This window comes from Myxocyprinus asiaticus, chromosome 46 (assembly GCF_019703515.2).
Source record: "Myxocyprinus asiaticus isolate MX2 ecotype Aquarium Trade chromosome 46, UBuf_Myxa_2, whole genome shotgun sequence".
NCBI classification, from domain to species: Eukaryota; Metazoa; Chordata; class Actinopteri; order Cypriniformes; family Catostomidae; genus Myxocyprinus; species Myxocyprinus asiaticus.
This window is the reverse complement of record NC_059389.1, coordinates 22,024,886-22,088,324: the sequence shown is the minus strand read 5'-3', so window position 1 is coordinate 22,088,324 and position 63,439 is coordinate 22,024,886. Positions and strand designations below refer to the sequence as shown.

Here is a 63,439-nt window from a genome sequence, read left to right as displayed (position 1 = left end):
TCAGTTCCTTTCCTGGGGTTCATCGTTTCATCCGAGGAAGTGCACATGGACCCTGCTAAGGTCAGAGCCATTTCCGATTCGCTAACCCCAGATTCTCGCAGAGGTTTCTGGTGTTCGCTAATTTCTATCGGAGATTCATTCAGAATTACAGCCAACTCGCCACACCTCTGACAGATCTCAACTCCACCCTGTGGCAGGATGAGCAAGAGACAGACACAGTGGGTGTGGCATCAAGCCTCGGAGAGGCATTTATCAGAAACAATAATAAACGTAAAAATGTCCAAAAGGGGTAATAAAGTGTCCAAGGGGGAATAGTGTTCATAATAAAGGGGTAATCTGGCATCCTCGTGGTGAACGGGGCTCCGTGAAAGAGTGGGGTAGTGTTCATAGGAAAGCCCAGGCATGGGCTGGGTCAGTCGGCCGCTCACGCTCCCCTCCAAAGTCCACGGCACCACTGGCGGCCTGTCTTCCCAGGTCCGTGGCAAGCATGACGGGAAGGCGGCCCGGCATCTAGCCCGTAGGCGGCAACATGAGCAGTTCACCCCCGGTGACTCATTATGGTGTCCGGGGCGGCCCTAAGAGGTGGGGCGACGATAATGAGCCAGAGCCACAACCCACACTGACTTTTGTTGGTCTCCGAGGGCTGAGGCTGTGTTTTCTAAAATAAAGGAGTGGTTTTCTACCACACCCATCCTTGTAACTCTCGACCCAGCAAGTCAGTTCGTGGTGGAGGTGGATGCGTCTGAGTTTGGTGTTGGAGCGGTCCTGTCACATCGCTCTTCCTTGGATGGAAAGATGCATCCATGTCCCTTTTTTCGCACCATTTAACACCAGCAGAATGGAACTATGATGTTGGTAACTGAGAATTTCTGGCTGTCCAGTTGGCCTTGGGCGAGTGGCATCATTGGTTAGAGGGTTCAGGGGTACCTTTTGTGGTCTGGACTGATCATAAGAACCTAGAGTATATCCGTAGCGCCAAATGCCTTAACTCTAGACAGGCTTGCTGGGCACTATTTTTATCCATTTTAATTTTGTTCTTTCGTATCGCCCGTGCTCTAAGAACGTCAAGCCCGACTCTTTGTCTTGATGTTTCGAGGTCGAGACTTCCACCGTTCCACTGGATACCATTCTACCCGCCACTCGAGTGGTGGGCATGGTTTCCTGGGAGGTGGAGGCTAAAGTCCGTGCTGCGCTACAAAACACTGTGCCCCCCGCATACATGCCCAGCTGGTCGGTTATATGTTCCGTGATCAGTTCGGATGCACGTCCTACAGTGGGGTTCGTAGCCACTTGCCCCATTTGCGCGACTAATAAGACCTCCTGTAACCCCGTGGTCAGGATCCTCCAACCGCTGTCTGTCCCTTCAAGAACTTGGTTGCACATAGCCATGGAAATTGTAACTGGTCTCCCCCCCTCCCAAGGCAACACAGTCGTTCTGACTGTAGTGGACCGGTTCTCGTAGGCGGCTCATTTCATTTTTCCATAAATTACCCACAGTGAGGGAGACAGCGGTAGCAGCCATAAACCACGTCTTTCACATTCATGGCCTCCCGGTCGATGTGGTTTCTGACAGAAGCCCCCAATTTGTGTTTTGTTTTTGGGCAGAATTCTGTCGACAGCTGGGGGCTACGGTGAGCCTGTCCTCTGGGTTCCACCCCTAGACAAATGGGCATGCGGAGCGGGTGAATCAGGAACTGGACATTCCATTTGTTAGTGGTGCAGATATACGCATACAATCTTATTAAAAATGTGGAAAAAACTCATTATGTGGATAAGGATTCTGACATCATCATTTGAAACAATGATTTCTTATTCCATGGCAGCAAGAATAACAGTAGTTTATAAAGACATTTTATTCTGTACAATAAAATTGTCTCTCTTTGCAAGGCTCTATCATGTCTTTCAGCAAAGGCAGCCTAGGCAAAGCCATAGTGAACATACTCTTTGTAAATACTACAAAGATCACTGTGTCTCCCTGGTGAGTTGCTGAATGCTCCCTACAGAAATCAGGACACTATTTCCATCCTGCTTTAACCGAGCACAGACATCAGAAACAAAAGATGGGGGTGAACTCTTATTCAATAGCTTCACCCATAGAATTGATTCTTTATTGATGGGATAATATGCACACATACATTCATGCAAACCTTGATATTCCATGACTGTCCTCATTAACATAAGATCTGATGAAAGCAAGCGCAACTCCCAAAGTACAAATCCATGGTAAACCGCAACAACAGCTCTAAAGCTTTGTGTTTGATCAAACAAAGATCTGATTTACAGCGTCAAAGATAATTCATGTTTGGATTCCCAATGAAATTCCTCTTTTTTTTTTTTTTTTATTATGAAAAGCCTGACAACTCCAAAATACATACATAATGGTGAAAAACTTGACTAATATGGATTTAATTGAACAAAATTAACAGGCTATAAAAAATACACCTCAACAGGCTATAAAAAAAATGTACATCATTTTGTGTATTGCATCAAATTATGGAAAGTAAACAAACACTGGCTATATAGTATCATTTCTGTGAATATTATAATGTTCTTAGAGTTATCCCTTTAATTTAATATCAAATATGTTAGACACACTTTGCGTGAAGCAAATTTGATTTAATAGGAAATAAAAAACGTGAATTTATCCAAAAGTGGATGCGGCATGCAGATCAATATTCATAATTATTCCTCTGTGTCTTCATGCATAAATTTCCATATTTGCACAAGTTAATATTTTGTTGCTAGTGTACTAGACAAACATCACTGCTATTAATTTCTCTGATGTACAACGTGTATGTTCACAAGTTGAAACGTGAGTAGAATATGAGACGGAAAAAAATACCAACGGTCACAGTCTAGATTCTGCAAATTAAATTTGCCATTATTAAAGGGATAGTTCACCCAAAAATGAAAATTCTCTCATCATTTACTCACCCTCATGCCATCCCAGATGTGTATGACTTACTAACTTTTAAGATTTTTAGAAGAATATCTCAGCTCCGTCGACCCATACAATGCAAGTGAATGGTGACCAGAACTTTGAAGCTCTAAAAATCACATAAATGCAGTATTAAAATAATACATACGACTTCAGAGGTTTAAAATACTGTGTCTTCTGAAGCCAGGGCCGGTGCTAGCTATAGGCAGACTAGGGAATTGCCTAGGGCCTCTGCATTGCCGGGGGGCCTCCAAAAGAGAAGTGAACTTGGAGGTTAGCCAGGGATGTGTGCGATAAATTTCATTTGAGCTTGGAAAATCCATAAATGATGCCGATTATCAGCGTTGCAACAAATAAAATGTAAAATTATGTCTACTTTGCAATCATGAAATCTCAAGCGCTCAAACATTAGTGCATGGTCATGGACATGTTTTCAGGTTCAAGGTAATGTTCCTTCTGCGCTGTGCGTGTGGCCGCGCTCAAGAGCCACGAACCGCAATTTTATCCTCTACGCACATAAAAGCAAGAGCAGCAGAAACTGATGTGATCAAATAGAAAGTGAGATGTTATTCTGTTTGCCCACAATTCTGTTAGTATCTAGATGCTTGATTTATAGAGAACAAGTCTAAAGATGGTGAGCTTTGAATCAGAAACACTGAATTCAGAATGTTTCTTAGAAAAATACTATGCATTGCATTCCTCTAATAGGCTATTTATATTTATTGTTGACAATACACCAGTACAATAAATGTTTATTATATAAGTGTTTATTACAAAGCAGGAAATAAGAAAATGCCTATTCTTTGGTTTGTTGGAGTTTTAGAAATGGCTATAATTTATCGTAACATGAATATTAATAATAAAATCATGTGGGATTGATTATTTTGCACTCCCTTATGTTTAAGTTGCTGTACTTGTAAAAAATAAAAAAGTCTCAGATAGCATGCCCATGGAATACAGACAGACCATTCACAGCAACCATGATGCACAAAAATGATTCAGCAACAAACGGCAAGAGCTGGCAGAAAAACTATTTTGATTGGCTGGCTGCAATGCAACTCTTGTAAGACAGGTGTGCACAGGTTTCTATAAGTTATCAGGTAACAAAGTTTTATTGAGACGTTAACTGCTACAATGAGCACCTTTTTGGTAGAACAAGTCAAAAACTATAAAAAATTTTATTATATTTGCCAAAGCTTGCAAAGTTTATGAAATTAAATTTTTAAAAGAAATTATAGGTTACTGTTTGGACAGATTATGTGATTAAGTGATTATTTGAATGAGATACTGTATCACTTTGTTGCATGTCATACCACAGTAATGAATAAAAATCAAGAAAAACAAAACCGTCTATTCAAAGAAAAAAAATTCCATACAAAAAATTTCTAACCATTATACATTACTTCAAGTTAGGCACCAATCATTTTGCGCAGGATTTAATAAATTCATACAGTATTGTATCATTGGTTAACTGTGTAAACAACTCTGAAGTAAAACTGATGTTTACATTACTGCTATACATCAGCAATATGCTTTGGAACTTTTGCTTAGGGCCTCTTAATGTGTAGAACCGGCCCTGTATGAAGCGATGCAATCACTTTAGGTGAGAATCAGATCAATATTTCAATAATTTATTACTATAAATCTCCACTTTCACTTTCAATTTTAGAATGTGAAAGAAAGTGGAAGTGGAGATTTATAGTAAAACAGGACTTAAATGTTAATCTGTTTCTCACCCACACCTGAAGACATGGATTTAACCACTGAGTCATATGGAATACTTTATGTTTCCTTTATGTGGTTTTTGGAGCTTGAAAGTTCTGGTCACCATTCACTTGCATTGAATGGACCTACAGAGCTTGAAATATTCTTCTAAAAATGTTTGTTTGTGTTCAGCAAAAGAAAGAAAGTCCTACACATCTGGGATGGCATGAGGGTGAGTAAATGATGAGAGAATGTTCATTTCTGGGTGAACTATCCCTTTAATGCCCTCTGGTTAACAAACACTGAAGGTTGAATGACGGAAGCCTAAACTTTCCACACCAAATCGAAGCCATGCAATAACACTGTTTTGAACAAATTATTATTTTATTTAATTGCTCAATAATAGTGTTTTGTTAATTTCTAATGAAAAATTAAATGAGAAATCCTCGATAGTGGCTAACTTTAATATATCAGCCAAAATGACCATAGATTGACCGCCAAATCTTTCACACACACGTACATAATAAAACCCAAATCCATCCATCCATCAGCAGTTTAAAGACATCTGCGCTAATGGCAAACCCGCACGCAAACAGTCCACGGCACAGCTTTCACACAAAATACTCCCTGGGCTACCATAAATTTCAGCCATTAATTACAGCACTAATTTGCTGGAGTACATCTTTACAGCCTGTGTATACTTAGCCACAGAGCACTGCACAGAAATGAAAATAGATCTTATTCAATCTAGAAAAGATCTTATTAAAATGGATGCAAGCTGTGTTTGAAGAAGCTTAGACAGAACACACTCAGTGCTGGACAGGAAAGAGAATAGAAAAATGACAAACTATAATCTAATGGAAAATTACATATTCTTATCCTGGATAAATGTTGCTGCAAGTATGTATTACAGTTACTCAAAATATATAGATATTCTCAGAATAAAAAGTTTCTATTTCTTAAACAAAAAGGTATTAAATGAATAAAACAAGTATCTAAAACTAGATATTTACATTTAATGAATAAAATGTGAGTGGTGCTTAACATGCAAAACTTAATGCTACAACACTAGGGTGTTGTGGGGGGTTTACAGGGTGCTGCAATGTACTTGCTAAGGTGTTGTTCTGATTGTTTTTAGCATGTTGCTATATGATTGCTGAAGTGCCTCAAGTGTTTTTAGCACACTGCAATACGGTTGCTAAAGTGTTTTGAGTGGTTTCGAGTCCTCCTGGGAAGTTCGTACTTACGAGGTCGGAAATCGTGAATACGATGTGATGTGTGTTCAAGTGATATTAGTTGGAAAGAACGGACCCATTTTGCAATTTCATATTTCTTTCTCTTTTTTCACGTACTAGCGAAGACAGAAACTTTTTTAGCAACAATGCAACAAAATTAATTAGGTGTGTAACTAATGCTTTATCTATCTATTTTATCATTCTTGTGCAGACACATATAATGATGGGAAATGTAGTTTTGTTGCAAATGCTTGTCGCTGTATAAACCCGCTAAATGAGTCTTATTTTCTGGCAGGTTTCACTGTTATTCTTCATTAACAGTACAAAAAATGCATACAAACTAAACTGCACAGTCAAAATCCTCAAGTATAACTGAATTATTGCCATTAACAATTTATTTCCGCCAAGATTCCAAATTCGGGTTTCCCACTAGTAATTACAACTTTGTGGTTTCGTTCATGTGTGCTCAACTCATAAATACAATCATTCCTGACAAGACTTGAACACATCATAAGGTGTTCAGTGTGTTTTCAGCATGTTGCTTTGCCATTGCTTATGTATTCAGAGTATTTTTAGGGAGTAGCTATGCTGTTTCTAAGGTGTATTTTTAGCTCATTGCTATACGGTTGCTATAGGTGTCCTGGTTGTTTTTTAGCATGTTGCTATATGGTTGCTAAAGTGTTTAGGGGGGTTTTAGTGAGTTTATATGCGGTTGCTTAGGAATCCTGAGTGTTTTTAGCACATTGCTATATGGTTGCTAAAGTGTTCAGACTGTTTTTAGGGAGTTGCTATGTGATTTCTAAGATGTCTGTTACCCTAGGAGCTCTAAAACAGTGGTTCTCAACCAGGGGACCCACTAAGGGGCCTCAGCACATTTCCAAGGGGGCCTCAAGATGACTTAAAATTAAAATAAGAAATATTTAAAATAATTAAAATAATCCAACTTAATTAAAATGCTAAAAATACTTTAAAATAAAAAATGTATGCCCACAAATTATAAACAGACTCTTTCTGAAACTTCTAGAATAAAAAATGATCCATGATTAATTATTTTAATCAGACATGTCTAGTTTTGGGCGAGGGGGCCTTCAAATATAGTCTTGGACAGTGGGGGGCCTTGGAGTCAAAAAGGTTGAGAACCACTGCTCTAAAATACCTGGAGAGAGCTATCAATTAGTATTCACATTCATATCTATTAATGTGCTCAGTTGGCACAGGGCCCCCGCGACTACCCCGGAAGTAGGTGCCATCTTAGCACCAGTTGTGATGTGACTTGCTCTTCAGCCCCTCACAACACAAAGTGCGTGCATTGATAATTAATTAAATATTGTACCGATGGAATATTACACCAGACCCTATAGAGTGGTGATTAGCACAATTAAAAGCTGCTGCTGATGTTGACATGTCGGCTTTCAATGCAAAACGTCCAATCCTGACAACCACTTTCACGTTTATACTAATTAACTTTTTCCCTTATCACTGACCCACTGATCATTCGCAGCAGGAGTACATTAATACAAATACTACTAATTCTATTTTAGAATATTTCATGTTATTATTAATTAAAAGCTTCTTGATTTCTAAAAAAAAAAATAAAAAGTTAATTTGTTGACCTAATAATTACTTTCATAATCATTCACCAAATTATATCTTTTGTCTTAAAAATGGCATCATTCCACATTGATGTATCATGAATTATGCATTACAGACTGATTCACTAAATGGTTTTAACATGCTTCTATAATCAATATTGTTTAAATAACTATGGCACTACACTGCAAAATCAAGGGTTCCCATTTGTTTATTTGATTACTCAGACTGTCAAATGCACAAAATATGCACGTGAAGTGTAGTGAACGGGTTTCTTATCTTCATCTCTTGCTGTCTTGAACAAGGATGCAAATTAAGTTTGTTTCTTACCTCATGCGAGTGGGTGCTCGAGCTTGGCCAGTGCATGAGCAGTGACGTCAACAGTATGAGATGGGGGGAAACAAGTCCATTTCGTGCTTTTAGCAGCTCGCCAAAAAAAAAAAGGTCAATGAAAAATGGTGTAGCAAAATGTGATAAAATGTTTGTAATCGCAAAATTTTATTTTGTCAGAATACATGGTTGATTTTGAATGGTCGTGAATAGGGAAACATGCTCTTAAGCACCGGAGGGTATAGTCCCTGCTAACAGGGACCTGCTAACCAGCTAATTCCTGACCCCCTAACTTTACCTTACAAAAATCAAGAGTTTGTGGCAAATTTGTGTGAACTTGCCGCAAATTCGCCACTGATTATCTTCACATGCAAATGAGCGTTGTGGCAAACTTGCAGCAAATTGTCCATTGTTGCCAAAGGTTTGCTGCTGGTTCACCACTACAAGTGGAGAGATGCAAACTTCTGGCAAACATTTGCGTTGAATCACAAGCTCTTTTGCATTTCAAAATAATGAGTGGTAAATTTGCGGCCAATTTTTGGGAAGTTTGCAGCTAGTTTGGCAGAACTCTAGATAATTTGTACATGTAAGCATGTTGCTATACAGTTGCTAAGGTGTTGTTCCAAGTGGTTTCAATGCTGTTGCTAAGGAGTCTTCAGTGTTTTTGGCACACTGCTGTACAGTTTCTAAAGAGTTCAGACTGTATTTGGGAGCTGGTATGCGGTGAGGTGTTCTGAGTGCTTTAGCATGTTACTATGCAGTTGCTAAGGTGTCCTGATTGCTTTAGCACGTTATTTTACGGTTGCAAACATTTGCAATGAATCACAAGCTCATTTGCGTGCGAAAATAATGAGTGGTAAATTTGCCACAAATTGTTGGCTAATTAATGTGAGGGTTAGCATGTTGCTACACAGTTGCTAAGTTGCTATGTAGTTGTTAAAGTGTTCCGAGTGTTTCTAGCGAGTTTCTATGCAGTTGCTAAGGTGTCCTGAGTGTTTGTTGTTATGCGGTTGCTAAAGTGTTCCTATTGTTTTTAGCCAGTTTCTATGCAGTAAAGGTGTCCTGCGTGTTTTAGCATGTTTCTTTACAATTGCTAATGTATTCCAAATGTTTATAGGGAATTTCTATGCGGTTCCTGAATTGTCTTGAGTGTTTTTTAGCACGTTGCAATATGGTTGCTAAAGTGTTCAGAGTGGTTTTTAGCGTGTTTCTATGCGGTTGCTAAAGTGTTCAGAGTGGTTTTTAGCGTGTTTCTATGCGGTTGCTAAAGTGTACAGAGTGTTTTTTTAGCAAGTTGCTACCATAATATCATCTACAAGGTGGAAATTGTCTAATGAAAAAGTCTAATTGCTTTCGAAAGTAACAGCAGACCCTCTCCTGAATTAACCACACAATTCAATGTATCATTCATGTCCTTAGCACATCAGGTGTGGAGTGAGCAATGCGCAAAAGTATAAAACTTGAAAATTAGCAATAGTAATAGTGATGCTTACCTTAGCAAGCACCATTATTTAAACAATACATTAAAATAATACTGTTGACTAATTTATATAAAGTCAGAAAATATAACATCCAAATGTATTGTTATTCTACTAAATGACAGGTAGACTAAACAAGTAATGCCCTTTCTTTGAGACTCTACACTGTTTTGTGGAGTGATAAAGTATCTGTGTAGTGTGACACTGTTTTTAATTAAATTCGGCTTGTTCCTGTCAAAGTGTCATCATGGTCTGTTTCCTGCCAGTAAGTCTTGGCACTACAGACAGCAAAATGTGTCACACACTGCTCACCAATGCATTACACACTGGAGCTTTGCTTCTGCAGGGGGCGGAGAGCACAGCCAAAAACAAAGAGTAATTAAACTGAACGCCAGTTTCAATGTTCTTCAGGCTCTCCTTGTTAAGGTCCCCTTCTCTGACACTTTGACCTCTACAGGTTAACTCAAATAAATTGGGAATCGAAGAAAAACAGAATAAACAGGAATGTTTTCAGAGCACCGATGGCATCAATATTGTAAAAGCTTTTAAAAAGGCACTTGTTTTAAATAATTTTGTTCCTGCAAGACTTGCTAAGGCAAGCATCACTATTATTATTCCTCATAAAAATGTATCGCCTTACAAGTCATGTCATGCGCTATAATAAATGTGTTTTGGTGTTGTAAGATAGCATTTTGTGAGGAACAGGGCGAAAAGAAAGTTTGATAATTTGCCGTTTTACTCGTGATTTGTGTGAAAGTGAATACAAATCTTTGTTGTTGTAGCACCTATAGTGTTCATTTTGCCAGCAAACTGCAGCGGTACGTACAACAAGCCACAGTATAATAATTTAGCAAAAATGTAGGTCTAGTAACGTGTTTCTACGAAACCAGGTATTTTGCAAATTAAGCTGTTATTCTTATTCAGACAGCAGCATCTGTGCTCTGTTAGCTGTTACACTCCGACAGTGTGAATATGACACGAGGAGCATCGCTGTAACATATCTATGAGTGAGTGGCAATTCCGTGTGCATAAGTCGCTGTGAATTCAGACTGCTGCTGTTTTAATAACCAGAAGAGTGATTTGTACATGTCAAAGAGAGTCTAGTTTATAGATCCTGATCTAGCTCAGGCTTCATTATACAGCAGTGCAATAAATCCGCACTCACGCCCACCGTAACAATGCTAAATCACAGAACAAATCATGCCCACTGACTGAAATTGATTTTCCCTCTTTATGTCCAGTGAGCAGTTTGAAAATCTAATCAAGCTTGGATGTCAAGGCAGCTATATCATGTCTGAAAGCCGACTATGTCTCTATTCTCTGCTAGAGTGAGTCAGTTTAATGAAAAAACAACCAAACAGATTTACAGTAACAACATTGATACATACTGTATGTTAAGACATCGACATGAGCAATTCAATGATATACCTCACTCACATCAAACATAATGTGCACACATTAATATATACACATATATATGGGGGCCAAACAGGAAATAATTATATAAAATTTGAATATATACAGCTGTGCTCAAAAGTTTGCATACCCTGGCAGAAATTGTGAAATTTTGGCATTGATTTTGAAAATATGTCTTTTATTTAAGGATAGTGATCATATGAAGCCAATTATTATCACATAGTTGTTTGGCTCCTTTTTAAATCATAATGATAACAGAAATCACCCAAATGGCCCTGATCAAAAGTTTACATACCCTTGAATGTTTGGCTTTGTTACAGACACACAAGGTGACACACACAGGTTTAAATGGCAATTAAAGGTTAATTTCCCACACCTGTGGCTTTTTAAATTGCAATTAGTGTCTGTGTATAAACAGTCAGTGAGTTTGTTAGCTCTCACATGGATGCACTGAGCAGGCTAGATACTGAGCCATGGGGAGCAGAAAAGAACTGTTAAAAGACATGCGTAACAAGGTAATGGAACTTTATAAAGATGGAAAAGGATATAAAAAGATATCCAATGCCTTGAAAATGCCAGTCAGTACTGTTCAATCACTTATTAAGAAGTGGAAAATTCAGGAATCTCTTGATACCAAGCCAAGGTCAGGTAGACCAAGAAAGATTTCAGCCACAACTGCCAGAATAATTGTTCGGGATACAAAGAAAAACCCACAGGTAACCTCAGGAGAAATACAGGCTGCTCTGGAAAAAGACGGTGTGGTTGTTTCAAGGAGCACAATACGATGATACTTGAACAAAAATGAGCTGCATGGTCGAGTTGCCAGAAAGAAGCCTTTACTGCACCAATGCCACAAAAAAGCCCGGTTACAATATGCCCAACAACACCTTGACACGCCTCACAGCTTCTGGCACACTGTAATTTGGAGTGACGAGACCAAAATAGAGCTTTATGGTCACAACCATAAGCACTATGTTTGGAGAGGGGTCAACAAGTATTGTGCTCCTTGAAACAACCACAGCTCCTTGACAGTTCTTTTCAGTTGTGGTTGAAATCTTTCTTGGTCTACCTGACCTTGGCTTGGTATCAAGAGATCCCCGAATTTTCCACTTCTTAATAAGTGATTGAACAGTACTGACTGGCATTTTCAAGGCTTTAGATGATCTTTTTATATCATTTTCCATCTATCCTTAAATAAAAGACATATTTTCAAAATCAATGCCAAAATTTCACAATTTCTGCCAGGGTATACAAACTTTTGAGCACAACTGTATATATATTGCATTAAACTTTGCTTTGTGCCTAACAACACTCCTTATCTGTAGTAAAATTGCTGTAATGTACAACTTTTAGATGCTTATTGCTTTATAATGTGGTGGCAACAGCTTTTAACATGACTAAAGATGCCAATGTTCAATAAATAATTAAAGCTGAAGTGTGTAAATTTTCAGTTTAATATGCAGACAAAACTATAACTAAGCCATTTGCAACATTGGCTCAACGAATAGCCTGAGTTTGTTGTGGAACAATCTGGTTGACAGACCAATGGCAGATTGAGAAAGAGTTTGGGAAATCATTATTTCATTATTAACAATTATGCAAATAATAATTACAAATTATAGTTAATATTTGTGTAATTTGGCAACACCAGTGGCACAGAAATTTCACAGAAACACATTTCAGCTTAAAAGAATACTCATCTTCTTTTTGTTTTTCTTTAAAAAAAAAAAAAAAAAAGCAAAACTGGAGGTTACAGTGAGGCACTTACAATGAAAGTGAATGGGGCCAATTTTTGGAGGGTTTAAAGGCAGAAATGTGAAGCTTATAATTTTATAAAAGCACTTTAATTGATTCTTCTGTTAAAACTCATGTATTATTTGAGCTGTAAAGTTGTTTGAATCATCATTTTTACTGTCGTTTTAGGGTTTAAGGATTTACAGTGTTACATCGTCATGGCAACAAAATTGTAAAATTGGATCGAATTTTAGACATAAAAGGATAGTAAGCAATTTTCTCACACTAAAATCATGTTAACACACATACTGTTTGCATATTCTGTCTGTACTTTTGAAACAGTGAGTGTTTTATCGTTTACAGATTGGCCCCATTCACTTCTATTGTAAGTGCCTCACTGGAACCCAGATTTTTGCTTTTTTTAAAGAAAAGGAGGGAAAAGTCTAAATATATTTTTGTGGTAATCAACATTGTGCCACAAATGCTGTCAATTGAGATTAACTTGTATTGAACCCCGAATATTTCTTTAACATTTTTAATAATATTTTTACTAATCAATTCTTTCACCAAGTAAAGTTGTAATTTAGCCTAAGGTCACATCAACACTAACATGTTTTCATTTGAAAACACATTGATTTCGCTATGTTTACTGTACATCTCTCATGCATACTAGGACAATGTTTTCCTCCACCAATAAGCGAAGTATTTAGAAAATGACAATGGAAAACAGAGCCTATCATACCGAAAAACGTATTTGTGTCCATCTGTGATAGGCCCTTAACTGTTGGCATTTACATTTCAACTTGCATTAATATAGAATTTATCTGATGTGCAGTCACAGGTCGGCATATACTGTATATTAGCTATTTTGCAAAGGTTTTGAACATGGCTGATCCAATTAGATTTTTTAACCAGAACTGTTTTACAAATATATATTTTAAGGCTGGCAATCGATTAAGATTTTTAATTGAATTAATTGCATGATATGCCAATTAATTTATCAAATTAATCGCAATTAATCACATATTTGAAGAGAAAGGCCCCCTAAATAAATAATTATTTATTTAGTGATTAAATAATTATGATTAATTATATGTAAATAATATGAAATATAATGCCCATAAGAAATATAATAATTCAGATAATTAAAACGTATTACTTTATTGTGGCATACGAGTAAAGCAGTGATTAGACAATACAAAAAGTGGCTTTAGAAGTCATTATATTGTTTATTTCCATATCATTAAACAAAAGCCTATAATTAGCATACACTCCACAGCCATGTATTTTTTGGATAAATTTTTCAATCTGTCCAAGTTAAACTTATAAGGGCTTTTCTAAGATGCAAAGCTCTGTGAATTATGCTTGTCGACAGTGATAATCAGCGCTGTCTCCTCAATTGAACACAGGACTGACAATTTCAGCAAGAACACACACCAATCCAATTAAGCCCTAATTGAGTGTTGCAAGCTTCATTGATTATGACTGCTGCAAAGTAATGGAAAAAGCAAGCAATAAAATGACCTCAGAAATTAGGCATTTGACCCTGGATGTTTCAGGGTGTCGGGCTGTATTGTTGGGGCAATGAGGGTGAATCTGCTTTCGGCATCCTAATTGCTTTCTCCTGTCGAGACTGCACAATCATTTAATGTCACATACGTAGATACGATGCATCGAAAAATTTTCTTATGGTGGTTTGAAGCAAATAATGTGATGGAAACCATGTATGGGGGACTTTACAGAAAAAGATTACTTACATGTGTGTGCAACAGCATTTCTCGACTAGGTGATGGTGTGTCTTCTAGTGGAAAGATGGACTGGCCATTCAGAAAGGGGTCGGGAACGGTACTGTGCGGTTCCGTAAACAACAGAATGTCACTTCGAGGAGAAGGACTTTTATTGAAAGTCTCTGATTTAGCCTCAAGATATGGATCTGGATTTGCCAGGTTCACATTGTCCTTGAAGGCTGGATCTGGATTATCCTGATCTACAATGTCCTAAGGGGCAAAAAAATTCTGTATTATGAAATTGTAGCCTTAAAAAATTCATCATATCATAAAGGAGACAAAGATCTAGGGCTGGGTATCACTAACCACCTCACGATATGATGCGTTTCGTGATGTATTTGCATGATTCAATCTATTGCGATACATCAAAATTGGCTCGTGATAGAAACCATGCAGAATGAGCGAAAGAGACCCAACTTGTCCGCAAGGTAAAAAAATAATCTGCGGGTTCCGTTTCAATTGCTCTCAAGCCTCATAGAAGCATCTCTGACCGCATTAAGAAAAAAAAAATGTTATTCCCTTTTCTCCCCAATTTGGAATGCCCAATTCCCACTACTTAGTAGGTCCTCGTGGTGGCGCAGTTACTCACCTCAATCCGGGTGGCGGAGGACAAGTCTCAGTTGCCTCCGCTTTGAGACAGTCAAACCGCACATCTTATCACGTGGCTCGTTGCGCATGACACCGCGGAGACTCACAGCATGTGGAGGCTCATGCTACTCTCGAGATCCACGCACAACTTACCACGTGCCCCACTGAGAGCGAGAACCACTAATCGCGACCACGAGGAGTTTACCCCATGTGACTCTAGCCTCCCTAGCAACCGGGCCAATTTGGTTGTTTAGGAGACCTGGCTGAAGTCACTCATCACACCCTGGATTTGAACTCACGACTCCAGGGGTGGTAGTCAGCGTCAATACTCGCTGAGCTACCCAGGCCCCCACGAGAAACAACGGTCTTAGAGTTTGCTCTTGTTTAGACAACATGCTTCTTCATTATTGAAATTCTGGACATGATAGGAATACACAAATAGAAGAATAAAAATACTGATTAAGGATCTAAGGTATCGATACAATATCATGAGAAGTATTCTGAAATTGAACGTTTACATTCGCTCAGGGCCATATCTAGCTATAAGCACTGGCTTAGGGACCCCAAGCCACCAGGGGGGATTGGGGTGGCCTCAAAGTAGGATTTCGCTTAGGGCTCACATATGCTTAGAAACGACCCTGCATTCGCTGATAATTTCCAAAAATCAGTTTACTCAAAAATTCCGATAATGCAAGAAAACTGTTAACAAGAGACTTGAAATCATCTGATTAACTTTTGACATCAAAACATAAACAGGCATGCGCACAACACTTGCTTTTGGATAAAAGTGTTTGCTAAATGCATAAATGTAAATATTAGACATGCATTCACTGGGAATCGAACCAATGACCTAGGCATTCAAGCCAAGAAAGTATACAGAATACGTTTACTGATGATTTTTGGAGCAACCCACCAAGTCAAATTCCTTCTAGGTGTGATTACAGTCCTGAATCCTGAATTCTTATTCTGCTATAAAGGGCTATATTTGTATAAAATCAGCCTTACAATTTGATGCTGGACATATGTGGACGTTTCAACCCCAGGGTTAGGATCTTGCAATGTGGGCAAATTCTGACCCACAATCTCTCCAATATCTTCTTTAGAAGACTCCTCAGCTACAGCAGTCACAGGAAGGTCATAGATCCAAGATGTGAGCAGTTCAGTAGGCTTTTCCTCTCCTTTCACCGATTTACTGGGATTCAACACAACAGGCTTGGCTTCATGGAAAGCCACAGAGTAAAGCAGACGTCCGCAGTGCATGGCCAAATAATCGTTCTGGACCCGAAGCAGGACCATAACACCACTGTAGCAGTAGAGTTCCTCATCTGGCCCAGCAAAAAGGTTTATACGGGGAGCATTGGTACGCGGGTAAATGGCAAAGAATCCCTCCCCTGCTTTAACTTTGGAATCTGACAGCCGGATGGCTTCCACTCTGAGACAGACATCATGGTTTTTGTCATTCTTGCAGAACCCTATAAAGGGATTTAAATTAAATATAAAAGGAAACATATTCTATAGCTGTGATGTTTGTTGGTGTGAAATGTTTGGACAATTTTCATACAAAATGATTTAACCATTTTTTATTAAAGACTCATGGAATGATTTGACTAACACAATATATTGGCTTGTCTTTCTTTAAATAGTGAATGGCATTTAGTTAGAGTTAGGGTTATGTCAAAGCCTAGCAAAACCATGATTTGCTTCTTGCTATTGGTAGCTGTTTGCAGGTAGTATTAGGGGCAGGGACATTCTCATACTAGAGAAAATTTGATTGAGAGAAGTTTGGTTACACTGCTGAAAACATGAGTCATCAATAATTTTGATCTGTTTTCATGTAAAAGAAAGACTAAATTGAATTGCCTACAGCAGACACTCAACTAGAATGAGCCTTATTATCTGCTAAAAGTTAGTTTTGTCAACTTTAAAGAGTACACTGGCATATCAATGGCCACAAAGCTAACAGACATGGACCAAAAGCAGCAAAACTCCCAATTTGATTTCATGGGGTCTTTAAGATGTTGTTTAATTGACTCCTAGAGCTCTAAAAAACAGCCTACCTTTGGGTAAAGTGAAGACAAACTTGTTGCGTGTCAAAGTATAGACCTCATCCAAACTGGCATGCTCGATGGTATCGGTGCAGATGGAACTTTCCTCAAACACATCTCCATCTTCAAGTCTCAGATGGACTCTAGAACCAGACTCTGCTAGTAAAGGATTCTCCACTGTCAATACCAGCTGATACCGACCTACCTGATTAAACTGCACATTCACTATCTCAAAAACAAAATCTAGCTCCTTGTCTTCAATCTTGATCCATTCTCGCTGCATTATGACAAGGACAATCAAGGCTGTGCTATGACAAAAGCTTCAAAAATATTCACAATCAGTCCAATTAAAGTAATGCAACTAGTTTGTACTGCATATAGAGCATATATAAGTTATGTTTTGTTGCTACAGCTACAGAAACAAGGCCATATCTCTAGCTTTAAAGAGTAAACAAATGTTGCAAGGTTATTGGCTCCCAAGGACAATTAAAGGCACCGTGAAGCTTAATCTTTTGGTGCCCTATGTATGTGTGCATTGGTGTGTTCATAAAATACAGCATACATCAAATGTTGATGTAGTTTGGTTTGCTTCACAGAACACCTTGCTACACCTCTCCAACACTATGTGAATTCAGGGCAAAGTGTGTATCAATTTACCTTAGAGATGTTTTGTATCAGTGATCAAAGGCCACTGCTTTGAACTTCAGCCAAGAGGTGTCCTATCTTACAACAGCACTTTCCCTGTGTCTTTTTTCTCTCTGAAGTTCATTACGAAGATATTGTGGTCACTGCAAGAGAGGGTCAAAGTCTGCAGAGACTGAATGCAGTGCTCTGATAAACCTTGTTCCTTCTCAAAACATTATGTTATAGTGAAGCTGTAAAATAGGTAGCCTAAGTCTGTTATATCTAGAAACATAATTCATACCTTTGCTGAAGAATCTTATAGAATATAAAAGGTACTTCTGCACGGCAAAGGGTCTCAAGGTGGGACAGAACTTTGGGATCAGTTGGAATCAAGGTAAGGAGTCATTCATGTAGTCTATGTTTGATGGTCAGACTGTTTCAGTTCTTTTATTTTTTCTTATTTAAATAAATACTTTTTCTTTTCTTTTTTGGGCTAGGGGAATACAATACTTTGACTTTGTAATATCTGTTACACTGCAGGACCATAATGAACTAGTCAACACAAAGTGTGGTTAAAAGAACCAGAAAAACATACACTTTCCCTAATATATATATATTTATATTTTAACCAAATATATTGATGTTAAATTAAAAAGTTCATGGTTATACGTCAACCACCTACGTATACAGACAATGCAATTGAATATAAATATAAGCAAAAGCACGTGAAAATACATCATTCTAAACATCAATTTTAACATTTGCATAACCATTGATTTGCTCGTGTATAAATGCATGTGGCGACACGATCAAATATGCACAGCATGATGGATCAGCTCAAAGAATGATCCATTATCGTTTGAAAAGGTCAGGCGCAAAAGTGTGCGTGCGTGTGCGCGCGTGTGTGCGTCCCACGTCTCCTCCTGATGTTTTGAGAGGGTGAGTTGCTTGTGAATTGCATTTCAGACGCATTTTTTTTAAAGATATTGCTAGTAAAGATAATGCGCAAAATAGTGCTCGGTTACTTACCTCAACCAATGAATTAATCAACAGTGCTACTAAATATTAGCTAGCACAACACACGTGACCAAACTTGATCTCCTCACACACAGGCGTGTAATAAAACACTCCTTCCAAGCATCTCATGGAGATGGAGTTAGTGGAGCTGATAAAGCATGCATCATTTATTATTGCTCATATTTTTTATTCAGGGTTTTTACCAAACACTGTCCCACTCGCGTTGGGAACTCCGATTCGTTTAAGAGCATCGGTTCGTTCGGACGGTTCGTTTCATTAAACTGGTTCAAAAAACGATTCGCAACCGAGTATTCATTTAAAGGTGCACTCAGTAATTTTTTCCTCATTAAAAAAGTTGAACACCTAAAGACATGAATTGTAATTTTGCAATATGTGTTGGAAATCATGCCCACTCACAATAAAATGAAGACTCCAGTCATATCAGTAACCTTATAAAAGCTGTTTTATTCTACATGGAGAGGGTCCGCACATGAGGGCTGCCATGTTAGAATCACATGACCAGCTGAATACTACTCAGTTAATCTCAGTAACCATCCTGTTATTTGACACTTTCACTCATTGATTAAAGTAATAATGGCTGACTGCAGAAATTTGTACAGCGGCATCTGAAACTGAAAACTATTGATTTAAAATTATGCTGCATCCAAGCCACTAGGTGTCAGTGTAAGTACAAGATGACACAAAGACAAAAGTTACTGAGTGCACTTTTAAAATATTAGTGTAGTCTAGGGCATACGCATTAATTCACAGTATTCCCACCTCTACTACACCACTGCTTTAAAAGTGTTATCAGAAACCACCACACACACAGCATTTTACGCATAACTTTGTTTTAAAATTGCCATTTATCATAGTTTTTTTTTTTCACTATTACAGATATAAATGGCCAAAAGTTGTTAAAAAAAAATTGAATTACACTGAATCTGTTCAAAAAACGATTTGTTTGCGAATCTGACATCACTATGACTAAATTCAGAATTGCATACTACCCATATCTGCCATATCTGTCTATGGCAGAAAAGAGTATGAGTAATACACAATAGAATGCAATTCCGAACTCCACGTATGTTCCACTAGTGATGGAGATTATGACCCCAATGACTCAAGTCTTTTAAATGAGTTCACCTAAAAGATTTGTTCACTGATTTGTTCAGTGACCATTTCTGCAGACTGATTCTGATTCGACTGATTCTTTAAAAAGCACAGAGTCGTCCCAAAACCTAACAAGTCTTATAATGATGATCATTTATTAAAATTTTCATCTCTACAAATCTACTTACGATTTCACTCATCCTTGTTGAGGACGAGGATGATTTGATAATTAAAAAGATTCGTTCACAAATGAAACACCACTTTCTCCCACGTGTTCTGGACCATGTGCTACAGACATTATAGGATACCTCATATTATGTGGCTTGTTGACGAGATTTGTGTTTTTACTTACTTTTATAGTGTTTTTATACTTCCTTTTTAAAGATTTCGCCTGTCGGATGATTAAATGAATTAAAAAACTTCCCTTTGACTGGCATTGAAGGAGTGACCTGAGCCATATGTGTTCACCAGCATATATATGTAGATACTTTTGGATGGCTTATTTGGTTTTTGCCTGTAAGCAACCACTTAGCGATGTCCTAGAAACCACCCAAAACCCTATAGCTACTGCATATCAACACGCTAAACACTTCTCAAAACACCTTAGCAACCGCATAGCAATGCTCTGTCAACCACTCACAAAACCTTAGTGTTGTTCAAAACTCCAAAGTTAATTTTAGCTTATTTTTGTAAACTTTTTTTGCGATAACCTTTTTATTATTATTAATTAACCTTTATTTAACCAGGAAAGGCTCTTGAGATTACAGATCTCTTTTTCAAGAGCGTCCTGGCCAAGATAGGCAGCAGCAAGTCATTTCACAGTTACAAACAGACAACATAAAACAAATAAAAAGTCAGAAAATACAATCAAAAACCTAACAACACTAGTTAAAAACATTGACAGGACAAAGAATCAATCTCAAAAGCTTTCATCAGTGACTTAAAAACACTTAGTGGGACAAGTTTTTCCATTTTTAGGCTACCTTGTAAGGCATTCCAAGCCGATGGAGCAGAGTACATAAAAGCCCTTTTGCCAAGATTAGTTCTAGCATTAGGGACAGTTAGTAAAATAAGGTCCTGTGACCGAAGTGAATAACAGCTACTTTTAAAAATAAGAAAAATGCACAAATTAGACAGGAGAAACACCAGAATGGCTTTATAGATCAAAATACGCCAGTGACTGAGCTTACGGGTGCCTAGAGAAGGCCAGCCAACCCTTTCATATAAAGTGCAATGATGAGTAACAGTTTTGCAGTTTAGAATAAATCTCAGTGCTCCATGGTAAAGGTGGTCAATTGATTTCAAACACTGGGCAGAAGCATTCATATATAAAATATCACCATAGTCTAGCATAGGCAAAAAGGTGGCTAACACCAGCCTCCTTTTAGCCTCAAAAGTAAATAAAATAAAATCCCAGTTTCAGCTTCAGTTTTTTTGTAAGTTGCTGAATATGGGGCTGAAAAGAAAGACTATCATCAACTAAAATCCCAAGATATTTATATGCAGTAACAGAATCAATTGCATCACCCTGAAAAGTAGTAATTGGTGGAAGCTTCTGGGGCCTTTTCTTTGCTTTAGAAAATACCATTAGTTTGGTTTTGTCAGTGTTAAGTACAAGCTTCAACTGAGACAGAGAGAATTAAAAGCAGTTTGCAATTCCTCAAAAGCTTTTACCAGAGACGGTAAATTTATAGCAGTAAATTTGAGCGATTTGAGCGTCCCTGTGGCACATGGACTTGCCGACGGTACATTTCACCAAGCAGAGGGCGAGTGCTGGATTTTATACAGCTTCCAAAGACAGACATGAATAACCTAGATGCCTTAATGTCGGAAAATATGTTGGCTGCCCCCTTTGCAAGCTCTGGAGCGGTGTCGTGGGTGAGTTCAGAGGTTGGATTCAAGCGCAACCTAAATCCTGCGATTGTGAAACAGCATCAGTTTTTAAACTTTTAAAAACTGTAAAGCAGGCAAGGATTATGAGGGACAATGATGCCAAACCAAAAGGATTGTTGGGTGGCCATTTAAATATTCATAGTGTTATGGCAAAGTGTGATGAAATGAAACATCTCATCACAAATTCAAATCTGGATTTTTTTTTTTTTATGCTTGTCTGAAACATGGTTGAGTATCACCTCACCATCAGCAATGTTACATGTTCCTGGTTATATTATTTTTAGAAGAGATAGGTCGGTGGGTAGGGGTGGAGGAATTATGTCTTATTTTAAGGACAGTATCAGGTGTATGGAGATACAGTTAGCATATGATTTTGATATTGAATGCATAGCTTTAGATATTTTCCTATCACCACAAATGTCTTTTATAATAATTGCTATCTATCGACCACCTTCATCAAATAATGAATTTTATGATAAATTACATAAGTTTTTAAAGTATGTGACTTTACTAAAGAAGTTATTTTTTTTGGTGATCTAAATATAAATTGGTCTGATAAAATTAATAGGAAATATTTTTAAAATATAACTAGTAGTTTTGATCTGAAACAACTTGTAAAAGGACCTACAAGAATAACTAGATCCTCTGAAACACAATTGACTTAATTTTTAGCAATAAACCTGATCATATAGTAAAGTCTTTTAATATGATCACAGGGCTGTCTGATCATAATTTAACACTTAAGAAAATTGACAAAGAAAAGTTTGGTTATCAGGCTATAAATAGAACAACATGTAATTTTAGAATACCAAAAAGTGAATTCAATCACCTAAGAAAGGCACTAGAAGATATAAACTGGACCGAACATCTCTCTTATAATTGTACTGAAATGGATGCAAATGTTTTAATGGATATTATTCAAAATACTACAAATAGTTTTATGAGACATATTAAAAGTAGACCTAGAAAGCAAAATTGTTTACCTTGGTTTAATGAAAATATTTGGTCACTTATGAAGCAAAGAGACAATGAATTGAAACAGTTTCTCAAATCTAGATTGGAATACGAGAAGCGAATTTCAATAAATTAAGAAATAAAGTAATAAGTGAAATTAGAAAAGCAAAAGTGAAATTTTATATTTCTATAATAGAGGAGGGAAAAGGAAATACAAAATTGATATGGGAAAATCTGAGAAATTTAACAGGAAATGATAAAAAGCCAGTGAGAAATATAGAGCTTCAGTTGGAAGGAAAACGTATCTATGATCATGGCACGATAGCAAATACTTTTAATAATTACTTTGTGGATACAATAAGTGCTCTTACTAAGTCTCTTTGTATAGAGACTCAGTGTATCAAACTAGTGAATACTGCTTTACCCATATTTACTCTTAAGCAGGTGACTGATATAAAATAATTAGTTCTCTCAAAAATTCTAGAGATAAATATGGATTAGATTCTATTTTCTTTTTAAACTTATAGGGAATCAATCATAGGTCCTTTAACTCAGGTTATTAATTTATCTATAACACAAGGAATTTTCCCTACTCTATGGAAATTTGGAGTAATTACACCAATTTATAAATCTGGAAATTATGTAGAAATGAGCAATTATAGACCAATAAGTATTCTTCCGGTAATGTCTAAAGTTGTTGAGAAATGGGTGACAGAACAATTAATTACATATCTTAATAATGGTGCATTTCCTCTACATCCTATGCAATTTGGTTTCAGATAAAAATACTCTACAGAAACTGCAAATTGTTTTATGCTGGAAAATATAAAATCAAAGATGGATAGAGGAGGTGTGGTTGGTGCTGTATTTTTGGATTTTAAGAAAGCTTTTGATACTGTAAATCATGATATTTTGCTTTCAAGGTTATCAAATTTTAATTTCTCAGCTGATGCCATTATGTGGTTCAAATCTTATTTGGAAAATAGGAAACAATGTGTAAGTTATATACAACATCAGAATATTTAGATTCTAATATTGGAGTTCCACAAGGATCTATATTAGGTCTGTTGTTGTTCAGTATGAATGTAAATGATTTACCAAATGTCTGTCCCTCAGATGTTGTTTGTCAAATGCATGCTGATGATGTTGTTTTGTATGTGCATGCAAAAAGTCAGCAACAGGCTGCACAGAAATTGACTTCTGCAATGGATCAGGTTTCACAGTGGCTTACTAAATCATGCTTACATCTTAATGTCAAGAAAACAGTTTGTATGTTTTTTACCAGAAGGGTATATCATGATGTAAAAGCAGAAGTGTTTGTCCAGGTACAGAAACTTGAGGTAGTAAATGAATTTAAATACTTAGGAACAATAATAGATAAACAATCATCTGAAATAAATAGTTTGGAATATGGGAATAATGATTGTGTCATAGTTATTTGTCATCACTAATAACTCATTAACTAATCAGAAGTGCATTGTCAGTAAAGCAAAAGCAATCAGAGTTGTCACCAAACCCTATTTATCCCCCTTTAAAAGCTGTCAGTGGCACAGTCCTGTTAGAAGCAAAGAGACTGTTTTCTCTTTAAATGGTGACTGGAAGTCCTCCCCAAGGCCCTTGAGTGATGATGGTTGATATGAAGTCATTACGAGCAGCATCCATCTTGGTCTGTGTGCTCCGTGGTATTGCCTCTTTAATCAGATTCTTCCTTGAAATGAGCTTCAACTGTGCCAGAATGGATCATGTAAGCACACAACATTGCTTCAAAGGCCACCCACAATGGAAGTCCTTGATATAGATGAAGCTTTGCAGTGTAATTCACTGGGGTCATTTGTTTCACTAGCAGCGGTCCACTATGGTGTGGATGTAGCTGTTGGAAGGATATTACCTAGAGCAAGTTCATATTATGCTAGCCTGATATGGGATTTCACTATCTTTCTGAAATAAAGATATATAGAAATAAAGCAGTGCAGCATGTATCCAATGAATGGTGCACCATGTCATCATTTGTGGAATAGCCACATTACAGCCTTTAAAATAGGGAAGGAAAGTTAGGAACTCATAAGATCTGACAGATATAGTTCAACAGTAGAGAGTTAGCTTCATATCTCTCAGGTAGGTCTACGGGATTTTATCTCCACTGGGTTTGTTTTAGGTTTTCATAGAGCAGCATGTATTTTCCCACGCTAATGTATAGATTTATAACTTTTGTATTGCAAAAAACATTTTTATAGATTAAAGGTAAAGTGTATATTTTTTTCAACATGAAAGTACTTTCTCCTATCCCAACTTAACATAAAGTAACTATAAGTAAGCCATTCTTAGGTTGATTTTCCTGAAAAGTTTAAACACTGTGGCTCTATTTGGGGAAACCTGTTAGAAAACGTATATTTTTTTTGTGCTTTGGAATGCTTGCGGCGCAAAAATTACACATTTCTATCAATAATGTTGTAATGGGTTCAATGAAATGAGGGAGCGGGAGACGATGATTCCAACTCCGGTATGTCACATTTATTGATACACAAAATAAATCACGTTCGTTCAAGCGTAACGGTGCAGCTTCAATTCAACGGCAGTGGCCAACACACAAACAGCTTCTCAGCTGGGCTCTCTCTCTTTCTCACACTGAGGACTTGCCCATTTATTTCCCCTGTCCCCAGCAATTCACCCTTACTGCTTTCTTTCCAGATGAACGCTCGACCATGCCCTCGCCTCCACACACCCCCACCACCCGACTCATGCCGGGGAACCGTCCGGACTGCTGACACCCCCCCCCCTCTGGAGAGGAAGTCTGCGACAGCCATCTGGGCCCCCGGGCTGTGGACCACCTTGAACTTAAACAGTTGGATTGCAAGATACCAATGGGTGATCCAGGCGTTGGCATCCTTCATGCGGTGGAGCCACTGGAGTGGGGCATGGTCCGAACAGAGGGTGAATGCTCGTCAACAAATAGTAGCAGAGAGTGAGGACCGCCCACTTGATGGCCAAGCACTCCTTCTCTATGGTACTGTACTTAGTCTCTCTCATAGAGAGCTTATGACTAATGTACAGCACCGGGCGCTCCTCCCCCTCCACCACCTGGGACACTACAGCACCCAGCCCCCTGTCAGATGCGTCCATCTGCAAAACAAAAGGGAGAGAGAAGTCAGGGGAATGCAGAAGCAGCCCACCACAAAGTGCAGCTTTTACCTGTGTGAATGCTTGTTAGCACGGCACCGTCCACTGGACGGGGTCTGGAGCTCCCTTTCTAGTGAGATCAGTCAGCGGGCTAGTGACGTCCGAATAATTAGACACAAACCTTCGATAATAACCAGCCCCAGGAACTGTCTCGCCTCCTTTTTGGTCTTGGGTCTCGAGCAGGTCGCAATCGCCATGGTTTTATCAATTTGGAACCGCACCTACCCGTGACCCAAGTGGAACCCCAGATACCGTACCTCCAATTGCACACTTCTTCGGGTTTGCAGTGAGCCCCGCTCATCGCAGCAACCTCAGAACGGCCCCCAGATGCTGCACGTGCCATTGCCAATCATTACTGTAAATAATGATGTCATCCAAATAGGCAGCGGCATATGCAGTGTGCAGTGTGAGGACCCTGTCCATAAAATGCTGAAACGTTGCCGGTGCCCCAGACAAACTGAACGGAAGGGTCACAAATTGGTGTAAATCAAACGGTGTGGAGAAGGCAGTTTTTTCACGGGACATCAGCATTAAGGGGATCTGCCAATAACCCTTTGTTAAATCCAGTGTCGAATAAAAGCGAGCCAAGCTCCCTCCTCCCAGTTTTCCCTCATGACGTCCAACACACCACAGGCTTACGCCCATATAACAATTCAAATGAGGACAACCCCGTGGAGGCACTGAAAATAACAGGGGTTCTAGCCACTTAACCCAATTCCGAGCATCTTCGTGCACAAACTTACGAATCATATTTTTTTAAGGTCTGAATCAATCGTTCGACCAAGCCGTCTGTTTGTGGGTGGTACACACTTGTCCGAATCTATTTAACCCCCAGTAATTCATACAGTTTGCGTAGTGTACGTGACATAAAAGCAGTGTCCTGATCAGTGAGGATTTCTTTTGGAATCCGGAGTTCCTCTGCAACACTACGTGCTGAGATGTTGCACAGAGGCACTGCTTCCAGATATCGCGTTGCATAATCCACAAGGACTAACACAAAGCAATGCCCACTTGCTTTCCTTTCTAGTGGCCCAATGAGGTCCATGCCAATTCGTTAGAAGGGGACCTCAATCAATGGGAGGAGGCGCAATGGCACTTTTGGAGCGGCTGGCGGATTCACCAGCTGACATTCACAGCATGCTGCACACCACCGGCGAACATCCCTGTGAATGCCCGGCCAACAGAAATGGGCCATGAGATGGCTTAGTGTTTTCCCCGGTCCCAAGTGACCTGCCATCGGATTATGATGAGCCACCTGGAATAACATTCCCGACGGCTCTTTGGTGCCAAAAACTGGTTGTATTGTATTTGTCCTGTGTCACTCTATACAACCAATCTTTTATAATTGAATAAATATGGATATGTGAGTGCGATGCCCGGCTGAATACATTGACCATCAATCACTATCACTTCAAATGTGTGCTTCAGGGTTTCGTCTCGCGACCGCTCTAGAGGAAAATCCTCTACCGGGAACTCCCTAAGGGAGGGAGAGAATGACCCTTCCCCGACATCAGCCTGACGTGGAGCAGACGTAGATTGCCCAGGCCATCCCTAGCCAGCACTTCGCACATCCCACACCGACTCCCTTTCTCACAGGACCCATCCACACACAATCCCTTCAATAATAATTGAAAAACCGGCCAATTAGTCCCCTAAATTAGTGGATGGGTGAGGCAAGGACTAACCATCACCTCTACATTATTCTTTTGTCCCTGGAACATTATCGTGACAGTCACTACTGGATAATCATGCATATCCCTTTGCACACACCTCACCTTCACCTGATCATTTGTATCCAATGCCCTGTTTTGAACCAAGCATTGATGAATATAGGTTTGATTACAACTTGAATCCACCAAGGCTTAGTATGTACCCCGCTTTACACTCACCGGTATCTGGTACATCCCTGCTCAATCGGGGGCAATCTGTGGAGTGTGGACCTGGATCAAGGCTCCCACCTCCATTACTGGGCACTGATCTCAGACCTGGACCTCCACTCCAGCAGAGCGGCCCAAGCTTCCCGCCCACACCTGTGGCAGCAGGTTCCCTCACCTGCGATAAAGAGAGGGGAGAGACGGGGTTTTTTGGCACAGGAAACCCCCAAGACCAGGGAGCCGGTTTCAGGGGAATGTTCAGAATAGGGCGGAAGGAAGGGAGGGGGGGAGAGAGAGAGTCGGGGAAGAGACAACAATGGCATGGGGCACGCCGGCCTCCGGATTCACCGACAGATGTTCTTCCGCCGGTGGCAATGGACCCACTCGGCCTTCCCCTCCGGCAGCCGGGAGACGAATTGCTCCAACACAACCAAGTTGATGACGTCATCAGCGTCGCTGTCCTCCTTAGCCTCCGCCACTGGCAGGCGTCACCGAGATCTTGAGCAAAGACAAACGGGCAGCCGAACTTGCTCAGTGTCAAGGAGCGGAAGCGCTGGCGGTGTTCTACTGGGCTGTGGCCGACCCATTGCAGGATGGACTTCTTCAACATCTTGTAGTCCGGGAGGTTGGTGACCGGAAGTTGTTGCGCCACGATCTGGGCTTCCCCGGTCAGCAGCAGCAGAAGATGTACAGCGTATTGTTTCTGCGGCCATCTCAGGGCTTTGGCTGTGTGCTCCGAGATCTCGAGGTAGGCTTCTGGATCGTCTTGGGACCCCATTTTCATGAGCAACATGTGAAGGTTCACTGTTGTGGGGGTCACGGCGGCCACCCCCTCCTGGGGTACTAAGCTCTGCAGCACCCGCCGGTCATCCTCCTGGGCCAGAAGGAGCGCCTCAAAACACTACTGCTGCTCCATGCGTAGGTCCACGAGGGCCTGGTGGATGCTGGCAAGGGACCTGAAGACTACCTCCAGCGGCTATGACTCCATGGCAGCGTATCCTTCTTCCTCTTTGTCCCAGTTTTCGGCACCAGTGTAACCGGTTCAATGAAGTGAGGAAGCAGGAGACGGCGATTCCAACTCAGGAGTGTCACTTTTATTGATATACATAATAAAACACGTTCGCTCAAACGTAATGGTGCAGCTTCAATTCAGCAGCAGCGGCCAACACACAAACAGCTTCTCAGCTGGGCTCTCTCTCACATTCTGGGAACTGGCCCTTTTATTTCCCCTGTCTCTCACTGTGAACCCAGAAACAAGCAATTACCAGCAATTCATATCAGATGAGAACCCTTACCGCTTACTCTCTTTCCAGACAAACGCTTGACCATGCCCTCACCTCCACAAATTTATTTGGAACTTACAGTAGGTGCAAAGAAACCTTCAAGGAACTAACTATTGCTCTTCTCTCAACCAGGTATAAACAAACTGTTGGGTGTATTTCCATGATGTAATCAAACCTCTTCAAAGCATTCTTTGTTCAGCGACCTTTATTTGTCAATCTGCTTTTCTGTTTCTCTAAAAGGATGAATGAGGTTTGAGAAGTTCTTTGCCTCTTTTCTAAGTTCTCAGCAGTGTTAGGAATGGATTTTGAACCTTTTTTATTCTCCTTTGACTGTAATCCCTGTATAATGAGAGTAACAATGCTCCCCTAATGCTTTGATGGAGGTTGCAAAACCCTCCGTTACAACACGCCTATAAAGGGGCGTGACCACATTGTAGGTGGAGCAGGGGGTGGGGAAATGCCCCTTTCATCATATTCATAGCAGAGCTTAATTTTCTACAGTAATAGAGAATCATTTTGAAATTGCACAGCTTTTCTGACATAATTCAAATAACTGTTCTTTTGTTACTCTGCATTAATACCTAAATTGAATCATTGAATAATAAACTGAATGTGGACTGTAAATCTAGCCTGATCTTTAGCCCTATCCTGCTTCAGCTACACTTACATGGTCACAGCTTTTTGTTACAAGTAAAGGAGGGAGGTTGATGTTATCAAATTGGGGGAGTTCAGAATACTTATTTTAGTCCAACAAAATGGAAAAGAGGATTCTGAAAGAATGCTGTAAAAGAATGCAAAACTATATATATTTTAGAACTGTCAAAATTTACGCGTTAACGTATGCGATTAATGTAAAAAGTTTAACGTGTTAATTTTACGTAATCACGGTTAACACATTTACCGTTAATACAGCATAAACCAACATAAACACTTGTTGGAAGGGCGGAACCTTTGCGATTACTCTGACGCACACTCCAGAACACACACAACAGTGCTTCTGTGTCAATAATCAAATGATGGAGAAATGAGCTCTTAACATTATTTTTTGTACAAAACAAGCCTAGATGGAACTTGTGACAGAATTCAAGTATTTTTCAGCCTTGGTAAGGCACATTTTAATTACCACAGAAGCACGGCATGTCTTAAATATCACCAAAACGCAGAATGAGACCTTTTTATCTGCAAGCACTTTTCATGTGGAGTTCAAAACGGCGCTTAACGCGGCTTCATGATTACTGTAACAAAGTGGATAGCCGCAGTCTGCCGGCTGATTAATATTGTGGGGGATTAGAGTTTAAGGGATTTAATGCCCATTGAATATGCAACCTATGGGAGACTAGTTCTTTTAATTAGTCAAACTCCCACTTAGACTTTGGGAAACATTTAATGTTACTTGAATTGATGCTATTTTAGTGCATTTCTGTCTTTTATACTGTGAAAGGCTTTGTTTGGAAAATGTTAATAAAACATTATATTGTTACATATTATTTCGTTTTTTTTCCTAAGAAGGAAATAAATGTATTTTGACAGGAAAAGAAGTATATTTAGAGTCAAATTTCAACCCTTTCAAAATCTACGATTATTGCGATTAACTACGCAAAATTTTGTGATTAATCGCAATTTTAAAAAATAGTGCAGTCAGTCGATTATTTTATTTTATTTCGATTAATCACATAATTTTTCGTAGTTAATCACAATAATCGTAGATTTTGAAAGTGTGTGTGTGTGTGTGTGTGTGTGTGTGTATATATATATATATATATATGTATATATATATTTCAGGGTTAGGTTTAGGATTACTCTGATAATTATAATTAGTTTTATATAAAAACAATATAAGACTATGGTGTGTCGCAATTTAGATAGCTAGGTAAGTTTGTGGTCTTTTGATCTACATTATGGGGACAAAATTGGCTTCACAATGTGTGAGGAAACCTTAATTGTCTCCATAATTCAAACGGTTTAATAAACATATAGAAAAGTGTTTTAATAAAATTTTAAAAATGCAAAAGGTTGTGTGAGTGTTAGGTGATAGAAAATATCATTTGTTCAGTATACAGACGACTATGCCCATGGAAGGTCCACGTAATGATAGGAGTACCAACGCGTGTGTGTGTGTGTGTGTGTGTGTGTGATACTCACGAAACCTGTCAAGAAAATGTCCTGGTTCTATTTTACTCCAATTATATTTTGCCTATAGAAAATTTACCTAATTTTAGGGCCATTTAAGATTTTTTTTTTTATGTTGTGAAATTATTTTCATGTCAGTTGCACACATTTTAGCCCCTAATTTTCATCAGCGTAATGCAATAACTATGGCCATTTTTATATTCACATTACCACAATGAGAGAAAAAAAAAATATTTAAATTGTAAAGTATTTATTCATCATCGTAGTACTCCCTTTTTGCTGCTTTTGATTAAAAAAAAAATCATTGTACAACACCATATTTTTTTATTGTAATACAGGAATAGTAAAAGTAAAACATGTTACAGTAATAAGAATTGGTGGATAAATTGTGCTAAAGTGTCCTGATAAAAATGTCACAATACATACTTAATGGTCCTATTAATCTTAATGGTCCTATAAAAAGAATTAAATCTGAAATTATTGTTAGAATGTTGGTCTGAACACCTTATCTTAATTGTTTTATCTGTTATAGATAGTGCAACAGTCATGAAACCACCCTTTCGTGACTTTTTAGTAGAAAAAGTGTAACCTGTTTCTATAATCTGTACTGCATCTGGCTTTCCTTGTCATATGCTTGTGTGAGTGTGTGTGTGTGTGTGTGTGTGTGTGTGTGTGTGTGGTTCATGGAAATTACTGCGTAATATCTCATACTTTGAATCACCATTGGGATTCTCCACATCCTGATAACTGGAACGGGAGCTCGCTTATATGAATTTCCCTGTTATCACTTTGGAATACGTAAGTTATGGCCCTGATTCCACCTCTGTTATCCCAACCCTCACAATTCCAATCTCCAACCCGTTTTATAAGTTCCCTGCTCTCAATACCAGCCACAGGACTACCAGCCATTGGAAGCCCACCTAATCCCTCTAAACTACAGGTGGTGGGAGAGACCGGCCGCCCCTATCTGAAACTCTCTGGATTGTTTTCACACCCCCGCTCTCTTTCTCTCTCTCCTGGTTTCCAGTGTGGTGGTAATCCCCCTTCTGAAAAGGAGATCCAAGCTGAAGTTTTGGGTTGGCACGCTACAGAAAGGGACCTGTCACATTGCTCCTCTCAGCTCTCATAGTGGTAACGGAGCACCTGAAGAGGGGGACTAAAGAAAGGAGACACTTTAGGGGCAGAAGAGCACAAACCAACAGTATCGCGACCAAACTTTTGGAGGAAACTTTTTTTTTTGCCACTAGAATTGCACGTTTTGGGTCTTACAGGAGTGCAGAAGATTGCTTTCGTGTGTTTTCTGAGTTATTGGAGCTCACTGATACTTCTGTTTCATCTGTAGGCTGGCACCATGAGCGCTGAAACTGTGAAAGACTACTACGACTATTCTGATTGGTATGAAAATGCAGTGCCAACCAAAACTCCAGTGGAGTAAGTACTCTTTAATTTCTGTTTTATGGATGTTTCTTTGGGATAACTTTAAATTCAATCAAAACTTTTTTGTGATTCATTATATGAACTTAATGTACACTTAAGCCACACTTAAAATGTATTAATTTCATTGCATTGGCAAATATCAAAGTGGCAACTGCAAACAAATGATACATTTTCTGAGCCATTTTTGCAATTACTTTTAACCAACTGGTGTCAAGGTGATTTTTAGTGGATGTATGAAGTTAGTCCCCAATTTCACACAAGTGTCTTAGCAGAGTAACCATAGGTGTAGTAACTCATTCAGTGTTCAACTAAGTTTGACAACCAAAAAGTGTCAAAATGCTTTTTGTCTTCATTTTGAATATTATATCAATTTGTTTTGTCATTTAAAACCTAAACTTATTTTTTTATATGAATATACATTTTTTAATTAAAATATAAATTATTATATAGGTATTAAATAGGTGGATTCATTGGCCTGCTTAGTTTACATATTTAACTAAAGCAGTTATGTGATTTCAGCTAGATAACATAGATAAAATCATCTCGTCTTATCTTTATTGCCGCTCGTCATGTAGCCTGCTGCCATCCCATAATGCATTGCTCATGGGTATTATATGGTTCCAGGTCTACAGGTGTGCAAACATATTTGAATACATTTTTCTCCAAAGTGATATGGATATCCATCACTGTGATTCATGCAGAGATTTTTTTTTTTTCACTTTGATCTCAACTTTCATTCATTTCACATATGCAAGAGACTGGATTTTAGGTAACAAGACACCAAACTGTGAACTGTGAAAGAGCTATTTCAATGTGTCACACATTCACTTCAGCCAAGTCAAAATCAAATCGTGTCCTTTACATTTCATATAAGAGTTTCATGCACTTGAGTAGCCATATCACACACAGCAAAAACATTTTTTTGATGTCTTTGAAAATATATTAAAAAAATGGCCTAAAAAATATAATATATTTATATACATGTATTTTGAATATATTTTAGTATGTCTATTTTTGGCAATTTTTGTATATTTTTAAGTCTATAAAAACTATTTAAAAATAAATACATTTCAGCAAGAATAGAAAATATTCAGTTTATCCCACTGTATTGATTGATTTCTAGCCCCTATAGTACATTTTGTAATATATTTTAAAGATACTGTATGAATGTTTACAGAAAATATATATTGTTTGGACAATGTTTCTTTCATCCAACCAAACTATTTACAATGCATGTATTTACAATATTTTTCAAATATAGTTAAACCAGAACTAAATCTTTTTTTGCCATATGGGACGTGTGCTGGTATTTTACATCAGTCACATTACCTACGGCAATCTGTTTAAATGAATAATCTTCACTTGAGGTGTTTCAATGGCAAAAGTGGTCTTTGTTAATAATGGTGTGTCGCCTAAGAAAGGAGGGGAGGAGGGAACATGTGCAGGCTGAGTAATCAGCCTGGGTCTAACCAGCTTATGATAAATACTCAGTTTGTGAAATTTTCAGAGTTATCCCACCATGTGACCCCACAGCTGATGAAGGCCTCTTCCACATATGCATTGCTGCCATTTCTGTGAGTCACTCTTAAGTAGTGTTTAGTGGTTAAGTAGTATTCTGCCTTCTGTTTCTTATCTGTTGCTCTGTTTCTCTCTCCGCACCTACAAAATGTACCAAACTGTGCAAAATCATGGCAATGCGATGGATTTTTGGATGTGTATCATGGTAATACCATTGTATGCTCTGAAGCACCTTGGACTACCATGTAAATACCATGTTACATGAATTAGTAATCAGTCTGTACCATGGTATATTTCAAAGTATTGATAGACCAGGCCTATTAATCGGCCAATATTTTGCAGTATCATGATATCATTATACAGTATCATGATGTCAAAGTAGCAATTGGACCGATATATTGCCGATTATTTGGCTGATATTTTGCCATTATGAGACTATGGGTGATACAGTACCATGGTATCAAAATAGTGATAGACCGATATATCTGCAAGGCTGATATTCAGCCATTATTATCGGTGATACTGTTCCATGGTATATTTCAAACTAGTGATAGACAGATATATCTGCGGGGCTGATTAATTGGCAAACATTTGGTCATTATGAGATTATTGGTGAAATTGTACCATGTCAAAGTAGTGATAGACCGATATATCGGCCAGGGCGATTAATTGGCCGATATTTGGTCATTTTGAGATTATCAGTGATAGGTGATAACTGTTTCTGATTGGCTGATTAGTTTCCCCTTAGTTCCAAAATCTACCAACAGTCTTGAAAGTGAATAACAAACTATTTACTAACTATCTAATTTTTGTATTGTATATTCAATGTGCCTCATGATTTGAGTGTTCAGACTTTGATTTTTGTCAGACAGACAAAACATGTTTGAAAAAGTCCTATAGACTTAGGGGGTGGGCTCTCTTGATTTTGCCCAGTATGCAACCACCCAGAACATCCAAGCAATCACATATTGGCATTAAATTGGCCAACGGCATCCCTGGTCTCTACATATTAGCATCAGTACCATTGGAAAAACTCAGATTGTCCAACCACTATGAAGGACTATAGTATTACCATCTGATACCATCATGTTGCCATGGTGCTACCAGGACTTTTGTGTAAACAAACCATTTTCTTGCTCTCACAAACACACTAATAGCATTTGTTGTCACTCATCTTGTAACTGCCAGACTTCCCACTGAGTTCCTTGTTTCTTGTTCCTTTCCTTTCTTTGATATTTAAAAAAACAACCATGTGGCAATTGACTGTGATGGACCCATGTGGAGTTGGACTCAAATGTTACTTTAGGCCAAGATATTTCCTGAAAGTGTTACAGGTCAGTGCAGGTCACTGATCTTTGGCCTTTGGCCTCTGAATGTGAACCATAGGGCAGTTGCACTAGAAAAAGGGGCAGCATCCCTGGAATTGGTGTCTGCCCTTGTTAGATGTGGGTCTCTGGGTTTATTTCAACCAAGAAGATGTGATGAAAAGGAGGTTAATAAGTCAGTATTGGGTGTCACAGCTGCACCAGGCCAGTGTTGGGCCATTAGAGGAAGTCAGGGTGGTTGCATGATGAAGACTGACAGAATGTCTTGGTTATATGTCCGAAGCTGGTGGTCATGCTGGTGCTTGCTGTCCTGGCCAGACGACAGAAGTTGGGTGACAGTCACAGGGGACTTACAGGCTTACTCAGGTGAGGCTTATGTACTGCATATCCGTTCACACACAATACTGTACATTTATGCATTTTGCATATTCTCCAAAGCAACTTGCAGCACATTTTAGGTATACTTTGTATCAGCATGTGTGTTCCCTGGGAATCAAATCCATGACCTTACTGTTGCTAGTGTCATGCGCAACCAGTTGAGCTACAGGAAATGTTCTTTTTTTGGGCCTGTGACCAGGAATCCGCTTCAAATTCTGCCAATTGCTAGTATTCTTTAGTGATGTGCATAACCAAGGTGCCTGTCAAGGCTAGTCAGTCCACTCAGCAGCTATCTTTGGAATGCTCCCGGGCAGACTGGGCATCTATTTTCTATGTAGACAAGCGGCATAAAATTACAGCTCCTATCTAATCGAATGGGGAAAGACCGAAATTTCCAAGCGGTTGGTCAAGATTACGATTAAAGGACATATTTCAAATCACCATTCAAATCTGACAACGATGGTATCATAAATTGCTCTTCTTTAGCTTAGATCACACTAAAAAATACCCGCTATATTTCAGGCTGGTTAAACTAATGCACATGCGCATTCCCGAGTTGACTGACAGGTGATGTCTTTATCTAAATGGTGATTGGCTCTTTTACCTGTAAGGCAGGACTTCCTTTTCTACATCCATTGGGCAACATTAGATCAAACTTAAACTTTATAATTGAAAACAGGATTTACCTTGACAATGTAGATTTATGCTAATTTTAACAACACAAAGCTTCTTTCCCAATCCACCCAGACCATATAACCATTGATTAACTAAACTACATAAACAGCTTATTCAGAAATTACCACAATATTGACGTCACAACTATGAACTATGAATACATTAAGGTGTGACCGCCTAAGTTAACATATCAACACCTCAGTATTGAACAATTCCACCCCCTGATGAATGAGTTTGAACTAAACAATTACATGAAGGATAGCCAATTAACATATACATGTCTTAAAGGTACGGTAGCAAAAATGACCATGAAATATTATGAGTGAAAAAAAATATATAATGCTACAAAAGTGTAGAATGTCTCTTTTAGTAATCCCACCAATGCAGTTTAGCATATTTGTGCAGTATTGGATTTTTGTACTAATCTTCAATAATTTTAATACTTTTCTGTTTATTTTCTCCTCAGCCCAGTAAACTTTTTAGACCACACACAACACAAGGGCCTTGCCGTAGCTGTGTATGGAGTTCTCTTCTGCAAGCTAGTCGGAATGGTCCTCAGTCACCACCCGCTCCCCTTCACTAAAGACATTGTGAACAAAGGTATGAGTACTAAATTTCTTGACTGATATCACCGTGTAACACTTTTCTTTTTTTTTTTTTTTTGTTCCTGGGTAGTAAGTGTTATTTCCTAATTGCTTATGCCTCAAAAGTATAGAAAATGGCTATTATTCCCCACAAACTTTGCTTTTGTGGCCAGGACAGTGATATTTTGAAATTTACCTATTTTCCAGAACATTCCAGATAGATTCAGTGCTGAGTAAACTTGGAGTAACTTCTAGAACTTTCTAGAACTTTCCAGTAATATAAATAGTAGTATAAATACAGGGGCCTTAAGCCCACCAGTTCAGTTTAGTTCCAGCTGCCTAAGTGGATACATATCAAGACCTTGCTGGACGCCTTGAAGTATGATGAGTACGGCTGGGAGGTCATAGGAGACTTCAAAATGGTGGCATTCCTGATGGGTCTCCAAGGTGGTTTTACCAAGTTTCCCTGCTATCTTTGCCTTTGGGACAGCAGGGACACCAAGGCGCACTACCACAGGTGGGACTGGCCACAGCGGACCGAGTTCTCTGTGGGGAGGAACAACGTCAAGTGGGAGCCACTGTTGGAACCCCGGAAGGTGCTGATGCCACTGCATATCAAACTGGGCTTTTTGAAACAATTTGTCAGAGCTCTAGATAAGAAGTCTTCAAGTACCTTCAAGACTTCTTCCCTAAGCTGTCTGAGGCAAAGGTCAAAGCTGGTGTCTTCGTCGGACCACAGAAAGAGAAGATCCTGGAGTGCAATGAATTCCCCAAGAAGCTCACTAGAAAGCGGCTTGGAAAAGCTTTGTCGCAGTGGTTCGGGGCTTCATGGGCAATCACAAGGCCGAAAACTATGTGGAGCTGGTTGAGACTCTGGTGAAGAACTATGGCACAATGGGCTGTAGGATGTCCCTCAGAGTTCATATCCTTGATACTCATCTTGATAAATTCAAGGAGAACATGGGAGCATACTCGGAGGAGCAAGGTGAGTGCTTCCACCAGGATATACTGGACTTTGAACGCTGCTACCAAGGACAGTATAATGAGAACATGATGGGAGACTACATTTGGGGGCTGATTTGTGAAAGTGATTTGCAGTATAATCGTAAATCTCAAATTTCTAAATCTTTTGTAGTCATTTTTGTATTACTTTAGTATAAATACATGTTAATTTGGATTCATATGTTGTTTTTTTCTGACTTTATGTGAACTATTGGAAATAGGTAAATTTCAAAATATCACTGTCCTGGTCACAAAAGCAAAGTTTGTGGGGAATAATAGCCATTTTCTATATTTTTGAGGTATAAACAATTAGGAAATAACACTTACTACCCAGGAACAAAAATTGTGTTACATAGTATATTCAGTGGTGTAGTGGTTAAGGCTTATGGCTGGTGACAGGAAGGTTGTTTATTTGAATCCCGCAAGGAGCATGCCACAAGCTATTACTAATTTTCCTTTTAAAATGGCACTTAAACCCAGGTTTCTCCAAGGGGATTGTCCCTTTAATAAGTTCATAGTGCAGTTTTATATCTACATTGCATGGAAACAAATTCCACTGGCCCTTGTCATGTGGTAAATAATAAAGAATCTGTTTCTAAGATTCTGTTCCATCATGTAATTCAATGTCAAAAACCCTTATTTTTTATTTTTATTTATTTTTGGATTTTTTCCCCAATTTGGAATGCCCAATTCCCAATGCGCTCTAAGTCCTCATGGTGGCGTAGTGACTCGCCTCAATCCGGGTGGCGGAGGACGAATCTCAGTTGCCTCCATGTTAGAGACCGTCAATCCGCGCATCTTATCACGTGGCTTGATGAGCGCATTACCGCGGAGACATAGCGCGTGTGGAGGCTTCACGCTATTCTCCGTGGCTTCCACGCACAACTCACCACGCGCCCCACCGAGAGCGAACCACATTATAGTGACCACGAGGAGGTTATCCCATGTGACTCTACCCTCCCTAGCAACCGGGCTAATATGGTAGTTTAAGAGACCTGGCTGGAGTCACTCAGCATGCCCTGGATTTGAACTTGTGACTACAGGTGTAGTAGTCAGCATCTTTACTTGCTGAGCTACCCAGCCCCCCGACAAAACCCTTATTAAGACTTCAGACCACCAAAGTGTTTGGGGAAATTCACTGGTTTGAATATTTATCTCACAGGGGTATAGTGGCTCTCAGCATTGCTGCTATCAAATGAATACTCTCCCTATTCACAAGATGGCACCAATCCAAAGCAGGCTCAGTTCACACAAGAGAATGAAAAATAGCACTCTAACTGATCTTTTTTTCCTCTGAACTGTTAGTCCTTCTTAGATGTGTTGTGTAATTGGATTATCGTCTGCATTGTTTGTTTCTTTGGAAAACAGGGCCTCAAGAGGGTAGACAAGGCTGTATTTGCATAATGTAACTATTTGGAGTCTGTTTTAACTAGTACTGTAAATCTATTAGTGTGGACAGAATTATATGGTGCAACCTGAAGTTAAAGGAATAGAGATTACTAACCCTCATGTTGTTCCAAACCTGTCTGACTTTCTTTTATAATCCAAGTGTTCTAAAGACATATGATAGCTTTGTGTGATAAACAGACCGAAATGTAAGTCATTATTCACTGAAAATCTCTCAAATCTCAAATGCACTTATTCAAATTGTCGTGCCTGATTTGACGTAAATGACACCAAATGCTTTTGGCCCTTATGTGTCTTGTAACCGAACACGACTCAGTTTAGAACAACATGTGGATGTATAAACGATAACAAAATTGTAATTTTTTGGTGAAATATTAATTTAAGTGTCTAGCCCAAGACAACAATCATAATTCATGGACCGGCACTTGTAGGGTTTGAACCTACAACCTTATGGTTTCTATGCACTCTGTTGTCACTAATCAAAACATATATGTTCATCAAGGTCGAAATGTTTTTACCTATTCAATAAGCTAAATCGATTGCATGGAGGTAAAATGTTGTTTCATTGAAATATATTCTTTTATTTATTACTCCAGAGTTCTGGCTAATCTTGGCTCTGTTGTACTACCCCGCTTTGTACTACCCTCTCCTGGCCTGTGGAACGCTACATAACAAGGTTGGTTACGTCCTGGGCAGCCTGCTCTCATGGACGCACTTTGGAGTTCTGGTCTGGCAGAAGGTGGACTGTCCCAAAACACCCCAAGTAAGAGTTATCATGGATACATAGATAAAAAATCTCACCTGTAATAATGAAGGGTGGGCTTTGACGTAGTGCAGTCAACATGGTTAACGTAATAGCAGCGGGTTCTTCCCGCCTTTTGAATACGATGGCTAATTGTGTTGGAGCTTAACTTTGTTTACCTCGTCCCGTCAGTCCTCCGTTTTGTTCCCACTGTCTACTTGTCTCCTAAATGAATGGTCAAGCCTCAAAACAATTTGTTCTGCTTCTTTCAGATTTTACCATGGAGCTTTGCTCTGGGTAATCACTTTAGTCTCTGTCAGTTTAAAAAGAAAATCAATAGAAGTTTATAGCTGAAGTGTGTTATTTCGGTGCCAAAAAGAACTGTTTTCCAACAGGTTTATACCACTCCACCAATCTATCACTGGTTAACAAACAGAAAGTCCTGCCTCAAACTCATGCCACTGGCAAACGTTGATGCATTGTTCAGTTTGCAAATATCCAAAATGTAGGATGGCTGTGGTAGAGTCATTTATATTCACGAGGAAAGCGATACATGATTGGAAGATTCATTAATATTCCTCAGTAAAATGCTACCTGATTGGTCTGTGAAACTATAACCCTAAACCTAACCCTAAATGTTTCACCGACCAGTCAGGTGGCACTTTCTTTATAAAAGTAAATCAATCTTCAGCTGTCATTCTACGTTTCAGAAATCCGCATGCTGGTCGAGATGCTCAAACAAACAGAGGAATGTTTTGATAACACCACAGTGGCACTAGTTTTGACGTAATCAACCTACAAACATCGTACTTATAATTGTCTCTGCATATTCCCAGCTGGGCAATGTTAAAATATTGTGACATCAAAAAAAATGAAACACGCCACCTTTAACCATCATTATCATTTATTTCTCTGAAAATAAATGTCTGGATTAGTTCGCAGTGTTGGGTGTAATCGGACAATAGTTACTGTAATCTAATTACTTTTAGACACCAAAAAGTAGTGTAAAGCATTACATTTTTAATTCTTGTAATTAGATTACAGTTACTGACTTTCAATGAAAGTAATTACTTTTAAGTACATTACTTGGGTTGCAAATATATCTAAATAAATATTATTTATGTGTAATACAATTAAAATGTGAATATGTTCATATGTACGTCTGCTTGCGTTTCTGTGACAGCTGAAGGGTGTGTGACAACGAACAAACAGAAAATAGACATTATTTTGAATTTGATGAGCAGAAAAACAAAAAAAAAATGTTGTTTGACAAGCATTTTAAAAAGTAACTTAAAAGTAATGTGATTACTTTTTCAATTAAGTAATTAGTAAAGTAATCTGATTATGATTTTAGAAAAGGTGTTTTTTGTATCTTACCCAGCACTGTTAGTTCGACTGTGCTGCCCAATGCATGGAATTTGCACACTTACAAGTGAACAAACGGTAGAAACTGGCTGGCTAGTTTGGTTTTGTTGGGTCTTGTTGGGTTTGTAATATTATTTTTCAATGAAAATTCATGACCGCTTTGCAGAGAATATGAATGAAAGAAATTGTGTGAAATTCAGGAATAGTCAGACAAATGATTACAGCCATTTGATGCTATTTTACATTGATTTTTCCTGCTTTTCTCTCTGTCTGCAGATCTATAAGTACTACGCCCTGTTTAGCAGTCTACCTCAGATTGCCTGCCTGGCCTTTCTCAGTTTCCAGTACCCACTACTTTTGTTCAAGGGCCTACAGAATACAGAGAAAACCAATGCCACTGAGGTGAGCTGACATGCCAGTATGGTGTGTCTGGGACATGGGTGTCACTTTAGCATCTTTTGCTGCTTTCATAAATAATCTATGTTATGTATTGATCAGAAGATGAGGTCTGTACAATCTTAAATTGTGCCGAAGAGCAGATTTATTGACGGTTTTGAAAAATGATCCGCACGGCAAAGATATAAGAAAGAGGAACACACGCACATGGTGCTCCCAGAACTGTGACGCGCTGTCGCTCCCAGACATTGAGACAAAGTTCTTCTGGAGTGTTTTGTCTATAGGTTTTAGTTTCTATTGTTTTTTCATAATCAGAGCTCAGACTGCATGGTTACTGGCTTGGTGTTTCACAAGAGCATACAAATTAGAAGTGTTTTTATTTCCCCCTCTGCCTGTGCACAGGTGAAAAAAGTGCATTAAATCATAATGAAAGGACTTGGCAACACAGAAAGGCTAGAGGGGAGTTTGTAAACTCGGCACCTGCATTCCAGAGGTCTAATCATTGTAAGCAGCTCACTGGGATTGGGTTATGTTTGACTCGCCAAGCACATTACACAAACAGCGTGTTGTTTTCCCACAGCAAACACACAATGCCAGTGTTATTTAACTATAATCGCTATGACGAATGTGCTCGGATAAAATAAGATGAACAAATCCCTCGATAACGTGTTTAAACTGCAAGTGACGTGACCGATCCAGAACGCTCCCGTTATAATAAACAAAGCTTTCTGCTCTATACGCAAGGATTGTTTTGTCACGTTGCACTGTATTGCTCATTTGCAATTGTAGATAAGGTATGAGATTTATAGATTTACATCCACCTAAAGAATGAATGTAACTTTCAAATGAAATACATATATGAAAAAAAAATTATAAAATGAATACTATACTCTATATCTATGAATGTATATATATGTGTGTGTGTGTGTGTGTATATATGTGTATATATGTGTGTGTGTGTGTGTGTATATATATGTGTATATATATATATATATATATATATATATATATATATATATATATATATATTACACAGTATATACAAATATAAACACAATGTGTATATATAATAAAAATTAAAAATATAATTTTAATATAGAATTTATATATATATATATATATATATATATATATATATATATATATATATATATATATATAAAATAAATAAATAAATATATATGTTAAAAATGTATATAATTGTATTGCATTTCCAGTGGTGGTCTCAGACTTTTGGATACCACGTATTTCCTGATATTTTTTTATTTTTTTATTATTTTGTGCAGGACCTCAGTAGCAGTTATTACAGAGATTATGTGAAGAAGATCCTCAAGATGAAAAAGCCTACCAAAGTCATGTGAGACTCCATTATGGGACATTGTTATATTTATTAACCCGATCCCAAAGCTTTGAGGAGCTGCAAACAGATAAGAATACTAGTAACCCATCACCCAAGATTATCTGTCCATTTGAACTCCATGCACTACAGCTATACTGCAAACCACATGTCATTTAATCTTGTGAAACTGTATTGGTAATAGAAGTACAATTCATTCATACAGTTCATCACAAAGGTGGCTACTGTACAATAACCAGTTTGTAGCCAGGCAGATGGAGTATTGTCTGTCTACTTCCTTCCTCATTTCCATTGACAGACAACTAATCACAGCTATTGTAAACCCACTTATGCAAAGAGCTTTAGATAGTGATCACCAACTACCTCTTTACAATTCTGCCCATGAGGTAATCAGAATGCCAGTCTTGAAAATCACTCTCAGCAAAGATGCTAATCTACTTTATGCAAAATTACAGTGAGTGTCGGGAACATCATTGGAATTGGTCTCGTGAGCCAAGTGACAAGATGTTTCCTGTTCCGTGGAAACTTCTTTGTGTCTGTGTCATATAGTCTACATAGACTCTGCACTTAATAAAAGGGAAATATCCAATTAGGAAAGCAGGGTTATGTGTAGGAACCTATAATTGACAACAGACTTTAGATAAGCCTCTGTATCAAGTAGTGGTGGTGAGTTTGATTCAGCCCAGTGACTCAAATCTTTTGAATCTGTTCACCAAAAAGATTCATTCAGATTTGTTCACTGATTCAGTTCAGTTGCAATTTTATACAAGTTACACCTTTGCACCAATAGGTGGCGACAAATGAGTGTCTTTGAACCACAAGCATTGAGATTCATTAAAAAAACAACAATTTGTTCTCAAACTAAACATTACTAATATCAAAATTTAAATGATAAAAACCATTTGGAGGGTTTGTAATGTGTGATTATGTAGATTTAAAGGTGAAGTGTGTAATTTTTGTACCACTAGCGTCACCAAAAAGAGTGGCAAAATATACACCGATGAACCAAAACATTATATGCTGTTGGTCCTCCACGTGCCAACAAAACAGCACCGACACGCCAAGGCATGGACTCTACAAGACTCTTGAAGGTGTCCTGTGTTATCTGGCACCAAGACATGAGCAGCAGATCCTTCAAGTCCTGTAAGTTGCGAGGTGGAGCCGCCATGGATTGGACATCCCACAGATACGGGGAATTTGGAGGCCAGGGCAACTACTTGAATTCTTCATCGTGTTCCTCAAAACATTCTCGAACAATGTTTGCAGTGTGGCAGGCTGCATTATTCTGCTGAAAGAGGCTACTGCCATCAGAGAATACCATTGCCATGAAGGGGTGCACCTGGTCTGCAATGATGTTTAGGTAAGTGGTAAGTGGCACGTGGCAAATTGACATCCACATGAATGGCTGGACCCAGGGTTTCCCAGCAGAACATTGCCCAGAGCATCACATTCCCTCCCTGGGGCTTGTCGTCTACCCACAGTGCATCCTGGTGCAATCACTTCCCCAGGTAAACGGCACACACGTACACGGCTGTGCATGTGCTGTAAAAGAAAATGTGACTCATCGGACCAGATGACCTTCTTCCACTGCTCCAAGATCCAGTTCCGATGCTCGCATGCCCATTGTAGGCACTTTCGACGGAGGACAGGGGTCATCATGGGCACTCTGACTGCTCTGCAGCTACGCAACCCCATACACAGCAGGGTGCAATTCACTGTGTTATGTGACACATTTCACCCGTAACCATTATTAACATTTTCTGTGACTTGTGCCACATTAGACCTTCTATCGGTTCGGACCAGATGGGATAGCCTTCGTTGCCCTCGTGCATTGATGAGCTTTGGGCACCCAACAACCTACCACCGGTTTGTGGTTTGTCCCTCCTCGGACCACTGTCGGTAGGTACTGCTGACCAGGAGCACCCCACAAGCCTTGCCGTTTCAGAGATGCTCTGACCCAGTCGTCTGGCCATAAAAATTTGGCTCTTGTCAAAGTCGCTCAGGTCTTTACTCCTGCCCATTTCTCCTTCATTCAACACGTTGACTACAAGAACTGATTGTTCGCTTACTATCTAATCTACCCAGACCTTGACATGTGGCCTTATTAGGAGATGATCAACGTTATTCGCTTCAACTGTGAGTGGTCATAATGTTTTGGCTCATCAGTGTGTATATGCAGTATATTTCAAACAGGTTGCCTGAAGATTCCCACCATCTTCAATCGGTTGGACAAACAGATAGTCCCGCCCCAACTCACTTCATCGGTTGAGCCAATGTTGCTATGTTGGAATGCTTAAACAAAATGAGTAATGTTTTTGATAGTGCCACAATGTTATACTTTTAGGTGAAATCAACCTAAAAATAGCTTACTTAGCTGTCTCTGCATATTAAACTAGGATAGTTGAAAGTGTTTTAACAAATAAGTACATGCATCACTTTACTTATGTTGTATATCTCTTGCTTTGCAGTTCCAGCACATCAAAGCCCAAACTAATTGAAAGACTCAAAGATGCTGCAAAGTCTTACATCTACACACCAGAAGAAGGTAACAATCTATAATATAATATAATATAATGTAATATAATATAATATAATATAATTATAGTAATTTCCCTTTACCAGTTTTTAGATTCCCTTTGAAACTGGCAATCTCTGTGGTCGTGGCGTTCATTGCTCTTTATCAGGTAAACACTTTAAAAAAAATTAGCTTGCATGTTTTTTCATTCAAAAAGCGTTCATTAAAGGGATAGTTCACCCCATAATGAAAATTCTCTCATCATTTACTCGCCCTCATGCCATTCTTGACTTTCTTTCTTCTGCAGAACAGAAACAAAAGATTTTTAGAAGAATATTTCAGATCTGTAGGTCCATAAAATGCAAATGAATGGTGGCTAGAACTTTCAAGCTCCAAAAAGCACATAAAGGCAGTATAAAATTAATGCATAAGACTCCAGTGGTTAAATCTATATCTTCAGAAGCGATATGATAGGTGTGTGTGAGAAATAGATCAATATTTAAGTCCTGTTTTTCTATAAATCTCCACTTTCACATTCTTTCACATTTTGAAAGTGAAAGTAGAGATTTATGGTAAAAATAAGTTACTTAAATATTGATCTGTTTCTCACCCACACCTTTCATATCGCTTATGAAAATGTGGATTTAAGCACTGGAGTCTTATGGATTACTTTTCTGTGGCCTTTATGTGCTTTTTGGAACTTAACAGTTCTGGTCACCATTCACTTGCATTGAATTGACCTGCAGAGCTGAAATATTCTAAAGAAAATCTTTATTTGTGTCTGCTGAAGAAAGAAGGTCATACACATCTGGGATGGCATGAGGGTAAATAAATTATGAGAACATTTTCATTTTTGGGTGAACTATCCCTTTTAATGTGGCTTTAATTTGTTTAACAGGGCAAAAGTAGCACCTTAGTATTCCATTCTCTTACATCTCTATATATATCTCTTAGATGGCTCTCTTACTGATCTCAGGAGTGCTGCCCACGCTGCACATCGTCCGTAGAGGAGTGGATGAAAACATTGCCTTTCTGTTGGCTGGTTTCAATATTATTTTGTCAGACGACCGTCAAGAAGTGGTCAGGATTGTAGTGTACTATTTGTGGTGTGTGGAGGGTGAGTCATTTGGTTTTGTGAGCTACGGTTAGGCCCAAATGGGAGAACTATCACTTAAAAGTCATTTTTGTGCAAGAATTTGGTCAGACCAACTGAATAATTAATAATAATTATAATTTATAATAATTAATAATTATATTTATTTATCACACATTATACATTTGCACATATACAGTAAAAATCTTTTTTTCACATATCCCAGCTAAGCTGGAGTCAGAGCGCAGGGTCAGCCATGATACGGCGCCCCTGGAGCAGATAGGGTCAAGGGCCCAACAGTGGCATCTTGGCAGTGCTGGAGCTTGAATCCCCAATCTTCTGATCACTAACCCAGAGCCTTAACTGCTGAGCCACCACTGCCCTAAAGAAAGTGAACTAGTCATTCACAGCCATTTGTTATCTTGTTGATAACACACTTCCATTGATCCAGACTGTTAGATACGAGTCTGAAGTTTATGTGCTTCAGAAAGTTTACTGCACACAGTTTAATCACATGAAGTAACAGACCCAGTACTGCCTGCATCCACTTTCACTTGGCTTTAAATATTCATGTAAATCAATGACACACACTCGCAGATGAATAATGATGAAGTCAGCAAAGCAGCTGAACTGTAACAAGACTTGTTTTCCGATCAGTCACTGGTAAAAAAAAAAAAAGTGCTGAGGTTGTGTGTCAGAAGACTTTAGGCATACGTGTTTGTGTGTGTGTGACATTGACCTCTCCTGCTCATGTGATTTTGGTATTTCAGTATGCTATGTCTCCGCGGTGACCCTGTCCTGCCTGGTCAACCTGCTCATGCTTATGAGGTCCATGGTCCTGCACAGGTAATACTCAAAACCGCAGATTCAGTCAACTAAACCTGCTAAAATCAGCTCTTGCTCTGCAACACAACCATTACATGCATTCCAATTCACACACGTCACAATGTAATTGCCTGATATTTGCCTTGTTTTGTTTCGCTTTGCCCCTTTTTTCCCCACTAATTCAGACACATCACATTGTGGTCCCCTTTATTGTTTATGTTTTGCTCTGCTTTTTTATTGTTTGCCTTACATTTAGTTTTTGTTTTGCTTTGCTTTGTTTTTGTTATGTTTTATTTAAGTTTAGTTTTTGTTTGTTTTGTTTGGGTTGTTTTTGGTTTGTTTTGCTTTATTTTATTTATTGTTTGTTTTTCTGCTTTGGTTTGCTTTTGTTTGTTTGCTTGTTTTGTGGTGTTTTTTGTTTTGTTTTATTTAAGTTTAGTTTCGTTTTGTGTGTGTGTGTGTGTGTGTGTGTGTGTGTGTTTTTTTTTTTGTTTTTGTTTTTTTTTTGGTGGTTTGTTATGGTTTGGTTTGGTTTTGCCTCTTTACACATCACATTGTAGTGCCCTCATAGTTTTATTTTTTGTTTTGCTTTGTTGTATTTATTGTTTGTTTTTATGCTTTGGTTTGCTTTTTTGTTTTAACTTTTTTGTTTTGTATATTGTTTGTTTGTTTCTTTGTTTTGTGTTTTGTTTTGGTTTTCCACTTCACACGTCACATTGTAGTGCCCTCAGTTTTATTGTTTGTTTTTTCTTTGTTTTATTTATTGTTTGTTTTTCTGATTTGGTTTGCTTTTTGTTTTGTTTATTGTTTTGTTTTGGTTTTGTTTTGCCCTTCACACATTTCACATTGTAGTGTCCTCATAGTTTTATTGTTTGTTTTTGCTTTGCTTTGTTTTATTCATTTCATTTTCTGCTTTTGGTGTTCTTTTTGTTTTAACTTGCTTACATAATGATAGTTTTTTGTTAGCCATCACTATCATGTCTCCTCATATACACTTTCACACAACATTCACTCACATATGTGAAAGCATTACTAACAATTTTCTCTTGATCATACAGTAAGTGACTGCTACTGTTATATATTAGAGATAGCTGCACGTATAATAATCATTTCCTAACCTAATAAGCACGAGGTAATTACAGTCAGGAACACCAGATTAAAAATAATGACTTTTCAAATTGAGTTTTTAAATGTCATTAATGGCAGTTGACTCTGTGACATGCAATTTCATGTCAGTTTCTTCTTAATAAGAAGACCCCCATTACCTGCATTTCCACCGGTGATGTGTGTCTGTTAACATGGTGAATGTTGTATCTGTGTTCACTTAGGTCTAATCTGAAGGGACTGTACAGAGGAGACATCTTTAATGTGTATAACTGTCAGAGGAGCATGAGGCCGTCTCGACCCGCCCTGGTCTGCTGGATGGGCTTCACCAGCTACCAAGCTGCTTTTATCTGTCTAGGTGTGGCCAGATTTGTTCTCTGTATTATTCTTACTTCTCAAGCCCCTTTTTTTACTTCTGAGAAATTTTTCTCCCTCATTCTCATGACATGAAATGTTACTCTTCATGTTATTACATTTTCATGAAAGATTAATAAGACAAACATGTTTGTCAGTGGAGTAATGTGCATTTATGAAGCATGCACAATAAGACCAGGAATGTTTATTAAGAAAGTAAAAAGGATCAGTTGTTGTGTTGCATGTCTGATTGTGTCTCAATGGGAATACGTCCAGGCATGGCAATCCAGACTCTGGTGTTCTTCATCTGCATCCTGTTTGCTGTCTTCCTGATCATCATTCCCATTCTGTATGGAACTAACCTCATGCTATTCCACATTATTGGCCGAATGTGGTGAGTGGCCTTCACTCTTCTCACTTTTGATGATGATGATGATGATTGTGACCCACATCATCGTAATAATGTCATCTCATCAAATGTAGCCATGAGTAAACCTACATCCCCTCTGACTTCAGGGTTGTGACCTTGTAAGCCATGGATTTGAGTGCAAAACTAAATCCATGTATTCTTATCAGTCTTCTCTTATCATAAGCCATAAATCCATGCAATTAGATAAGTGCCTCTTAAGATGGGTTCTCACTTACATATTCTCTTTGCTAAAGGCCTTTCTGGTTGATGCTGTTTCTGGCTGTGCTGATCCAACACGTGATCTCCAGATTTTTGTTTATCAAGAAGGACGCAGGAACACGAGATCTGAACAACAGGTGTGAGAAATTATAAGTAGTGTTATGACACAGCCAAAGTCTCTGTTAGACTGTTGCTGGTCATTGCATTAAAAGGAATCAAATCATAATTTTTAGGTTTTTATTTGCACCAAATCATTTATTTGTCAACAAGTTAGTGTCATGTTTCATGACCATTTTCATGGCCCTCTGTCTAACCCTTAGAATTAAATGGGCTGTTTTTTTGCTGCTCTTCTTGTAAGACTTTTATGTGAATGCCTAGTTTGCATGAGCCGGTACTGCTCCATTCTTCAATAACAGCCTTTTTGCTAAACCTGAATTACGTTGTAATGGGTTCTGCGCTAAAATCTTGCAAAACAGAGTAATAGTATCTTCTTTTGGTTTTTAGGAATAAAAGTGTATGTCCTACCTTCTCCCTTCCTCCATTCTGCTTTCTTACTCTAAGTTGGTAAACACCAAATAGGCATTGTGGATGTGTAAATGTAGGCGGTTCATCCATGTGACATCATATAGCCAACGATTTCGCAATGCACAAGTTTTGCAGCTTAGTTTCATTTAATGGTCTTTTTGGACTGGGAAGGAAGTTTTGATTTCTGAAAGTTACAGTATAATAGCATAGTACATACAACTCTTATTTCAAAAGATCAAGGGAAATACTGAAATACTGAAATACATATCACTACAGTATATGATCCTTTAGAAATTGTGTACCATACAACTGTAATGGCATCTGGTATTCCATAAATCAGTGTTCAACAGCCTATTAATCCTTTTGAGGGAGTTTTTAAAGATTTCCTGTATGATTTTGTTCCCAATCATATCACCCGTTTCTGTGATATGATTGGGAAATGTGTTGATACGTCAAAGCAATCAAAAGTTATAGCATTATATAAATAACTGATTCTAGTGTCCAAAAATGTCTCCAAACAAATAAAACATAAAAATTGTACATAAGAACTAATTACACATTGAAATGCAATGACTAAAGGTATGCTCTCTTTTCAAAGCATACAGGCATGAGTAACGAGATCTCATTCAGTTCCATTCTGTGTCATGTTCTTGGCATCATCTGCTTGTGGCCATATGTAATTAGAGTGAACAATCCTCTCTGCCCATATTTGGATGACTCCCACCACTGGTTGCAGCAATCTAAATCCTAATACGATTGAACAACATACTACATTTCCGATTAAGTCATCTGATCTAGGAAACCTAACGTGTTTTTAGCCAGATAGCACATTATGTGCTGTGTGCACATTGTGCTTTGTGTGGAAAATATAATGATCTATGCATCCGATAAAGTTGTGTGTCATTTTAAAGATTATTGCCGCCTTCTGTGTAATGGTATGTGTTATTTTATGTTCCGTTTATTTTTTGTCAAGCTATAAACGTAAACGTGGCATATAAGCAACTCCTGTTTACATGTAACATGTACAGTATGTTAAAGACATTTACTTGGCTATTACTCGTTATATTTTTGTCTGTGAGTAAAACAAATAGTCTGGTTGTATTCTACTCTTTGAGAGCATTCCAACGACATATGACACATGGCTATTTGATCAGTTTGATGTTTTTAACGATTACAATAATATATGTGCAGTGCAAAATTGATAAATTATCAAAACGGAACACTTCTGATTTGTCCGCATATTTAGAAGCTTTTGTACAGTTTTGGTCATTATGCCTACATGCATTGTAAAGTACAGCTTCTAAGCTTTAAAACTATACTTATTTTTTGTTGGTCAAGACTGTAGTTATTAATAGTGGACCATTTAATATAACCTAATTTCTGAGGTTTTCTTAGAATTAATGTTCATTTGGTTTGTCTCCACAGAGGGAGTCTTTTCTTGCTCACCTATATGCTCTTCATGGTTAATGTCATGGCTGGGGTGCTACTGGGCATTTGGAGGATGGTCATCACTGCCCTTTTCAACATAGTCCATTTAGGACGCTTGGATATCAGTCTCCTAAACCGCAATGTTGAGGCATTTGACCCAGGTATGACTGAAGAAATAATACTCTATAGGCTAGATTTAGATTTCTTACTAGGCATGAGTCCCACTCATTTATAGTAAAGTGTTTAAGTAATAGTTCTAGTTCAAGTTCTATGAGTTGTATGAATGTAAATGTATGTAAATATCAAATGTCACTCTCTGTATTGTTTTTGTAGTATGCAGATATTTCTGTTAAAAGTACCACACTACTGGAAACTAGATTTCTACCACACATAACAGACACCACTGTAGTATCAGACAGCCTGTGATCGTTGAATGTGATTGATATTTGGATGTAGATGCCTCTTCCCTGTTCTGCTCACCCACCCCATGATGCTCTCTGCAGGTTACCGCTGCTACGCTCATTACCTAAAGATTGAAGTCAGCCAGTCCCATCCTGTGATGAAGGCCTTCTGCGGACTGCTACTGCAAACCACAGGCCAGGACAATCTCTCTGCACAGAGGACACGAGATGCTGAAGAAGGTCTGTAGATGCCATGCCTTATCAGTTCAAAGATCAGTTTGATTCATGACCATAAAATGATTGAATTTAGTTCACTTAAGAGCAACCTGTTGTAGAGTCTCAAAGCTTTTAGTCTTTAGAACTAATTCAGAGCAGCCTTGATCAGACTGAGGATATGTCTGTTATTTTTCCTTTTAACTTGTTATTATTCACAGGTAATGAGCCTATACAGCTGTTTAAAATTCAGTTTTTTCAGTGATCTTTTTCAGCCAAGGTGTGGAAACTGTACATACCATCCGTCCGTCCATTTTTTTTTTAATGCTTTTTAAAGCAGAAACCAATGCCAAATGATGTTAGCCCATTGGTGTCAAATCTCTGAACTGATTTACATTGATCTTTGTTAGATTTCTCTTGGGTGATTCGTGTCTATACAGTCAGTTTGCCTTCTTTTTAGAATAATTGATTCATCATGTTGCTTTGCACGCAGCAGACAATGATTACATTTGTCAGATAAATTGGGCCCTGATGTGCAATAACTCACCTCCACCTTGGTGCTTGTGAGCATGCCGTAGAGTACACACCTTAATCCATAGGAAGAACATCCTTTTGTAAATGTACAGTCCATACTGCTTGGTATGATTGAACAGTCCATACCGCATTGCTCATTTCTCTTTCACATAGCTGAGAGGAGATAAAACTACAACTATCTTTTCACGTCAGAGCTGGTAGAGTACAGATCTGTCAGTATTTGGTGGAGTTTTCAGGATGATATAAGTGTCAGATGGTGTATATTCAACATTAAATAGCCATAATATTTTTACTTTTGGTCATTTTGTTGAATTTTTCCATGCTTTTCTGCATTTAAAGACAGTAGGATTCTGATTTGCATACAGAAAAAATTAAATGATAAAGCTCCTTTGTGCAGAAGAGATTAGTGACAAATTGGTGGATTACGCAGATGTAAGTCTCTAATTGTATGTGTCCCATAGGTCTTACATTCTCCATATGGTAATGGCAAAGTGTGCATGTTCCAACTGTGCTCAAAAGATGATGATATGGTTTTCTGTTACTATGGTGCTATATGATAATAAAGTAGCTCTGTTTGCTGAGCCTCTGTAACTGTATTACAATGGCAGACACTTGAATGCCTTTTAGATGTTTTGTTTTTAAAGAGTGAGCAGATTAAACAAAATTTAGATTTCATTTTGATAACATTTAATAAAGAATGAATAATATTAAAATGCACTACCCAGTAAGCACACACATATCTCCAATCCTCTCATCCACACTGAAACAGTGTTGTCCTCCACCAAAAACAGAGCATTTTGAAAACGCTTTCCATTACCGCATACTTCGGAAATGAACACATTATAAAACTAATAACTGATTTTTAAAATTAAAATGAATTACTATGGGTGTAGCCTTAGGCCACGCACAAACATTTGCATTTTTGTTTAAAAATTTCATACATTTTGCTATGTTTATGCTTCTCATTCACACTAGATCTGCCTTTTCCTCCACCAAAAACGGAGCATTTCGAAAATGTCCTCCATTACCGCATACTTTGGAAACGGTGACATTAGGAAACTGTAAACTGATTTTTTTGAAAAGTGGATTAGTATGGGTGTGGCATAAGGTCACGATTAAACTAATATGTTTTTGTTTGAAAATGCATTCATTTTGCAACGTTTACGCTTCTGAACTATACTAGATCGCCCTTTAAACGGAGCATTTCGAAAATACTCTACATTACCGCATACATTGGAAACGGTGACATTAGGAAACTGAAAATGGATTTTTCAAACGTAAGATTTTTATTATTATTATTATTATGGGTGTGGCCTAAGGTTTTTGTTTAAAAATGCTTTTTGCTATGTTTACGCTTCTCATCCACACTAGGTTGGCCTTTTCCTCCACCGAATATGGAGCATTTCGAAAATGCTCTGCGTTACCGGATACTTTGGCAAACAATGACGTTAGGAAACTGAGAACCGTTTCCTAAGCTGAGAACCTGTTGCTAAGTTTACGCTTCTCATCCACAATTGGTTGGCCTTACTGAGAGCAAGAACCACATTATAGCGACCACGGGGAGGTTACCCCATGTGACTCTACCCTCCCTAGCAACCAGGCCAATTTGGTTGCTTAGGAGACCTGGCTGGAGTCACTCAGCACGCCCTGGATTCGAATTCGTGACTCCAGGGGTGGTAGTAAGCGTCTTTACTCGCTGAGCTACCCAGGCCCCCCAGAAAACATATTTCAAACGAAAATGGATTGGTATGGGTGTGGCCTTAAGCCACGTCCACACTAATATGTTTTCATTTAAAAACACATTGATTTCACCACATTTATGCCTCTCATCCACACTAAAACAACATTTTCCACCACCGAAAACTGAGAGTTTCAAAAATGCTCACCACTGCCACATACTTGGGCAAATGATGACTTTAGGAAAGTGAAAACTGAGGTTACAAACAGATTAGTGTGGATGTGGCCAGAAACGCACACATCAAATAAATGTCCGTGTGATGTATGTGTGCTATTTCGATATATAAAACACAAAGTTGAGCTTAAATGTTTTTTGAATTATTTGCATTATTATTTCTCTTGATATATAGGTACATTTAGTCAAATGAACAAATTTCTTAAAATATTTTGTAAACTTGGCTATGCAGATTTTACACTATGTTAATTTTATTATATTAACCATTTTTAGGAATCCAACTGGTCCAGCAAGAGAAGAAACAGAACAAGGTGTCCAACGCCAAGCGGGCACGAGCCCACTGGCAGCTCCTTTTCACACTGGTCAACAACCCATCCTTGGTGGGCTCCAGGAAGCACTTCCAGCGGCAGAGTTCGGAAAGCTTCATCAACGGAGCCCTCAACAGGACCACCAAGGAGGGCAGCAAGAAGGATGGAAGCATCAAGGAGCCTAACAAAGAGGCAGAAAGTGCTGCCACCAACTGAGGAATGAAAATTACAATTCGGAAAAGGAGATCGCCCCTCCCTGCCCCCTCCAGCCTCTTTAATACATAAAGGCTGCTGGACAGATATCAATGATAGTATTATTTGCTTTGGTGTAGCATAGAAGCACATGTTTTTTAGCCAAGTGCACTTACATCTCAGTGCCTCAGGAAGAACTTCAAGCAGTTGTAGTGAACAGATCCTTTGCATGTATCCTTATGTGTTTGGATGGATGGGTGGATGTATCGTGTCTTTTGTTGTATGTGTGAGTGACTGTGTATTTCAGTCCAGGTTAAACTTAGCACATCAGGAAATTTAGTTTGGCACTGAACTCCCATCTAACCACTTGATGCCAGGTTGGTATGTGTGACTATTTATGAATGTACAGGTTATGCTCTTTTGCAAATTTACGAATTATTCATTTCCACAATTATTATTCGCCAGTGGTGAGACTGTTTTTATCATAGAAAATGAACCGATGTAATCAGTAAAGTCCATTATGATTTATCTGTGTCTGTTCTCATAAAAATAATATCTACTGCAAGTAGTTTTTCATCTCTGACAAAGAATATAAACACAATCTGTCTCACTGTTACATTTGACATTTAATTTTGATATTTTCCTCTTAATTGTCTTGTTCTGCTACCTATGGCATATTTGTGATTTAAATGAAATAAATATTCAAACTCAAATCTAACAAACGGGAGTTCACTGTGTTGAATAAAAGGGAGCGCGTGCCCTCTTCACCGTCGCGTGAAGGAAACGTCAATCAAAAATCAATGTTGTATTAACGCATGATTATAGGAATGGAAATGAATAGAAAAGATCTGATAGAAAATGAAAAGCACCGAAATTCGAAATATCGCCTCGTTTAAGAATTGTTTCCTTGCTGTTTGACTTTGCCTTCTGTCACGAAATATTATAAAATCGCATTTAACGTACATGAAAAAACAATGTAATCTTTGTTTTATATATATATATATATATATATATATATATATATATATATATATATATATATATACAAAATAAATTGTACTAGTCGTGTTGGGAATGTGCTCGACTGCTCCTCAATCGCTTTTATATCATTCCTTTGTTCTGCTCAGCCAGTTCAACATTCATTACTCACAATATTCATAACAATAACTTAAAAATTACTTTATATTTCATAAAAACTGTACGAAAGAAAACATTTGTTTAGTTTCATAAATACAGAGCAGATCTGAAAATACAGTATCTTTTTCGTTTCAGAAACACATATAAATAAATCATGCATTATTGGGGTATTTTCTTAACTCTTATGACTTTAAAATAAAGAAAGAAATTACCTGATCTCTTTTGCAGGGCAGCATTTCACTTGTCATTTCCTTGCCAACGTCCAGTGTATGTCCAGCGAATGGACTTATTTCAAATGATCTATAGCCATATATATATATATATGATACTCAGAAGTTGCTTAATTGTGTTTTTAATGCTGGAGACATTGTCTATCACGTTTTTAAAACAGTATAATTTCTTTTCATGAACAAAACACAATATATTCGTTCGTTCAGTGTTTTATTAAGGTCACGTACATAAAATCATATCAAAATCTTTCAGAGGTTTAAGTATTTTTACAACATCATTGGACAGTTGGACACAAAACAAGTCACCATGCGTCAATGTACTGGGCACTCGATGTCGTATTGACTGATGGTGGAAACTGACCGTTTATATTTATATAAAAAAAGAACATCTTTTCAGATTAGTTACTTGGCTTACATCACAAACATTAAATATATACAGTCTATTCCCTAATAAAACACACTTGAAAATACTTTTGTGTGACATGCCACGAACAAGTAGGCTATCTCAAAGAGAAGAAAGGACACGTTCAGTCAATTCGTAAAGGCGTGAGATTTTTTTTAAGCACCCGTTCGCAAAGAGATTAAAAATCACACATTTTTGGGGATCTCCACATTACACTTATCCTTTTTTTTTTTTTTTTTTTTTTTTTTTTAAGGTGACCTGGTTTATTTTCCAGACACACAAATGCTGTAAGAAGAACAAGGTGATATTTCCCTCAGAAATTAACGCAACGCATTGAATCCCGCTTAAACGGACGCTCCATATCCACTATAAAGTATAAGGGGCTGTTCACACCGAACAGGTCTTTGCGCAAAAAAAGGAAAAAAAGAAGAAGCTAGACGCAGTGCAAAAAAAGAACAGGACGCAGGATTCTCGATACGCGTTTTAACAGTTTAAGTTATTTTGAACTTGACAGTGTTTAAAAGCGGCGCTCCTGCAATAGACGCAGAAAAATAATAATAATAAGACGCCGCGCAATGGTTAAAGATGTCCGTCCAGCTCTGGTTTACGTATAAAAACAATGAAAAACAGCGCGCACGGTAACAAAACCCAGTTTGTTGTGAACAGCCGCTTATATAATAAGCTAGACGCAGCGCCATGAATAGAGCAGAACGCAGGTGTCTCGTGATGCCGTTTTGACGGATGAAGTTTTTTTAATGACGCGGCGTTCCTGCGCGAGACGTTAAAAAAAAAAAAAAAAAAAAAAAACAGCGAGACACGGCGCAACGGTCAAAAGTAAAAAAAAAAAAAAACAAAAGCGGTCAAAAAAGTCTAGCGCATGGTTACATAGAAAAGCAGTTGAAAAACAGCTGAACGCAATAATGCGTTCGGGATGAACGGCCCCTTACGAAAGCCCTGTATGATTTCAAATATATGTTACTTTGAGACTATGAACGCTTACGATACGAGAGTGATCCCAGACAGCACAAGTACATCTCCGTGATGTCAATCTAATTAACATCTGCTAAACATCTTAAAAAGATCAGATTTACAAACATTCTAAATCATAAACGTCTCAAAGACATCTGATAAATGTCTTATTGACATCCGAGACACACTTAATGACATACGTCTTATTGCAGATGAGCAAACGACGTAAAAATACGTCTTCCAGATGTAAACACACACATCAAATAGACAGTGTATGGGTGGTATCAGTGATAAAACTTGACTTGATAAAAATGAACTGTATGTTCCCTGAAAACACCCGTACATCACCCAAACCTCTATTTGGTGTGTGTGTGTATGTGTGTGTGTGTGTGTGTTTACATCTGGAAAATTATTATTTTTTTTTTTTTACGTTGTTTGCTCATCTGCAATATGTCTATAAGACGTATGTCAATAAGTGTGTCTCGGATGTCAGTAAGACATTCATCAGATGTCTTTGAGACGTTTATGATTTAGAATGTTTGTAAATCTGATCTTTTTAAGATGTTTAGCAGATGTTAATTAGATTGTGATGCTTTCCAGATGAGAAGATCTAAAACTGACATATCGGAGATGTTTTTTGTAAATGAACACTTATCGTATACGCTTACTGCTAACTTACTGAGGTAAAAATGAGCAACAAATGCACCTTTGTCAGCACACGTTTATATAACGTGAGATGACCAGTAGCCACCTGGTTTGTAATGTGTTTTAGAGTAAATTTTTACACACGCCGTTACTAAACATCTCAACGGGGCTCTTTGTAATTACCATTGATCTCCGGAGATATGTTTACCGCTTCTGCTCCAAGCGGTAACCTATCGCTGTACTCGGATCCCACCTCGAACTCTTCCTGCGTTTTGGATTGTGACTCGGGAATGGACTCAGTCACCACACTACCCTCAACTTCCTCACCTTCCCCATCTCCCTCCTCACCCTCAACCTCGCCTTCTCCCTCCCCCAACTCGCTCAGGTTAAAGTTTTTGTCTGACCCGACAAAAGACGCCCTGGGATCGAAATCCACTGCTATTTGCTTTTCCATCTGATCCGGGTTCTGTGTCTTCATAATCAACTTGTAGGTCTTGCCTTGATACTTGTAGAGCAAGTGACAGCAGGTGGCACCCAGCAGGGGCACAGTTGCCAAAGCTAGCAAGAAGATGCTAACAACCACTATGATTAGCAAAGATGGGATTTTCTTTCTAGTTGTGAAGACCACTTGGACTTGGCAGTCCTGGCCTCCATAGGTGAGGCATAGGGTGTAATTAGTACCTGGCTTGAGGCCCTGGAAGCGATAGGCATTGACGCCCTCCTCTATCTTGGACCACTGCACCACTGAATGTCCATTACCAGTACTGACGCAAAGGTACAACATGTCCAGGGGGGATTTTTTGTTGGATGTCTGGAATAGACTAAAAGGCTCCTTATTCACAGTTTGCAGGTCTTGTTGTTGACTGAGATGAATGTTTGATTTGGCGTTAGCCATCTGGAAAGGGTTCAGCTGAACTTTGGCTTCAGTCTCTGAAACCTCCAGTGCAATAACCCCAAAATCAAATGTGTACTGTTTAAGTTCGTCCAAGCTAAGGTTAAAAGCATGATTGGAGATGTACTGGGTACCATCATTTATGCCGCATTTGCCAATGAATGGCAGCGTATCTGTCCCTTCGTCCACTTGTTCTTTATCCACTGTAATGAGGGATGTTCCAGTTGGAACACTCTTTGTTTTCTCCTCAGATTTGGGCCACACATTGATCACACTGTTTTTGGAGCTCTTAGAACCAAGCTTGTCTCCAGGTAAATGGCTGGCTGCTTTTGTGTCAAGCATTGAATTGATGGCATGCTTTTTGGTACCTGCGACAACAAGTTTCACAGAGCGATATGCTTTGCCCACCTCATTGGCAGCCGAGCAAGTGTAGTTTCCATCTTCCTTTTTGGTCATGCGAGGAATGATCAAGGTGCCATTTTGAAACACTAGGTACCTGGTGTTCGTTGGTGGCCCATTAATGGGGATCTCACTTCTTTCAACTATGGCGGGCAAAGGGAACGTAATTAGTTGGTTTCCTGCAAATATCTCCCATGTGACCTCAGGTTTTGGATTTCCTTTTGTTTCACAGTTCAGGATGACCATGTATCCCTCATAGAGTTCTGTGTTTTCAATATTCGGCTGGTATATGATGGACACAGATGGGGCTGTGCAATCAAGTTTGGGCATGCTAGTGACCTTAGTGCCTCTGAGGTGGGCCGGAGCTTCACAAATAATGTTGTTTTGGTCAGGAATGGAGATTGAGGATTTGCCGATCCAGTCCCTAAGCCACTCAAGGTTGCAAGAGCAGGTGAAGGGGTTGTGGAAGATTTGGAGGTGAGACATGGCAGTCAGAGCATCAAATGTTCCCTGCACAATAGTGGTGAACTTGTTATTGTTAATACGGACCGATCGCAGGTCTTTAAGGTTGGTGAAAGCATTCTTGGGTATACTGATCATCTCATTGTTGTTCATCTTCAACAACTGCAGGGCAGTGAGATTGGCCAAGTCCTCCCATGGAAAATGAACAATTTGGTTGTGGCTAATATCCAAATTCCTCAGCTGAATCATTGGGACTAAAGTGCCCCTCTCGACGGTCACAATTTCATTGTGGGCCAACCAAAGAGAGGTCACCTGGGTCACATTTATAAAGGTTTTCCATTTTAGCACTTTAATTTTATTTGCTGAAAGACTCAGGGTGGTCACGTTAGATGGCAAGCCCACAGGTACTTCCAGAAGGCTTTTGTAGGCACAGTCTGCAAACTGATGGTTAAATTTATCAGAGCAAGTACACTGCTCAGGGCAACAGTGCGCACTGCCAATCACTGCAGTCCCCAAGGCAAGAAGCATCAGGTATTTGGTTGCCATTGTCAGCACCTGCCAAAGCACACATTAATGAAGGCACAGATTAATACAAAAATGTTTAGATATTCCTTCCACTTAAAGAACAAAAGCGAATAGAAGAACAGTTAGTAACGCAAATTAAAGGAATATTCCGGGTTCAATACAAGTTAAGCTCAATCAACAGCATTTGTGGCATAATACTGAATACTATAAAAATAGTTTCAACTCATCCCTCCTGTTCTTTTTTTTTTAAATTATTTTTAAAAAGGTTACAGGCGAGGTTACGATAAGGCACTAATAATGGAAGTGAATGGGGCCATATTTTTGAAGGGTTTAAAGGCAGAAATGTGAAGCTTATAATTTTATAAAAGCACTTACATTTACTCTTCTGTTAAAACTTGAGTATTATTTGACCTGTTAAGTCGTTTCAGGGTTTTAGCGTTATGTCTTCATGATAACGAAGTTGTACAATTGGAAATAACTTTACACAGAAAAGGTTAGTAAGTGATTTTATAACACTAAAATCAACAGGCATAATGTTTACGTCTTATACTTTTGAAACAGTGAGTATTTTAATGTTTATTGATAGGCCCCACTCACTTCCATCATAAGTGCCTCACTGCAACCCAGATTTTTCCTTTTTTTCTTTTCTTTTTTCAAGAAAAGGGGGACAAGTCGAAATAAATGTTTGTGGTAATTAACATTATGATACAACTGCTGTCGATTGAGCTTAATTTGTATTGAACCCAGAATATTCCTTTAAAAGCTTTGCACATGATCATGAAAATAAAAAATAAAAAACACTTCGCGCGACATTAAAGGGGCGGTTTTGTTTAAAGATGTTTTTATATCAGAACATATTTAAAAAAATACACTTGGACAAATGTATTTCTGAAAGTTACCACAAATCAAAAGCAGCGAGTTCAAGAATTCTAGTCTTTTTAAAGGCTATAAAAAAGTCGTTTTATATCATTTTTGTCTTGTTTTTCAAAAGTCATTGTCGACTTGTTTATAAAAATAAATAAATAAATAAAAAACGGTCCTACTGTGTTTCCGGATGGATGCGCAAAGATTTGAGAACGATGCCAGAACGATCTAGTTTGCTGTCCAGAGTGCTGGAAAACTCGTCACTTTATAATATGATTATGTTCAAACCGATCAATGAAACCTTTGGCTTTTCAAGAAGTTTCAAAGGACACAAATTTACTTCTCTCTCTCTCTCTCTCTCTCTCTCTCTCTCTCTCTTTCGATTATTTACGATCAAGTAAATTGTTTCTCAATTGGAAAACAAAAACAAACAAACAAACAAAAAAAAAACAAACAAACAAAAAAACTTTTAACTACCTGATATTGCCTTACCTGTAAGCAATATTCCCAAGGCTCGCGCGGATTTCAGTCAACACGGCACTTTGAATGATATTTAATGAGAATATTTAGTGCTCAGATGCTAAATTATCCCAAAACATGATGTAGCCTTTTACATCCCGCTGGAAAACACTGCTGTTTTTGTTACCAGACGGCAGATGATACATTTTAGAGTCCGCGCGATGCTGAGCAGTCCAGACGCTGTTTTCTCCTCGCGTTTGAGTTAGAAGAGAATTCATTGCGCGCTCCCGTCTTCACAGTGCAAGGAGAGGGATTGTGAACGCGCCTAGCCTCTCCCTTCATTTCCGCATTGAAGCCACAGGGACTTTACCGTCCAGATGAAGGTTATTCATAATTTAGATACAGCTGATAATTTATACTTCGTGACCTATGCCCCTTGTTGTTTGTCTTTTAATGACTATTAAAGATGGACACTCTTAGATGCCTTTTCATGCACGAAGTAGGTATAAAAAGTATTTTTTTTAAAGAATATTTCATAATATTACAACACATACACATTTATAGGCTATGCAAATTGACTTTCAAATCAAATTTAATTGGTGATGATAAAGTTCAATGTACCATATCCATACCAAATCATGTAGGCTCCATATAATACAACAAAACTGATGATAAAAGAGCTGGTTTTAATTATGCCCCTAACGAAGGATTACAATGACTGTTAAGTGTCTCTTAGAAAACAGAAATAAATGGCAAATGCATGGTCAAAAACAAACTTTACGGAAGTCCAAATATGCATGTCTAGTCATTTTTATCAGATCTTTCTGGCAAAGGGGAACTGAAAATCTAGTATTGATTCCCTTTTTAATAAGCCACCCCCCCCCCCCCCCCCCCACACACACACACACACATACATATATGGTCTGGTTTTATCTAGTAATGATACAATTTATAGCCCTCCCGGCCTTTGTCAAAATACAGATATTAAAATGCAACAAAGGTAGACTTATTATGGCATTAAGTTGCCTATTACAAATGAAAAAGAAAAATGAGAATGTGTACAGCATATTTTGTCAGTGTCTGAAGCCAACTAGAATAAAAGTGCATTCAAATTTCCTGCAAAGTGCAATTGCAACCATCTTATATGTGTAAACCAATGGTCAGGACATTGCAGTTTTTCTCAATCGCTTTGGCTCAATTCTCGAATGAGAATAATTTTTTTCAAAACAGTAAGTTCAAATCTCTGAACAATTAGTTTCTTGTTCACACCAGATTCAAATTTCTTATTCATTTAAGCAAATTGCACGTGTTTTGGCACATGTGTGC

At 38.4% G+C, this 63,439-nt stretch overlaps 2 protein-coding genes across 4 annotated transcripts; one reads left to right on the top strand and one right to left on the bottom strand.

Annotated features, from left to right (window-relative positions):
• The first annotated feature begins 31,948 nt into the window (after positions 1 to 31,948).
• LOC127435565 (receptor for retinol uptake stra6) lies at positions 31,949 to 56,095 on the top strand. Of its 2 annotated transcripts, none has more exons than XM_051689111.1 (17): positions 31,949 to 32,341; positions 33,855 to 33,921; positions 35,474 to 35,556; positions 36,710 to 36,843; positions 39,833 to 39,999; positions 41,620 to 41,745; positions 43,026 to 43,096; positions 45,565 to 45,641; positions 45,719 to 45,780; positions 46,566 to 46,728; positions 47,475 to 47,550; positions 48,858 to 48,991; positions 49,264 to 49,381; positions 49,651 to 49,752; positions 51,566 to 51,729; positions 52,072 to 52,209; positions 54,902 to 56,095. In XM_051689111.1, exons 1-17 carry the CDS (start codon positions 32,262 to 32,264, stop codon positions 55,150 to 55,152), a joined length of 2,013 nt encoding a protein of 670 aa, XP_051545071.1. In that variant the 5' UTR covers positions 31,949 to 32,261; the 3' UTR covers positions 55,153 to 56,095. The 2 variants fall into 2 exon arrangements, with proteins under 2 accessions (XP_051545071.1, XP_051545072.1); XM_051689112.1 differs by having other exon boundaries at positions 33,839 to 33,921.
• Positions 56,096 to 56,689: 594 nt separating this feature from the next.
• Positions 56,690 to 62,881, bottom strand: LOC127436119 (immunoglobulin superfamily containing leucine-rich repeat protein 2-like). Of its 2 annotated transcripts, none has more exons than XM_051690057.1 (2): positions 62,746 to 62,881; positions 56,690 to 60,820 (listed from the first exon to the last, which is right to left on the bottom strand). In XM_051690057.1, the coding sequence occupies exon 2, from the start codon at positions 60,809 to 60,811 to the stop codon at positions 58,673 to 58,675; it is 2,139 nt and encodes a 712-aa protein (XP_051546017.1). In that variant the 5' UTR covers positions 60,812 to 60,820; positions 62,746 to 62,881; the 3' UTR covers positions 56,690 to 58,672. The 2 variants fall into 2 exon arrangements, with proteins under 2 accessions (XP_051546017.1, XP_051546016.1); XM_051690056.1 differs by lacking the exon at positions 62,746 to 62,881 and adding an exon at positions 62,147 to 62,401.
• Between the last annotated feature and the right edge of the window lie 558 nt (positions 62,882 to 63,439).

Bases quoted from the DNA above. Each gene is read 5' to 3' on its own strand.
- LOC127436119 (XM_051690057.1), bottom strand. From the start codon at position 60,811: ATGGCAACCAAATACCTGATGCTTCTTGCCTTGGGGACTGCAGTGATT.
- LOC127435565 (XM_051689111.1), top strand. From the start codon at position 32,262: ATGAGCGCTGAAACTGTGAAAGACTACTACGACTATTCTGATTGGTAT. The intron at 33,922-35,473 runs GTGAGTCACTCT...ATATGTCCGAAG, and splicing joins TATGCATTGCTGCCATTTCT to CTGGTGGTCATGCTGGTGCT. The intron at 43,097-45,564 runs GTGAGACTCCAT...CTTGCTTTGCAG, and splicing joins AAAAAGCCTACCAAAGTCAT to TTCCAGCACATCAAAGCCCA.